This window comes from Hydractinia symbiolongicarpus, chromosome 4 (genome assembly GCF_029227915.1).
Source record: "Hydractinia symbiolongicarpus strain clone_291-10 chromosome 4, HSymV2.1, whole genome shotgun sequence".
Taxonomy (NCBI): domain Eukaryota; kingdom Metazoa; phylum Cnidaria; class Hydrozoa; order Anthoathecata; family Hydractiniidae; genus Hydractinia; species Hydractinia symbiolongicarpus.
The window spans coordinates 15,447,310-15,510,529 of NC_079878.1; the positions used below are offsets into that span (position 1 = coordinate 15,447,310).

Here is a 63,220-nt window from a genome sequence, read left to right on the forward strand (position 1 = left end):
ATTCGAATAACCGCTACTTTCGAATAAGCGCCCTTAAAATCTTAAAAAATCATTTACGCTATTTTAATCTTGTGTTTTTTAAGGCAAACATTTTAATTGTTGTATATTTTTTTTGTTCTTGGGTGAGAAATTATGCAATTAGGCCATGGAGGGATACACTGTTGTCAGACGGAAGTGGATTTGTCCATTATCAAATCGATTCTCTCATAGGTATGATTGAATAATAAAATACTTCTTATTAAATTAAAGTCAGGCGTCATTTACAAATATAAGTGCAGTGTCTGCACCGCCACTTATATAGGTGAGACGTCGCGTCATCGTAACAACTGGTATTTGCTAGAGATTAAAGAGAGTTTGTTCATAATGCAGGATAGTCCCCAGTTTAATAACAACATTAGATCTACTCCATTGTATTTATACAATTAGTATTTAATCTGTAGCTATGGTTACTGTTAAACTTGTATATACTTAGGAGAACTTTGTACTTCGTCGCAAATAATGTAGTTTTTTTGTTGTCAAATACTTCTTAGTTCAGCCAACTGCAAATTCCCTCCACTGCGATGCGATTCATATAAAGAATATTTTTTATATCATATGAAGTATTTATGTATTATACTGAACAGTTCTTTTTTCTCAATCCTTAGTGTACGTTAGCCCTTATTCATTTGGATTTTTTTATCAAACTATCTCCAGAGGAAACTAATGATAGTGTAATACGAATGTGATGAAATTTAGTGAAATGATTAAAATTTATAGGAGCAACAAAATCGCGTCAAACGCTTATGTTACTTTATCTATGACGTCATCAAGATTAAAAATAACGAGAATATATGTGTTCACTTAAGTCCTAGAGTTCTGAATCGAAATTTCGAGTTCTAGTTAAACATTCAACTGAGACGAACAAAAGTTATACGATTTTTTATTTTACAAGGATCCCAAAGAAGTATATCAATAGTTCTAAATAATGGCTAATAAATCAAGGGCAGGAAGGCCTGGGAACTAATCAATTCACAGCATCTTGTTTAATAAGATTTTAGTAAAACTCAGGTAGCTTACTTTATCAATCCATGGTAGCAAGAAAGGTAACATAGGACGGGGAATGTGCCACCCCCTTCGTTGATAAAGGATTAAGTGAGTTACATAAATTATTTGCGTGATCTATTAAGTTAAATCCACGTAAAAAAATGAAAAAACTAGAGCCTAAAATGAAAATGAACGAAATCAAAAAAAATAAATAAAAAAATAGGGATCCTGTTAGTAATATTTAGTAAGGTAAGGGAGCGAAAAAATACTTTTTTGATTAAACTAACCTACAGAAAAATAATATTTCGCCTATATGATCCATGAAACACGCAAATGTCTCAAAAATTCGCAGTTTTTTCATCTCCGAGGGCACGACGGATTCCGCCTCTCCTGCTGGTTTATTCTTAATCACTTCTTTTTGCTAGGCTACAAGGTTATGATACCTCTGAGTTGTTATATTTATCTATTTACCACCTGCATACCAAAATTTTAGGTGCCATACCTTTTAGAGCTTTAGATATTAGTTATTACTTGAACCCACCCCTTAAATTTCTATTAAATACTTATAAACTGGAACTGACAAGTCGCAACACAATTGTATTCCATTAAGGGGAATTATTCTTTAAAGTTTAGACACGTGATTAATCCGATTTTCCGATTACTTCAGATTTCACCTGAAATTTGAAACAGAGTATTATAATTTGTTCTAAAAGTAAAGTAATTGCATTTAAGCAGATAGTGGTATTTTTGACAAGTTTCAAGCTTCTGGTGATGTCACAAAAAAAGTGCTGACATAAGCAAGAAATTATTGCTGCCATTTTGATTCTTTTATGACGTGCTATGTTTCAGTGTGCCAAGTTGATCTAATTTAGTTAAGCCTATAAAAAGTTTTGGAGGGGGTGGAATCCACCCCGCCCCTCCCCTTTCATATATACAAAAAAACCTGGAGCGAATAGGGTTAAGTAATTGTAAGTTGTAGTCACTGTTTATTGTAAAAGTAATGCCTGTACAATAGGAGCAACAATATCATTATCATCACTTATAGGACATGGTGTATTTTCATGTCAAACGTACAGAAAAGAAGATACCCTCCTGACATACCGCAGTGCTTTATTAAGTGCAACTGAGGCAAATGAAAGGGCAATGGCATACGCAGACGACGTTGGCAGTTATTTGTTTTACTTCAAGAACGGTAATAAAGAAAAGCGCATAGACGGTCCTGGATCGGACTGTGTTGCCAGATTTGTGAATGACTCGCCATCGCAATACGCAAATTGTAAAATGATGCTGAAATTGAGCGACAACAGACCACAGCTTTGCCTGATTGCCGTTAAAGGTATATCACCGAATACAGAACTGAGGTACGACTAAGGTGAACTGAAAAAGTTTCTGCCATGGAGAAATAACAACAAATATGAAAAGCCATTTAAATTAGTCATGCTAAAAATGAAAACTTCTGAAGAACCGTTTAAAGCTAAAACAACAAAACTGTTACTGCTGGAGAAGTATTGAAAGGTGTATTGAATTCAGAAGGTTCTTACAGACAAGAAGATACAATCCGATCTACGGCTGGGAAAGAAATATTTAAAGTAAATTCCTCTGTTTCTCCTGTTGCCAAAAAAAGCTCTTTAGGTCCATCGATAGTTCTGCTGAGATGCTTCAAGAACCGTACTTGAAAATAGAAGACAAGTCTAGAGCATATCGACCGCAGGTGTATCGTAACTTTGCTATTTTAATTTTGACGATGAGAGTAAAGCAGTTATTTTCCATGCAAAAAGGAGAAGAAAGAGGAATATCAAATATGCTGTGACCCTGTGCCTAAGAAGTATTGTGAAATTTGCGACCAATCTTATTCAGATCATGAAAAACATCTACAAACTGAAATAAAGATAACAAAAGTAAAAATTTTCATGTAAAAAAAATTTGCCCGATTGATAATTGTCCGCAAGTAAGAACAAATATGTCTGAACATTTATCAACAAAACATAAAATCCCTAGAGGTCCGCTCTACTACGACTTGTTGAAGAGTGCTGTTAGATATAACATGGAAATAATGCCAGAAAACCTCTTGGAATCTCCAAGAAAGTTAATAATGGCAATAAGTTACAACGTCATTATATAGACCTGCAAACTTGACCAATCATACTGTCGCCAAGCAAGACAACCAAAAACCAGAAATTCTGAAGAAAGATATAGAAAATCATTCCTCACAAAACACAATGGTAGATAAGAATTTGGAAACAACTGGATTTTCACAGCTGCGCTTACGGAACATCGTCTCATCACACACTGTTACAGCACCATTAAATAGATCTGCGAATTCAACAACTAATACTGGTAATACTGATGTAGAACAAGTCGTCAAACAGCAAACCAGAAATCTCTAAAAAACATATAGAAAAATCATCTGCTAAAAACATAACGATAAGTTTGAACACAGAAACAACTGGACTTTCATATTTGCATTTACGACGCATGAGGATCAACCCCGGTAAAAAGAAGGACTCCAGAAATGAAGAAGGTTTATTTTCACAGAGTTCACCCGATAGTTATGAGAGTTTAGGTAAGGAATGCACATCCAGCGAAAGTGAAGAAGAATACGATTGGTAGATTGACGAAAATACCGATTGGAGGCTTGCAATGAGTCTGGGACCAAGTGTAAAAAAATTATTAGACAGTTTTTTCAACTACATGATTGGTCCTGACAGAAACAGAAAGGAGCGTTCAATATCCGTTATCTTTGGTGACGTGCGGCGAATTTTTGTTGCCGTTGGAGTGAAAGATGACTTAGATATCGTTTTTAGAAACGGTTTTCCGTGATCTGTATATCGTCAAACATTGCGGTGCCAAAGGAACTAACCCCTCAAGTATCAATTAATATCTGTACTCGCTGATAGACTTCTGCGAATTTTTACTTGCAGAAGACATAGTCATGGCGAATGTAAAGAGAAGAGACATGCACACATTAATTGAAAAAAATAAACAGTGGAGGAAACATTATAAAAGGCAGGAAAATATTTTAAAACATAAAAGTCTGTTGATAATTTTAAGATGCTTGTTGATGAAGAACAGGTAAAACGCTCTTATAATAGTGAAAATGCTGTTGCGGTCTTTGAAACATTATGAAACACGGGGAGTGTTGCCTCATCAGGGATCACTTGTACACAAAGATCCAATTTACAAGTGCACCACCCTCAGGCGTAACGTCAAACATGACAATCGCAGAATTCAAAAGTTCAGAGTTGCAAAAAGATGGGAAATGGCTGATAGAAGTGTGGGATCATAGGACAGTTGAGCACTACAGTCCGGCTAAGGTGATTTTAACAACAGAGAACTACGAACTGTTGAAGATCAACGTCATTAGAGCAAGGCCTCAAACATCCCCAAAATTTGAGAATGTTTTTGTAACTTGGTCAGGACAGAAAATTAACTCTGGTGACTTAAGTAAAAGATTGCTTTTAGCATGGAAGAAAGCAAGAAACTTTGAGAGCAAAGAGGTACCAAAAAATCTAACTGCAAACATCATAAGAAAATCCACAAGCACCGGATTAAAATAAAAGCAAATTTACCGCTGAAGTCGCCAACCTAATGGCGCATAGTAATATGAGAAAGTCAGCCAGTGTTGGGACGAATGTGGTTACAGATCTATTCTACGGAAGTGATTACCATGACAAAAACCGACCGATAGCTACTACACCTGATAAAACAGCAACCCCGCAAACAGTATGCACCCCTACTTCGCAAAGCAAACGGAAGTTATGGTCTGAAAAAGAAGTGAGTGAAATAGAAACCGCTTTTAAAATTGAGGAAATTAGTTATGGTTTTGTTAAGTAGAAATGTGAGACAATTAGTTCAATAGATGCTTCACCGAGACAAGTATATGTCAAACTCAGAGTGATGAACAAAGTGAAAAGGTCTCCGTCTCAGCGTCGTTGCTTGTTTTCAGAAAGTGACTTAGATGTGTTGGTACCTTAAGGGAACTTATTTTGGCGGGAACTAATTTTGGCGGACGAAGGAAATCTAAAAAAAATTTAATTTTGGCGGGAACTAATTTTGGCGGATCAACGAAATTTTTAATTTTGGCGGGAACTTATTTTGGCGGGTGGCGGTTTTTTTTAATTTTGGCGGGAACTTATTTTGGCGGGTCAGCGGATTTTTTAATTTTGGCGGGAACTAATTTTGGCGAGTGAAGGATTTTTTCAAATTTCAACGAAAATTTTCTTTGGTAAAGATGTAGAAATAAGCATTACAAAGCAAAGAATTTTAAAACAAATACTAAAAATCTACTCTTCTTCATCGTCTATGATAATGTCAAATGCATTCCGACTAAAGTCTATGTCATCCTCGTCACGCGTGTACTCCTCTTCTTTGTCATCGTCATTTTCGACTCGCACGTTGATGAAGCTATCCTTTAATAAATCTGGCGCATTGATTATGTCGGTTATGGGCTGAGTAATTACACTATTGCTTTCTGGCAGCGGTGATAGATCTTGAAAAGGGTCAAGGGATTCAAGTGAAGTGGATCCCATGCGAACTGCGTCGTAAATTCCAGATGCTTTCCACCCATTCAAAACGACTTCACGGCCATCTGCCGAAGTGATATGGTTATAAAACTGGAGGAGCCAACTTGCATGAAGAGGCTTGATGGTGGTCAGCTTTAATTGAATATTTATATCTTCGATCTTTTTGTTAAGGGATAGCTCTTTCTCGATCTGTTTTGAATACCATTCAGTGAACAAATTTCTCATGAATTGCTTGCAATGATTATTCACAGTAAGATCCAAGGGCTGGAATATATGTGTCATGTTACTTGGAACCAAAACCAGGAAGATGTTGTTCTTCTTCAGCAATTCGGTAACTTCCTCAGTAATTTGTCCTCGAAAGACATCGAATATTAGAAGAGCAGCTTGCTTTGGGTTATTTAACTTCTTCCTCTGGTCTTCAACGTGCTTTAGAACGATCTCTTTGATGACTTTGATGGATTCTTGTGTATTGCTGTAGTGTTTGGGATTAACGCTTAGTGAGAACGATTCGGGGAATTCAAACTTTGGGAGGCTTTGATTTGTTTTCCCCCCATATATCAGTTGCATTGGCAGAAAAGAACCATCAAGCGTAATAATAAAGGTACCAGTAAGGCATCTTTTGTCGGAAGATCCAACGATAGGGACGGACGATGAACCCTTTTTCGCCATGGTGTGATTCATTCTTGGAACAAACTTAAGAGGTGTCTGGTCCAGATTCATAACAAGTTGGTGAGGGATGCTGTGTTGTTCGATGGTCGAAACAATATCGTGAAGAAATAGTAATTCGCACTCCTTTTTGGCTCCTTCAGTGATTTCAACTTTGGAGGTCGTTTTCATTCTTTTCTTGAAACCCATTCTCTTGAAGAGGCTTTTTGCCCAACTGTTATCAATTTTAATATGCCCCAACTCAAATTGAGGGTTTCGTGATATTAGAGCTTTCGCTGCAGCGGTTGCAACTGTTCTTGAAACAACACCTCCTCGATTTCTCAGTGCAATTAAAAATCTTTGTACCATCTCATCTAGACTGCCAAGGAACAGAGGTCTACCGCGTTTCAAAGGAACAAATTTGGTTACCACGCTACGTTTTTCTCGGGTTGAATCTTTCAGCTCTTTTTTGTAAAGATTGCCAAATCTTCGAGCTGTACTCTCACTTAACGGCCTGTCTTTGGTTTGAAACTTTGTGATTGCAGCCGCACCACCATGAATCGCAACATATTTTCCGATATCAAATCTTTCTTTTTCTGACCAACGGTTGTATGATTTTTTGCCACTGGATTTAACATTTTCAGTCGCGTCTGTAACAGCTTCGTAGTCTAACGAACCAAGGGATGATTCTTGCTGGAAGTCAGTTGGTTGTGGGCCTAAAATGAATAAAACGAACCACTATGTAATTGCGAATTTTGACCAAAAATTAAAAATTTTCAAACAAAGAAAGAAACTTCTTCGCAGGTAGGTATAACAAAAAAAAACATCAAAGAGAAATACTTACTTTGTTCCCTAGAACTGTTTGAAGGTGTTTCGTCTGAAGTTTTTTCCTTTTCAGCGGCCCTTTGTTGAGCTTCTTTCTCTTGTAATTTAGCTAACTTCCTGATGTAAGACATTTTGAAAGCCGGGAGATAAAAAAGGAAACGTAAGTTATCTGTATCCTGTATATTTACTCGAACATAAACATTCCATTCACTTGGCCTATATTTACACTAAAAATCGAACAAAAACATTCTTTTTTTCTTGGCTAAGGCCCGTTTAGACTACCCAATCGAACAAAAACATTCTTTTTTTCTTCGCTAAGGCCCGTTTAGACTAACCAATCGAACAAAAACATTCTATTTAATTGGGAAAGTTCGGTCTACACTGACAAATAGAACAAAAACGTTCTATTTTCATGCTAGGCAATTAAAAAATCGATCGATTGACATTTTTGTTTTTCATCAGAGCTAGAAAAGAAAAGACGTCCATATGGCTTACAACAAGACGTTCGAGTTTACAGCTGCTGTCAGAGGATTCCATTATTATAAAACTTATTGGAAACCTGAGGAAAATCAATCACTGGACTGCTTTCATGAGAACAACAATGTTTTCGATAGATTTGCAATCAAAGTTTGTGAATTCGGAAATGACAAACCAGTTGGCCATTTACCCAAAGAAATCTCAAGGGTTACAAAATTTCTTCTGGACAGAGGAGCGTCTATGAAATCCACGTTGACAAGTGTACACTATCGAAGATCACCTCTCGTTCAAGGAGGCTTGGAGATCCCCTGTAAAATAACTGTTACTTTACCAGGGACAGTAAACAATCTTTTGGTTCTTGCAAGATACCAACAACTTGTAGAAGCCTTGTATACAGAGCCGAAAGAGGAATTGATTCTTGGTTCGTTCTTACATATTGCAGTTATTTTAGATGTCGTGGTTCCAACCGAAGAGAGACCAAAGCGTAAAAAAAATACAGCCAAAAGCCAAAGCAAAGAGACGAAAAAGCAAAAAGATATTCGAAACTTTTTTGGAAACACCTCAGCTGCACCAGCCCCAAAAAGGCAAAAAGTTAACAACAAACCTAAAAAGTCGTCACCATCGTCAAGCAAGGACTTAGAAATCATAAATATTGATTAAAAATTATCTTGTATTAGAGGTTTATTATGACATAATATTTCTAGCGCAAAGGTATATTTCTAAAAGATATAAAAAATTGAAAAAAAGTTGATTTTTGTCGATTTTTTAAGGGGAACTTATTTTGGCGGATCAACGAAATTTTTAATTTTGGCGGGAACTTATTTTGGCGGGTGGCGGTTTTTTTTAATTTTGGCGGGAACTAATTTTGGCGGGTGAGTAAAATATTTAATTTTGGCGGGAACTAATTTTGGCGGATTTTGCCCCAATCCGCCAAATCCGCCAAAATTAGTTCCCGCCAAAATAAGTTCCCTTAATATCTCGAGGAAAGAAATTAATCAAGGGCGGAAAGCTTACTGAAGATAGAGTGGACGAATGTTTTGACGGTACAGGACTTCTAGAAAAGTATTCTTTCAGCCAAATCCGAACTAGATTGTCCTACGAAAGAACAAGAAAGAATAAAAAATCTAAAAGAAAGGTAAGTTGATCGACGATTGTCTTTTTTATTAGTCTATAGTGTATTACAGTGGCGAATTTGATTGGATACTTCCATACCCATTGTCATGAAATTGGGATTTGTTTTGATCCTTACAACAGATGGCGGTTACTTTTTACCTGTCTAAGTTGTGCTCATATAAAATATAATGTTGGATCACATTTTTCAGCACCAAGAGATGTGCCAAGCCTACTACTTTGCGTTCAGCTTCATAATGGCCGACAGATATTGAGAAAAAAGAACTGAGTTACGAATATCTTCTTGTTATTTATTAACCATGACTTTTAAGTTAACTTTTGTTTAGAGAATACTAATGACAGTAAGTCAAATATCGGTTACATGTAGATAATTCTTATTGATTTAAATTATCTTTTCATGTCTATTGTACTTTGTAAAACACTTTCTTGCAAAATTTTTTGCCAGAAATGTCCTTAAGGAACTTTCGACTATTATTATCCGTACGCTTAGAATTTTTTTAAATTATCGTCAAAATTTGATTGTGACTTCTTTAATGCTACGGCACTAATTCCATTGAGGTATCATCGAAAAGAGCGCTGCATTCACCACTCGCGCTTTTTGCGATGCTTGCATTACCGAACAATCTTTAACATAACCCGCAAAGGTACAAAATTAGAAGAAAAATGGCTGTGCTAACTTCATCCGAATTTCTCAACCTTTTGAGTTTTTCTTGTAAAGATATAATCGCAGATCCTAATGCCCGTGTGGACCGTAACTCTTCGAGTAAACACCTGGGGTTTTTAATAAATTTTCGATTTATATAGGGGTCGTATTAGAAGGGGGCGTTTATAAAAGAAGGCGCTCAAAAAATGTTTGTATTTTTTTCTTTTCTTTTGCCGATGGAATACATATATTTTCACATAATTACATCATTATCAATATCGTCATCGCCAATTATATTAAGATCGTTCAACGTCGATCATATCTTCTTCCCATACTTCATATAGTATAGGTATTTATTTTATTGGTGAAACTTCCGTTTCGAAAAAAAGCACTCTGAAGGGGGGAGTTTATTAGAAGATTATTGAAAGAGGAGGCGCTTAATCAAGTGTGGGGCGCCTAAAAGAAGAAAGCGATTAATCAAAGCATAACTAATTCTCTATGAAAGTAATACCCTGTCGCCGGCAGGTTTCTCAGGAATAAAACGAATATCGCCGGGTGTCTGCGAAAGCCGCCGGCATCTTCTTTTTTACTTAATGCTTTTCAAAATATACCGCCTGAACTTCGGATTAAATCATGGGTAATAATTAAAAATCAGTTTTCATATGGTAAATCGGTAGTACGGTAGTAACTTTAGAAGTTGCTCAACCTCGTCCCGAAAGCAACTTGTATATTTTCTGACATCGGGACGGCGATACGAACTTTTTCCCATCCTGATATAAATAAAGAAAAAACAGGCGTTTGGAACGCGATTGGAAGGGGCTAACTTTTTTACCATCAACCTCGTCCCGAGGGCTCTTTTTCAATTATTAGTAATGGGATGGTCCTGGGGACATAGCTGTGGTGCCACTTTAGTATACCAATAACAAAGTGGCAATAATTTCACCTGTACGCCTCTAATTTTTAACCTTAACTACTCGCTATATTGGTTGGCACCAATACCTTTTATTTGATATAGTATCAATACAAATCCGTGGTGGAGTCAACAGTTATTACGAAATTGTCAATTATTATGAAGTTGTCAACCATTATGAGGCCGGTTGCCGTTGGGCGAGTCGCTCATAAGTTGACAAATAATTGATAACAATTTGGAAAATTATTATCAATTATTATCAATTATTATCAATTATTACCAAAAAGGAAAACACACCAAAAACCAAATAACGCAGCTTCAAATAAAAGAGATTTTTATTCGAATAATCAGTATTTATCCTAATCTTGTCCAAATACTGACAAAAAAACATTTCTAATAAGTATATGAAATCCTACGGTATCAAAGAAAAATGATGCAAATCTATCCGATTATTCATATTATAATAATAATAATAATAATAATAATAATAATAATAATAATAATAATAATAATAATAATAATAATAATAATAATAATAATAATAATAATAATAATAATAATAATAATAATAATAATAATAATAATAATAATAATAATAATAATAATAATAATAATAATAATAATAATAAACTGTTCTTAAAACATGTAACTGGAAACAAGTTAGCTGGTACTACAAGAGACGTGTTGCATGTTTAATATATAACATTTACAACGAACTGTCACCATCTCCCTTAGCATCTCTAGTTGAAAAACGATCCACCACTTGCTGTACTCGAAAAAATATGCTCATCAAACAGCCACAATTTAAAACTATTCGATATAAAACATCATTTCGTTATAGAGCCTTGGTATTATGGAACAATCTAGCAGATGATATAAAACGGAAATCGTATGAAACCTTCAAACTAGACCTAACAGAAGACGTTTCAATTTTGAATCAAATTCAGTTTCAAACCTTTATTTCTGGTAAAGCACTAGATGAATTGATGGCAATGATAACTGTAGCATTAGTGGTGACAATGATGGTTGTGATGTAACATGGTTTGGAGGAAATTCTAGACAATTCATTCTCTATATTATCTTTGTTCTTCACCTTCTAACATTAACTAAAATTTTTCCCTTATCTTTACGTATAACAACCCTATAAAAAACAACGTATTGTATATACCTAAAAGGTTACTACATTATATATACAAAGTATCTGGAAAAAAATATCAAAATGCCTTATCAGAGAAAATTAATTAGGACAAATTGTATTGCATTTTTGAATACAAATTGTTTCACCATATTTCATCCAACCTTAAGAGCACAAGCTTTTGCAAGTTTCAAGTACTTCGAAACCTAATTATTTTGTAAATTCTAAAGCAATCACGCAAAAGGTTATTCCTGCGAGTAAATTTAAATCATTTTATTTGCATTAAAAGTTTTTATATAATAACAAAAATTGTTACAGTAAAAAAATTTGTTTGAAAATAAAACAAGAAATCGCAGTCGTTTTAAAATCACACATACCGAAAAAACATTTCAGTCTAGGCGTTCCTGCAGAGAATATGTCGATCTGTATTATACCAGATGTTATAAATATTAAAAAAATTTCAGTTGTATCACTTGCATATTCGTAAATTGTGTATTTGTAATTTTGCATAAAACTCAAATCAAATTGTTCAAAAACTTATCAGAACATGATGTGTCAAAAAAAACTATCCAAGAATAAACCCAGCCTTTAACGTGTTAAGATTAAGATTTTTTAAATGCCCTATGTAGGAGGTCGTCAAACTTTCTGCATGCTTTAAAATTTTATCAAACATTCTGATCACTCCGGACAAAAGATTCTTTTCAAAAATGTTTTTTCCTCTGCGCGTGAGAACTTATTTCAAAAGAATATGCAGAAAGAAAGCAAAACCAAATATAAGTTTTGCTTTATGAGAGCTCATGTGAAAAAATAAATTTAAAAACATAAACTTTATATTTTTCCAGGTTTATATGTTAATACAACATTGTCCAGAAAAAACATTGTCCAGAAAAAACACAATGAATTATACGACACACAAATTCTTAGCTACGATTCTTTAATACATGGCAGAATACACATAATGAAAATTACTTTGTTTGTTTGTTTGTTTGTTTGTTTGTTTGTTTGTTCGTTTGTTTGTTTCGCTTCGCTGAAAAGAAGAAGGAAAAAAATTTCCCTGCATAAAGTCTCTAAATTCTGGCTAGCTATGAAAAACTCCACAAACAGAAAGAAATATTACGTATTGTAACATAAAAACACTTTAAAACATAGCGTCTTTCAAGTCATCCTAAAATTATTGGTTTTAAAATAATGTTTATTTCACTTTGTTTTAGCTTGAAAATTTTCAGCAAACAACAGCTTCTTTCTTCATCTTAACTAAGCGCCATGCTTCAATAAAAACAGCTAAAGAAAAAGCTCTTCTTCAATAACTTTATACCAAGAAAGCACAACAACATGAGCTTTCTGTTTACGCGAGAAAATAGTAAAGAATTTTTTTATCTAGTGAAATGAGCAATAACAATAACTCGAATCCAGTGTGATGAAACTTTCCTGAAGACCGTCGCCGCAGTCGCCGCGACGAAAGGGTCAATCTCGTCCCCAGGCCTATTTTTCTCTTTCTGACAATCTCGAACGGCGAGAAGAAATGACCCTGGGCCACACTGGTCAGTTCTGAGATCTGATTGGTTTCTCAAGTTTCCGTTAATTATGAAGATAAATTAATTTATGCGCAAAAAATTGAATAATAACTTATATAACTTCCATCAGAATGCGTGTGTGGAAGCAAATTTAATGTTACACATGCGCTATCATGCAAGAAAGGTGGCTACGTCTCTTTACGACACAATGAGATACGAGATATTACAGGTAAATTACTGGAGGAAGTATGTAAAGTTGTGAGAAAGGAACCATTGCTGTTACGTTTAAGCGGTGAAAGAATCCATCAAAACGGTATTTTATCACAGGAAGCACGATTAGACGTCAGCGCAGTCGGTTTTTGGACCCCTGGTCAACGAGTATTTTCAGATGTACGGGTCTTTGACCTCAACGCTCTGAGATACAAGGGTCTTTCTCTTGACAAATGCTTCAAGAAAACCGAAGAAGAGAAGAAGAGAGGATACAACGAAAGAGTTATGCAAGTAGAAAATGGAACATTAACTCCCCTTGTTTTTGCAACAAACGGTGGTATGGGAAGAGAGTGTAAACGATTTTATCAGAGACTGTCTGAAATGATTTCAGAAAAAAGAAACATCAGATTCGCAGAAGCCACGAAGTTTATTAGAACTAAAATTTCCTTTAGTCTGCTGCGATCAACACTACTTTGCCTGAGAGGTTGCAGATCCTTCGCTCGGGACCACCAGCTGACAGATATGGAACTCGGAAATGTTGTATCACTCATTCGATCCTGAATAATCAAGTGTGTTAATTATAAGTGAAACCATGTTGACCTGTAAATTGTTAATAACTTTTTATTTTATTTTGGTGTTGTTGTAAGTTTATTTATTTATTTGTGGCAAATATATGTAAAATACAAATAAAAAAAAAAAAAAAAAAAAAAATTGAATAATAACAGAAAAACAATAATGGCAGCTAAGTTTATGTGCGAAAGGGACGCTGGAATGTTTATGTTCTGCTGGACTGAATTTATTTTTGTGAAAAATAAAATATTTGGCATTGTTAGTATAGCTTAACGTGCAAACAAAATTAAATAGCTTTTAGTTGTACTTTTAGAGACTGTTAAAGTAAACTTCTGTTTTTTTTTGCAGTGCAGTTGAGGAGGTAGCTACTAGACTAGAAATCTAGCTATGCTAGCTTTTGTGCACAGGATGTAGTAAAAAACACAATGAAAGTTTCTTTGAAGACATGTTTAGCAGCCATCTAGCTAGCTGAAATACAACACAAGGCATATACAGGTATACACGACTAATCCTATTTCTCCTGAACAGAACTTCTTTTACACTCTAACTAATATTCTTTCGAGGCAGAACACATAAGCAAAAAAAATCATATGCTGTTGATTTGGTTGAAAAAGATTAAAAAACTGGATTAAGAAGTTCATACCATTTAATTAACTAAATAGTTATACGCTTAGGCCACCGTCGAAATATGTTTGGTTAGCGTCATTTCTAATTACAAAAGTGAGTCGATCGGTCGAGTAGTAGTAGGGAGTGAATATAACCAGTTTTTTATTCCTTCTACACCTTTACCCCTAAAAAACCCCGCTTTCACCATTTCCACCACCACCTCATCCCACAAACAAGTAAAAACGAAATCATATGACGTCATCAACGCATACGTGAAATCATAATAATATAGAATATAAATGCCAATAACCAACACAAAATAATATTAATGATATAAACAACATATGACGTCATACACTAAATTATACAAATTATGAGAAAGGGAAATTCCCAAAATATTCAATCCTTGACCAAACAAAATTTTCTGGTTGAAAAGAAAATCTGTATACAATAAAGGAATGAGTTGGTTTAAAAATGCAATCAGTAAAATATATAATACAGTATCAGCACCAGTAGCGGCAACTCGCGAAGCTCTCGCTAACCAAATAAGGAGTGTGAAGGATGCCGTTAGTTAATATTATAACAGGGTCAGGGATAAATTTTCAGGAACACCACTCCACGATGAGGTTCAACTGGTCACCATCGAAGATGAATACCAAGAAATTGAGGACCTCAAACACATGTTCGGGAAAGAATCTAAGCATGCCACCAATACTGATGTAATTGAGGATATCCATAATATTTTTGATGATGACACGGAAATGATAGAAGACGGAAACCGCATTAAAACATGGAGGTTTAATAATAACCTTTACCAGCAATTGACAGATACCATTATGCGAAAAATCACACCACACGTAGACATGCGTGTGAAGGTAATATACAGCTTCGGCTGCGATATTTACCGAGGCGGTGGAGATGTTGCGAATTATCACAAAACCTAGAGCTCCGGGTCAATATCAAACATGGCCGAAATCCAGGCTTTCATCGATGAATGTGAGATGAAACGCCTGGATTTGGAAGATGCGGAGTTTTGGACGAAAGCCTATTTGCCACCAGAAGGGACTATCGAGACACCAGGAGCATATGAAGGTAAAATAATATTCAAGCACGTTCCGATCAAGATAATTTCTACGAGAGAACCCCTACTTGGATGTGCACCATTACCAGCTTCACTGCGCGGAAAAAGATGTATCTATGCCATGGATGGTGAAGATAATCTATGCTTCTAGAGGTGTTTAGCTGTAAGGGAGAGAGCAGATGTAAAAAGAGGGACAGAGTTCCTTACAAAGACGGCCCTCAAATTGGCTCGTGAGTACTACAAGCAACCTAAATTAAAGAGGGAAGAGGTAAGGGCTACGAGCCTCGTGGACTTGGAAGGTATAGCTAAAAAATTCAAAATTAATATCAGAGTCTTTGAACCAAAAACAAACAACGATAAGGCCCCATGGCGTCTCGTATATGGACAAGGCCAATACAAAAAAGACTTAGACACGATCAATACTGGTATGATGCAGGGCCATTGTTTTTATATCAAGAAAATGGATGTATTGACGCAGCATTGGGAATGCCAGGTTTGTACACAAAGATTCAACAGATCGGAGAACCTCACACGACATAAACAAAATGAATGCGAAGGTATCAAAACCAAGATCCTTTGCAAAGGTGAAAAGATTCAACGGATGCAGAGTAGCTCTGAAAAGGTATTTTATCCCGATAAGGATTTCAGTTACGCGCATGCCAATGGATTGAAGCTATGTCAAACAGGTAGGCATATACATCATGCTCTTTGTGGGCATGGGGGAGAACGTATAATACGCAACGGCAGTAAGGCTGTATACAAGATTGATGGGTATGATCCTCAGACAAAAACAGTGTACGAATACCACGGCTGCAAATGGCATGGATGCCCATGTCAGCCTAATAGAACCAACGTGGATAAAAATAATTTTAATTTCACCAAATTTAAAGATCACATTTGGAAACTCGACTACAATCTTGTCACTGCAGGGAAGTGTGAAACTCCTCCCAAGGTTAAGAGGGTATTCAAGAAAAAATTTCCTGGCACCATTGAACCAGCAGCAAACGTTTTATCTAAATTATATATCAGAGCATATACCCGTATAGCGTAGCCATTCACGATAGTCTACAAGAACATCCAACATTCATCATGAATGAAGACCCAAAGGTGCTTGTGCAAAGATTTGTCGAGCAACTAGAGCAGAGACAGATCCATATTGTCGAAGAAGTTGAACGTATATATCCCAAGCCGGATGATTTCGATATGCTCCCGGAACAAACTCAAAATTCTTGGCACGAATGGGTTAACCAAGTGACGGTAATCGGTTTCAATAGCGGCACGTACGATATCAACATGATAAAGCGGTATTTTGTCGAACGAATTGCGGATGATCCCAATATCAAAGTGGCGAAAAAAGATAATGATTATATGTTTCTAACCACATCAAAATTCAAATTCATCGATATAAAAAATTTCATCGCCCCGGGCCTTAGTTTTGAAAAATGGTGCAAGTCATTGGATTGCAATCTCAAAAAATTAGTGTTCCCATACGAGTGGCTAACATGCTACGAAAAGTTGAACCATGTAGACCCAGTCAATCATGAGGCGTTTTATAGCACACTCAGTGGTAGAAACACTCTATCACCCGAAGATTACCAGACGTTCAGGGATGAGTTTTTTAAAAGAGAATGCGTCACGATGCTGGATTGGTTAGCCGAATACAATATGGCGGAGGTAATACCATTTATCGAGGCCGTCGACAAAACCCGCAATATATACTACGAGGATGAGATTGATATTTTGAAAGATGCTGTTAGCATCCCGGGTGTTTCGATGCGGTATGTACTGAATAAATCCTTGCGGTTGAACCCAGATATAAAGCTTTATGCCCCGGGTGATCCCTGTAAGCATAAATGTGAGGCTCGTTGCACCAAGGCCCGATACGAGGATTGTAAACAGGTTCAAAACGCTTGTACAATATGTGCAAAGAACGAGGCCTATGAACTCCTCCAAACAGGCATGGTAGGTGGCCCAGCTATTGTATTTTGTAGGTACCATGAGAGTAATGTGACGGGTATCAGATCGCATATTTACAACGAACCGAAGAAGTGCAAGACTATACTGGGCTATGATGCGAACATGCTCTACCCAAGCACCCTGCTACAGGACCCTTGTGGGAAAGAAAAGCTTATAAAAATGGCTGACCCTGCTGGAGAATTAGATGTTGTAATGGAGAGCATTATAAACGAAGATCTATTCGGGCTTGCCCAAGTTGATATAGAAGTCCCTACTGAGTTGTACGACAAGTTCAGTGAGATGTCACCGTTATTTGTAGTCAAGGAGATCCCTGACAATTAAATTCCGCAGCATATGCACGAGTATTTGACCAAAGACCCTGATAAACGTATTGCAGGCGATACAGCAAAATTGAAAGGGAACTCGTTCTACGGGAAGATGATAGAGGATTTGGCGAGACATAACAATACCACTTTTACACAGGATGAAAAGGTAGTAAATGCAGCAATGAGAAGCCCATATCTGGAGGATTTGGAAGAGATTGGAGACGCGTACGATGTGAGAAGGGGGAAGCAAGGGGTTTCCATAAATAGGACAATGTCATATCAATGTGGAATCCTTGTGTATCAATTAGCTAAATTCCGCATGCTGGAGTTCTATTATGATTTTCTGGATAAGTACGTAGATCGCCGAGATTTTGAGTATATTTACATGGATACGGATAGCGCGTATTGTGCAATCTCTGGAGATAACCTACATGACGTTGTTCGAAACCGAATTAATTGAGCAGTACAATGAGGATGTCAAAAACTGGCTCGTTACCGGCAAACACTCGAGCCGCACCGGAGGGTTATTTAAGGAGGAATTTATCGGGTCTAGGATGATTGCGCTAACAGCCAAGTGCTATTTCGTCGAAGGGTTAGAAGGCACGAAATTCTCCTGTAAAGGAATGTCGAAAAGGCAGAACGAAGTAACATGGTCAAGGTACATGGGAGCACTGAAAGGCGAGCTAGATACGGCTGAAAATGTAGGCTTCCGGGTGCATAACCAGGGGATGATCACGTATGAGCAAAACAAGCTGGGGCTATCGGCGTCCTATGATAAGAGAGTTGTACATGATGATAACGTGCACACCTCCCAGTTGACGCTGTAAATAGTGAGGTTTCCATGTCCAAAAGTTTTGTGAAGCACTACTTCACAAAATGTAACAAAAAACAAAATGTAGGAAACCAAGGAATGCAAATAGTTTTTTCTTTTCTTCATAACTTCGAGTAACTCCTCTTAAGTATGAGTCGGTAAAAACAAGAACAAACTCATTTGCCTCATCCGTTCAGAAATGTTTATCATTTCTGAATAATCAAGAGATTATATGTATGATGCGTAAACGACCTAACCGGTGATGCGTGAATTTTCACACAGGTAATACTCAAGGTGATACTGAATAGCTATATACAAGCTTGATATATAGTAAAATTGTGGGAGCAGGGTTTAGGTCCTGGCTGAAGGTTAGGGCGTGCACGGGCGAGGGTACGTGTTAGCTGGAGGCGGCTGTCTCGTCCCGGTTTCTCCCACGCTGTGCCATGTCGGGAAAAATTGTGCCAAAATGCCGGTTAGGGTTAAATGTGGGTGCTAGGAACAGGCTCCGAGTGGTATACTCACAGAATCACAAACCCTCTGGGTTCAAACAACAACAAAACAACAAACACCCAGAGCGCTGGGTATGGGTTGAGTAACCCCATCCAGTAACAAAAGGAGATAATCGATATGATATATGAGACAATCACATTTGGAAATGCCATGATTGGTAAGAGATTCCTTGGGATCTCGAGTCCTTCAACCAAGTTGGATACCAGCGATGTTATGAAGATGATCGCGTATTTCACCGCAGGGCGAGGAAGCAGCGAGATGGCAGTGAGCAAGGGGTGGTTGCCCGCGAGTATAGTCCCGAAGAAGTAAGCACTGGAAATGTTTGTGTATACCCTCGGGTATACATGAAAAATAAATGACTCTAGACATCGTTAAAGACCCCTGCACTGTAATATATACCGGGCCTACGTCCTGTGGTAAAACTCAAAGAGTTCTGGACCTGCTTGAGCATGAGTACATCACACATTTTCACAATATCGTAATTTTGTGTCCTACTATCCGATGGAATGCCACTTACCTCGATAGAGCATCGCTTTGGAAAGACCCCTATGTGTTCTTGATCGAGTCAGGCGATCAGCTTTTTGAATGGATTGAGCGATTATCAAATGTCCTAGCGGGGGAAGAAACATTATTCATCGTAGATGACATGATCGCTGATAAAAATCTCGATAAACGAAGGCAACCATTACTTCAGCTTGCGGTATCTGGTAGACATAGAAATCACAGTCTCTGGCTCCTTACTTAGAGTTATACGGCCCTACCGAAGAATTTAAGACGACAAAAAAAGCAGCTGTTTATGTGGTACCCTAATGAACGATCTGTTATGAAGCTGATCGATGAAGAAACCAACATAATTAACGACTAGGAGTCTATAAAGAATCAACTCGAAAAGTCTAAGCACGCGTGCTTATATATTAGGTTGGAACATCCTCGGACTTGGTGTATATTAAAATAAATGTCATATATCAGAACATTAGAAAGGCAATTGGAAAATTATCACGAAGAAATGGATAGGATACCATATCTAGAGCGTAGTATAGAAGGACACCGTAGAGGAACACCGTATATTTCTTAGGATTCCTGTCTGTCCTAATGATCACCCTGATTGGGCTATGTCATATTAAATAAAAAATGTCTTGCCTTGTTGAATTTAACACATCACCTGCTGGAGCTATTGAAATTCTATTCGATGATCAAGGTAAACCCATGTTCAAGCGTTCTGATTTGGGAAGGTTCTTGGGTGTTGCTAATATTGCAGAGTCATATCGAGATATTCCAATCATTTCACGTAATGAAATAGGGTTGGTTTCAAACCAACCCCTTGGAAAAACTAAAAATCCTCATGATGCCTTCATGACATTGAATGCTGCTCTTGAGATTTGTGTGCGTTCAAGAAAACCAAGGGCTATTGAGGTCATGAAATATTTGGCGCTAAAAGGTATTGAAAAATTAAAGGAGGCTATTGAGGAGAGGGATATGGCTATGGCGATGCTTAACGATGATCTAGCAAACCTTGAGGAAGATCTTCAGGAAAGAGAGAAGCAGCTCGTCAGAGATACGTACCACATGCCAACGATGCGGGCAAGGATAATGTGATCATGATTTTCCGCAAACATACTACACCGGAAGACGATAAGTACCACCATCTTCCGTATTACTGAGCCCGCGTACAAAGACTTGGTATTTTTAAGAAAAGGAGATGGATCAGGCTTCAATTTCCTGATTCGGAAGAAATCGTTGTTATTGATAATGCAAGTGGGATGCATGCCTTCAATCGATTTGAAGAAGAAGGTCATATGCAGCGACATATTTGCCATATTAGGCTTATTGACCTTACCAGAGACGACTTATGCGACCTGGGTGATCCGGCATTAGAAGATTAGACGCGTGGTTTTGTGTGTTCATAACACACAAGTCGAGAAATTCACCATTCTTTCAACATAGTCCACGAAGATATCTGGGAATTTTACTTTAAATGACGAGCCTTTGGCATCAACAACGATATCCTGCTTGGTAAGGTCCGAACCCTTGAGTCTCTCGAGATAACGCCCAGGATTAGGGGTATACTTTACCAGTGGGTTATAGCTATAAATATTCATTCTTTCTTTAAAAGAAAGATGCGACAGCTATGTATGTCACAGATATAGAGAAACCTACGATTTTTGAGGACTACCTAGGGCAGGATACTAAGATCGCTCTCAAGGCGATTAGCATGCGACCTACATTGTTGAATATATATAGCAGCAACGATTTTACAATAGGCAAAGTAGGACCTGATCAGACGGTTACTAGAATTGAAATCATGAATGGCTTGTATAAGATTGAAGATATCGCGGCCATCGTCAATACCCAGGCACAGGGCAAGATACAACTTTTTGTCCTTAAAAATGGACTATGCAGGCTACGAGTTAATGACGGATATACTGTAGTGATTCATCGACAACTGCAAGAACCCTTGGGTCTTATATATTAGGTTATAACTGCAGTCTGTCGTGTAAGCCTGCTTGATATAAAGGTAAGTCTCTAGTGAGTTCGAACATTTTGCCGATAGGGATAGCAAAAGTATTTCCCATACGCTGCCACGATTGCCTTTTCCTCGTTTTTTCCTATGTGATCACTAGCTTTTACCTGTAGGGCGCGAATTGTTCCGTCATTGGATTGATACCTTCTAGAATTAGGTTGTTCTCTCGGTCAAACTTTGGCAGCCAAAGGTCGCGATACACAGCTAGGATATTAAAATCGCTGATGTTCAGCACTTCGTGACCGTTCAGGCTTATGCGAAAGTTTTGAACCAGGGCCTTATCGATATTGCTAACGATGGTACGTTTAGTGTTTGTACCAGTCAATTCCAAGTCAAAAAGCAACTTGATTGAGCCGGGAAAAATCACATCATTTTTTCCTAAGGAATATCAACGTAGAGATATCCATTCTGGTTAATTGTGCTTGGCACATGGCTAATCTTCACCCTTTGGCGTTTGCCTTTCATACCAAGCATCGTCTTGATCTCTTTGTTAGGATCTAATTTTATTCCAAAAGACATCTTTATTTATAGCGGTGCATGGGTTGAAATAAACTATGGATAATCCTGGATACGAGTTTACTGAAGAAACAGATATCCAAGAGGAGCCTGAGGAGGTCAGCAGTGAGATCCTTCGGCCCGAGACTGATGTCAGCCTAAGACAGCAGCAGGGAAGTGCGCGTAGGCGATTGGAGTTGAGTACGGAGTCGACCGATACACTATTTTTTAAATCAAAGGTTGATAGCCTGTAGACGAATCTTAGAGATGGGCTTGGGCTTATGCCCGATGCGACACATTATGATAGATTCAGATTAAGAGAGGATGGCCAGCTTGTAGTAAAGAGGGTTGTGACGGGAAAAAGATCACTACCGGAAGTAGTACTCACGTTGCAAGATGGTAATTTTCCTACTATTGGACAGCTGCGGAAGTTGTTGGGTAGTACACGCATGAAAGTGATAGGGTTTCATGACTATCAGACACCAAATAAAAGCAGTAAAAATACGGCGCAGGGACTCCTTAACGAGATTGTTCACGTTGAAGAGAAGGCTGATGACATCGAAATGTTGCCAATGCTTGAGAATGTTATAGATGAAACAAAGAGTTTAATGGAGGATACTTCCTTTACTGAAGCTTTCGTCGAACGCGAAAGATGGAGACTTCATTTCTATGTTAGAACGCTTCAGGACGACTTGAATAACGTAAAAAGTAAGATGATATTTTACGATAGCGAGCTTTCCAAGCAGATGACAAGATCAAGAGGCTTGAAGCGAAGAAAGCTGGGTCCGACGTATCCGAGGAACAGCAAAATATCTGGGATGAGGACCTCGATAAGGCAAAGGAATATTGTGAAAAGATAAAAAATGATCGAAAGGCGATAATAGAAGAAAATGGTCTCTCTGGAATCAATACCCAGCTCAAGGCGATTAAAGATACACCCATGAACATCGCGGGGGATGATAAAACCTTGGTCGAAAAACTCAGGATCTTGTTCAAAGAGCAGGGAATAACTATCGCGAGCATCGTTTCTGCTGTTGGTCTACTGGTCTCTACCATCGTGTTCGCCGTCATTGGAGGAAGTGCAGGCGCCGTAGGAAGTACAGGAGGAGGTGCCGATGACAAAGGGTTTGTGAGAAAGCAGCTGGAGCGTCTCGGACGGTTCCTTAAATATTTAGCAGGCAAGGCTGGAGCCGCATTACCAGGGATAATTGGAAGCGTGGTATCGTTCGTTTTTAGAGTTGCTGCCAAAGTGGTGGAGTATGTAGCGAGACACCTCTACCTAGCCATCGCGGGAGCTGTAGGTATTGTGGTGGCGTATATAGGTAACAGGGGGAGTAAGAATCGATGAGAGTCTAGTATGTTGTTCAACACATTAGACTTATTTCTTCATCCATATATATGCGAGGATAAGTCCTACTCCTACCGTAACCAGCGTGGATTTGGTATCCTCGTGAACAGCAGCTTCCTCTGAGGATGGTGGAGGGAGGGGTATATCATGTACCTGCTTCCTTGGTATGGTAACAGCATGAGGAGCGTTAATATTAGGATTGATACAAATCTTGAAATGGTCCTGACTGATCAGGATCTTGTGGTTAAATCCTTGGACATTCCCGATCCTCAGGTTCATATCTGAGGGGATCATGTAAACCCCGTATGCTACCGAGAAATCTGCCTTAGATCTCGCATATCTAAGTACATTCTCGAATTCACTGATATCCCTACCCAGCGACGTAGCTCTAATCACCAATTGTTCGAATGTCGTCAAGTATAGCCGTTGGGCATCAATCGCGGAGCCCTCACTCCCGATTATATTAGAGCGGCCGTTGGCTTGGCTCTCCAGAATCAAATACGCATAGAACCTTACGCTTTGCGATAACCTTTCAATGCCAATACGGGTTAAGCCGATCGATTTCTCGATTACCCATCCGCTTCATGATCCCTCGTCGAAATAACTAGGTCCCGCACCAGGAAAATCTTTACATTTGGCTTGCCACGAACTGAAAATACTCTCATTTTTCCATTCTTGCCCATTTGAAGATACACCAAATTCACGTGCTAATTGCCGGAGCTTTTGATTATTGAATGGGTTATTCAAGATATTAAAGCGGGAATAGCCAGGCAACGATACCTCAAGCTCCTCTAATATTTTTCGAATTTGGAAATAGACATGAAATCGATAAACAGCGCAAACAAGGGGTAATGGAGAATTAAAGTGCTGCATTAAAATGCCGCATGCCGATGCAGCGCAAAATACCGCAAAATTCAATTGTGTCGACCAGAGGCCGAAGGGGTGTTTTGCCAGGTATTGACCATAAGATTACTGTGGAAAACATAGTCCACGAAGATATCTGGGAATTTTACTTTAAATGACGAGCCTTTGGCATCAACAACGATATCCTGCTTGGTAAGGTCCGAACCCTTGAGTCTCTCGAGATAACGCCCATGATTAGGGGTATACTTTACCAGTGGGTTATAGCTATAAATATTCATTCTTTCTTTAAAAGAAAGATGCGACAGCTATGTATGTCACAGATATAGAGAAACCTACGATTTTTGAGGACTACCTAGGGCAGGATACTAAGATCGCTCTCAAGGCGATTAGCATGCGACCTACATTGTTGAATATATATAGCAGCAACGATTTTACAATACGCAAAGTAGGACCTGATCAGACGGTTACTAGAATTGAAATCATGAATGGCCTGTATAAGATTGAAGATATCGCGGCCATCGTCAATACCCAGGCACAGGGCAAGATACAACTTTTTGTCTTTAAAAATGGACTATGCAGGCTACGAGTTAATGACGGATATACTGTAGTGATTCATCGACAACTGCAGGAACCCTTGGGTCTAACATACGATCACAGTAAAAAATGCTCTATGAAAGGTGACTATGAGTCATTCTACAGAACTGACGTGTAACAGCGACCGAGGCTTGTTTGCCCTCAGCTAGATGAGGATGATTGCTTGCTAGATGGTAAAAAATCAAAACTTTTAGCCGTACTTTCAACAAAAGAGAACGCATGGGGAGACATGTTGACATGGAGTTTCGATAACCCTGTTTACCTTTATTTGAAAGGTGCAACAGACAGACTGGAGTTCATGTTAACGGATGAATATCACCATGCTAAGAACGTTTCGTTTGTGGGGATAACCATGCATATTCTAATACAATAAATGACAGATATTACAAAGCTTTATCCGAGCTTACCTTCTGCACCTCTGGAGAGTACGGAGGAGGACAGTTCGCAAGTATATAGACTAAAGAAAATAGAAGAAGTGGAACAATACCTGCGGGTTGAGATTAAAGAGCGGGACAAGCTCGCTAAAAAGTTTAAAATGCACGATACGTGTGTTAGATACATGGATCACGGGCTGCTAGCGGTGGTAAGTGTGATAACTTCAGGTGTTGGTATTGGTAGCATGCTCTCGGGTATAGGTGTACCACTCACCGTGGCTATGGGTGGAATTACGATCGCCGTCGGAATCAGTCAGGCCGGTCTACGGAACGCCGGGAAAAGGTTAGGTGTCAAGAGTGAGAAGCATGAGAGCATCAGACTACTAGCGGAAACCAAGTTGAACTCTATCGTTGACCTAATCTCTAAAGCTATGGAGAATGGTGTTATTAGCGACCATGAGTTTAGCTTAATCATGCAGGAGAAACAGAAGTACGTGCTGCTAAAGGAGCAAGCCAGGCAACGGACACGCAAAATCATGGAATCTATAAATGAACGGGAGCGGCAGCAGCTTGTAGACAATATCAAGCACTTCACCAGTACTAGCGTCAACCATGAAATCTCCGTCATAAATTATTGTTTGTTTCTGTCTCGCTTCGAGGCCTCTTATGTACTCATCGAGTATTTTGATGGCCGCGATATCCGAGCATGGCTTGCAATAAGGCCCAAGTGTTTGTGTTGCAATATCTTCATATTTTACTTTATGAATCGCGGCTATAATTACATCCTTTTTCATAGTTAAATATCCACGTATACCTAGTTTCTTTGCCTCTTTTTTAAGCTCGTTCATGTTTATTTTTGTATACAACATTGCATACAAAATCTATCGAGTTTTTACTATACCACAATGAATGGTTCTTCATCGTCATCATCTGAATCGATAATATGTCTGGTGCCATAAAACTCGACAACCCTATACTTGCACTCCTCCAAGTAGGTTTGCATGTAGTAATTTGAACCTTGCCTGTAGATGCCAGATAGCTTGATTATGGCGCTGCACTCGCAGCTTTGTTTTAGCTTGGAGGAAAGAATACGGAAGGAGAAACAACTCTTTTAATTCTATTGAAACACTGCGTGAGGTTCTAGCAGGTGTCTGTATAGAAACTTAATTTGAAATTTTGGCGGTTGTGTGACTAAATTATTCGTGAATAACAATTCGCAACTATGATTGGTTATAAAAACAATAAGTTAATTTGATGATGAATTTGATATTATTATCAAAACAAGAAGCCATATTGAAATCGGTAAAATTTCTTTTGTTTTTATGTTAACATAATTAGCGAAGAAGCACATGCTCGACACTTTTGTAAACAAAAAGAAAAAGTTTATATCTCGTTTTAAAACGACGTTCTGTTATAAGAAGTTATTTCTTTAGTTAGAATAAACATTAATCCAGCACACATTTTGTCGGCACTCGTCCGGCGCATATCTATCTATATTGTTTTTCATGATCAAAGTGGTATACTCAAGCCTGCAAAAATAGCTTAATATCATGGTTAAACGCTTATTTCCAAACGTAATGTTGAAGTTTTTAACAGCAATGTTTACCGACTTATATTAGGCACACTTTCCATGCAATAATCACGTGCCTGCAGCGTGTTACAGTCAGATTTTAATAGAAAAAAGTTAGCCTCTATTAAAGGAGAATATGGAATTTGATCATTTTTTTGCGAAAAAGACTCGGTCAAGCACCTCACGCACTGATTCTTTTGAAATTAAAAACAATAGAAAATTCAATACATTTAAAGCGTACAGAAATGAAGTTGTTTCTCCTTCCGTATTCTTTCCTCCAAGGTTTTAGTGGTACTTTTTTGCAATGAAAATCGGTTCTGACTTTACCCTTCCACTTCTTCACTTTAGTAGTGAAGTATTTACCTTCTTTCACAGGTAAGGTGGTGAAGCAATGACTCTCCAAGGACTCTATCTTTGTCAGGATACTCTCATACTTCTCTAGCCACTCGGGATGGTTATATATATCGAATGACATGGTAAGAGAGCAGCCCTCATTATAACGCGAGGCACCATTGGAGTAGAGCTTTTTAGGTGTTTTGATCAATAGAGGTGATAGCTTGTTGTCACTATTTTTATAACCAATGACGAAGCGTTCATCTTTGCCCTTGTTTGCTGGAATAGGGTCGCTTAGCACGATATTTTCAATATTTACATCTTCAATATTTAGTGGAGTCGCTTTGGCATAAAAGTCTCTTGAGTTAACATTCTCATTTCCGAATTTGAACATTTATTTATGGAAACTAGAGTTCAACTAGGGCTTTTTACAAGGACATATTCCTCCGTTGTAGGTGAGCCACATGATATAGTGTTGCCAACACAGCATTTTCCATAAATAATTAACCTCCGTCCACACTTCTCGCATCTGACATATTTATCGAGAATAATTCTACATTCATCACAATACTCAATCGTCATGCTTTATTTTTTAACCATGGCTCTGAAACGATCCGGAACATATTCGATGATTTTAGGATATTCGCGAACTGCTCGGTCACACATTTCTTGTGTCTTGAAATGATCGGGTACTAACATTAATGTCCAGGGATGTTCACAAACTACGGCAGTACATATTTCCTGTGTCTTTAAATCATCGGGTACAAACATTAGTGTCCATGAATTAACACGGACTATTCGATCAGGCAATATGAGATAATCATTAATGGACATCTTTATTATATATATTTTTTTTCAATCAACAAAATTTCTAGCACGGTCATGATAATTTTTACTCACATTCTGTATGATTTAGTGTATGACGTCATATGTTGTTTATATCATTAATATTATTTTGTGTTGGTTATTAAGTAGATATACAATAGGTAAACATAGGTTATTGAGATTTATTAACCCGAGGTGATTTATATTCAACGACGCGCAGCGGAGTTGAATATAATATCACCGAGTGTTAATAAATCCAATAACCTATGTTTACCTATTGTATATATGTTTTATTATATACCCAAAAGGGATTTTTGTTTCGATTTCTTTGTTTTGGTGTTTTTGTAAAAAGAATTTTCTCGACAAAAAAGTTCCCGCCATTTCACGTGTTTGGAAATCGACCAATCAGAAAACGGACCACTAAGAAACAACCAATCACAGTTAATTACGATAAAAATTAATGAGGCGGAAAGGATAAAATCAAAACATGCGTTTACGAATGTTTTGTCAAAACTATTGTTACGTCACAAGCATTGAATAATACGGGTGGAATACGATTATTTATTCAATGGCTGTTTTTGCTTACGGGTATATAATAATGGCATTTATATTCTATATTATTATGATTTCACGTATGCGTTGTTGACGTCATATGATTTCGTTTTTACTTGTTTGTGGGATGAGGTGGTGGTGGAAATGGTGAAAGCGGGGTTTTTTAGGGGTAAAGGTGTAGAAGGAATAAAAAACTGGTTATATTCAGTCCCTACTACTACTGGTCGGTCGGATAAAAAATTTTCCCGAAAAATTTAATCTTTTAGTAAAGCAACAAACATAAATTAATTGAAAAAAGTCAATTGGTTTGACCATAGTGGCCATTTAGTTGTAAATGAGTTTCCAGGGACCCGTTTCGTGAAAACCGAAAGTGTAATATGATAAAAAAGGATGAAAAAGAAAGATATTGAGTTAAAACTTGTTAGGAGATGCTTTTTGGCTGGTCTGATGGGATTAGCATAAAAAATGATTCTGTAATAGTTATACTTTTCGAAGTTAGGCATTTAAAGCAGTGTGATAAGATTTTTTTTAAAGACAATTATAAATTTTGACCTAACAATTGTAAAATTTTTTAGACAATACAATTTATTACGACAATGGCTTTAAATGCGCTAGGACCCCCTTCGCAGGACCCTTGTTGATAGCAGTACCAACAGGAACTGAAGAGGCTATCCTAGGTAAATAATTTCAATAATAAAATAATAATAAGCATCTTCAGTAATTCTAATCACAAAACCCTCTGAGAATTCTGTGGCATGGAAGCTAGCTAAAAGTACTTTCACTTTTAACTATAATATGAAATAAAGATAGCTAAAAATCATAATTAAAAAGGTGTATAGCTAGCTAGCTACCTTGGTTTGCACAATCTTTGTAGCTACAAAAGTACGTCTTGGACCTTTGCTAGCTACCTAGCTATAGATGGCTGAAAACTTTAAAATAAATATATATTTAAAATTTGTATGTAGCCAAAAAAAGCGAAGGCAACACTGCAATCATGTTTTCTGAAGCAAAAACTCAAAACACTTTAACTCTGATTAAAAATAAAACTCTATACATGATTTGATCCAAGATTGCTTCGCATAAATTATAACAATACGGTGTTCTCGGCGGTCCGCATGCAATTCTTAACAAAATGACCAAATTTTGAATAAATTACAAATCAGCACGAATCGTGCTGATTATAACCAGCCTGGCCCAGGGTCATTTCTTCGCGCCGTCTCGGATAACAAAAAAGCGAAAATTGCCCTGGGAACGAGTTTGCAAAAGGGTAAACCAACATATCACACTACTCCGTATGTGTGATTTAATTAGTAAGCAAGAAGCCCTGCGGCTTGAAGATTTCCGCCTTAAGCAAACATGTTGGAAAGCATTTATATGCGTTGCGATCGAGGACAGTATTAATTTAAAAGTTTAAAATGCCAAAAAAATAAAGGAGGTTAAAAACACGAAGAAAAAAGTTGTTTGAAGTCGCCTGTAAAGATTTTATGTTCCATAGGTTGTTTTCTCAAATCAGAGAGAGAGTTTAAGCCTGATTGCATCGTGATCACTGAAATGGACAGTTTTAACGAAGGTCTCGACATTAAAAGTATTTAAAACATTCTCACGGATATAGACATAGTTAATAAGTGAACCTGATATATGAGTTGGCGAGGTTACGATTTGTTTATATCCAGTAAGAAAATCAAGGACATAGTTTTCATCGCTAAATGCATTTACATTAAAATCTCCGAGTATAATATCAACAGTTTCATTTCCCAAAAAATGTTGAATAAGGTATAATGACTCATCTCTATTGAGGGAATTTTTACGATATAGAAGCAAAAAATTAATAGCGTTTTCGTGAAACGTTCTTTTTGTCATTCTAAAAAATATTGCACCAGAAATTTTTACAATATCAAACAATTCTATAGTTTCATTATGACCAACTTAAAGACTAGAAAATTTGTCCACATTGTTGTTTGCAATTGAAGTAAAGTAATCTAGTTTTGAGTCGCAATGTGAGGTCAATGGTACCTGAGTTTCCGTTAGGCATAATAAATCACTTTCCATGAGAACGCGGTCGGACTTAATATCGTTTCTATGCTTGTTGTAGGATCTTGTATTAAGCAAAGTGGCCATAATAGAATTTTTGCTAATTACACCAGTTTCTTTTTGTGTCAATTTTGAATGTTCTCGCATGTAATTCGCATGTATTGCTTTGTTGCTCGTGCGTCTGACTTAATAGTTGACTAAGCAAATGTACCCGTTAGGTATAAACCGTCTAAACTTGTGACTCGACTTAATGCAACATAGATTTGTCCTGAGTGAAAGGCTCGTTGTTTTAATAAATCAAAACAGACAACAATTTTATCAAACGTTTTTTCTTGAACCTTGTGAACAGTACAGGCCCATGACAGCATTAGTGGGAATTGCAGCCGTTTCATAGAAGGTGTAGATGGATTATGTTTGTTAAATTTGATTTCTTTCTCTACTCTATCAATTGGAACAACATTTTCTTGAATAGCATATGGATCTGTTGTCATAGCTTTAAGTCCAGTATATATGTCTTCCATTTTCAAATATATACTTATTACATTTCCTGAGCTATCGGTTTTCAACCGATGAACAGTACCTATCTGTCCGTTAATGAGTTTATCAGATACATCAATATTTGACGTCAACATGACTTTTGCATGACGTTTTAGCAGAAGGTTTCGTCCACCTGTTTCCATTTGAGTGCGAGAATTAAGATTTTGGACTAATTGCACGGGTATATTTTCTAGAATTTTATCAATAGCTTCGATATTTGTTTCGTCCGATGTTATTTTCAGCAAATATATGAATTGCATTTTTGGGGTAATGTGGGTCATTTGGTGAAATAAATTTAGATTTTAGTAAATCTTCGTGTCGACTTTCTAATTTTCCCACTGTGATATTGTTTAATAATTCAATAAAATATTGATCACCACGCTGTCTCATAACTTCCGTTAGTTCAGCAATCTTAAAATACTTCCAGCAATGTGAAAGATTTAATAATGCATCTTTGTATTCTGCGTAAACTGGTCTTGCTTGAATTTGTGGAAGTTGGTGGAAATCGCCACATGCTATAACAGATATTCCTGCAAATGGAATGTCATCTGCGCATCCAAATATTTCGGTTAGCCGTTGATGAATATGTAAAAGTAGCTTGTTTGAAACCATTGAGATTTCATCTATTACAATAACGCTTAGTTCTGAACGCTTGTTTCGCAGCATACATTTCTTTTATCACGTAACTTAGAAATGTTTTTAGTGAAACTTCTATCCGCTGGTATACATAAGGCTGAATGTATTGTATTTCCCTCTATATTAATGGCAGCAACACCGGTTGGTGCTAAAATGAGAATTTTATCCTTTTTTAAGTTTCCTGCACGATAGGAAAGTGCTTTATTTAGCATGTCAGAAATTGTTGTTATTAAATTGGACTTTCCACAACCTGCACTTCCTGTTAGAAAAATGTAAATTGGCTTAATTTTATGGTGTGCGTTACATGCTAAACCTTTTACGTAAGTTCTAACCCAATCATTTACCGCTTCAAATTTTTGCCTTTGTGTTTTATTTAATGTTCGAATCTTTTTATGGAGTTCGTCTTCGGAAATTCCAGGCTCAGTAATAGATGAAAAAGTGTTTCAAAAAACTGGGATATTTTCGGTTTCACTTTGAATTTCGTCAGTGTCATGGTTGTTTATATTACTAATCTCCTGTTCGGCGAAAGAATCAAGATTATTTACATTTGCGTGAAAACTTATCATTGCTTCTTCAACAAGTTCGCATATTCTTTTATTTGTATTTATAATTTCTAATACACCGTTTTCCAATAATTTCTCTGTGTAAGTACCCGAGTTTTCACTTAACAATTCTGCTTCCTGGCGAAAAGGATAAAACATAAAGAGCAAATGATGCGCATATCCTTCTGGATTTTTGTCTCGACTAGGTACATGGTATCTTAGAACACTTTTTTCTTTTCGCAAATTCAACATTTTTTTTGATGACATCAGAGGTACAGTTTTGGATAAGGAGATTCGACTTGAATCTCAGCTATTATTTCTTCAAGTACTTCTGGTTGACTGTCATTCTCATCTTCTGGTTTCGGTTTTGAGTAGCTTGACAAGAACTCAGCATAACACATTTGTTCCAACATGGGGTATCTGCCTTTTTTAAATTCTAAATTTGGTCTATCCATGTATCTATCCAACATATCTCGTTTAAAAATATCCGTACTGTCCGGTGAACTTAAAATTTCTTCTTCGTTACGACATACCCTATATCGCTTCTCAGGAATGTTACTATTTGCAAAAACTACAGCTGGAAATGTCTTTCGTAACCATATTTCTGGCATTATAGTAGCTACTGCTTCTTGAACTGACATTTCGCGATGATTTCGATACGCATTTGCAATTGACTTCATCTGTTCAAATAATGAATAACCAGTTTCTAGTGCTTGCGATGCAGCTTTTTTCATTGCCTCTGAAGATTCATTTTCAACTTTCGACAAATAAGCACACGTGTAAGAAACTGCTTTATAATAATCAAGAACAGGTTGAATGTCTATGTTAGCTTCCCATGCCTTTAAACCTTCAGTAAAATAATCATTGATAAAAGAAGAATCTGGAAGCCTTCGGAAGTGAATTTGAAATCCAGTATCAGGTGAGATGCTTAGTGCGTTTTCATATTCTTTTTTTGTTATGGCTAAACTTTGAAGGATTTGTTCAGTTGTACCTAGTTGGTTATAATTCGGTTCGTCTGGATGAAGAATATTGTTGAATCTTGGATTCAAATTTGAATGTATGTAAGTTTTTACTTTTTCTAGTATAGCCTTTGATATGTCGAAACTAGTTTGTAGAGATCTGGGTTGCTTTCTTTATTAGGAAGCTGGCATTTAACTATGTTATCCACAAAGGCAATATATTCTTTCTTATTATCGCTACGTAAAATTAGTGCATTACCAACCCATAATAAAGAGTGGATATGTGGGCTACCTCTAACCTGAAATTCAACTCTAATGGCGTAGTAGTTTACTATACCTAACGGTCCGTTGACAACTATGGTTTTAAAAAACGTCTCAACTCTGCATTGGAAATGTCTTGCTAGAAGAACTGGATTACTGTTAAGAATCTCTGTTCTTTGATAATAATTTAGATTTTCGATTTCTTCTTAAGATATGTCATTACCTTTTAATTTAGTAATGATTCTAACCAGTTAATTCCATCTTAAGTCTGCACAGGACAAAGTCATAAAAAATGTTGGAAGTCCTAGCTGTTTTACCATAGCCAAAACTTCAAAGAGAAATCGTTTCCAATATGCAGGATTTCCTTTCAACGTGTTCATAAATTTGAAAGCGTCGTCACTGGCTATAAACGACTTAACTCTTTCTTTAAAATTTGACATCATTCCTGCTGTAAGACCGTCCGCCTTAATTTTTTGCATAGCGATTTTTATGCGACTATTCAAATTAAGATGTTGCGTCACTGCATGAGCAAAAAATATATAGTCACTATCGGAGGCAAACTTCTGTCTATAATTCAATAATCTTTGGTTGAAATACTTGGTCGGGGAAAGTGGTACTTCTCTTTTCGTGTGATATCCGAATTTACCTGTTGGAAATAGATAACGGTGGAAAAGTTCTTCACAATGCTCCTCAGAAATTATTGGTATGGGAAATTTGTTCTTTCTTGGAGCAGTAACAATATTTCCATCATCAATTTGGTCATTTGGAAATAGTTGGAACAAAAGACGTTTCTTGGCAAGGCAAGCGATATTCGTTTAACGAGTTTTCATTCTCTTCTTCGCTATTGTCCAGGTAATCTTCATTCTTGGTTTTTACATCACCGATATTATTATTTGTTGTCGATTTTATTGCAAAATCAACGTTCACTTCATTTTCACTTTCTCCAGTTTAAATTGAACACGTTCCACACGTACCGTCAAATTCAATGAAATTGAAGTAAATTTTAATTTTTATAAAAAATTGACGGAACGTGTGGAACGTGTGCTACTGCAGTCTCCTCTTGTACACTTGGCTATGGAACTTGAGTGGAACGTGTGCGGAACGTGTGTGCAACGTGTGTGTTTTCCATTTCTTTTATACTACAAAGTGTCTATGTTATACAAAGAACAATTTTAGTCATGTATACACAATATATAAGCATATAAAAGCTCTTGCCACATACGACAAACAATAAGAAACAAACAGACAATAGGAGGCCTGGAAGCTAGTTGATGAAACAAGAAAACCAACCAGCTCTGCATGCACGGTATAAGGAATGACAAAGTAGTACTTGTCCTTAATTCAGCCAACACAAACGCACACAAAAGCTTTTGTAAAAAAAGGCACTTAAAAAAAGTCTCACATTATAGAGACAATCATGTTCATAATAGTTTTGGAAAAACCACTTTCCCCCTCCCCCAACTCTTCAGTGTTGGTTGGAGGTCTTTTCCAGAGTCGCCGGCAGTATTTTGGGGCACAAATCAACACAAAATCAACACTGACTGTAGGGGGAGAGGGGGAAACTCTGAAAAAAGCCTCAAAAGCCGTTTTTCCAATAATTTATGAACATGATTGTAGCTAGCTAGCTATTTGGAATGTTCTAGGTGATACCTAGCTCAACTTTTCGGTATGTTCGGTTGGTTCTGAAACGTTTAACAGACAGGAATTCAATATTAATACGTATTTTTTCGTCGTTTTTCTTAATGCAAATATAACAGTTCTAGTCTTTCGGTTGGCAATAGATTCCATAACTTAAAATGAGGAGACAAAATATTACATCATATCTATTTTTAACACGGCTTTGAGTTACGTAATAATATTGCGTAATGAACTTTAAGCTGGAAAAAAAAATCACCTCGCTTTGTGCATAACTACCATAAGAAAAAAAATGTAAGGATAATGAAAATGTCCAACAAGTAAGAAATGATAATTATAATAATTTCAGTTTTTTAATAAAACAAAAAAGTACGAGTTTTTTTGTTTTTGATAAACAAATTAGTTAGTTCTTCTTGTTCATAAAGAGTGAGTATATCAAGAATAAACGACGGTAAGTTTACAAGTTACCGCTCAGTGGTGATTGTGAGCGTAATTTTCAATTTTTTTTATTATTATTATATTAAGATTCTGTCAGGCGCGGATCAAGGGTTAGTCAGATAAGTCGCGTGACTAAGTGTAAATTTGACGAAAAATGCAAGCGAATGATGTCGACGTTCTGGGGATTACGATACGGGTGTTGAAAACGAAGCGCGTTAAAACATCAGTCCAGATTCTAATTCTTTTGCGCCGAAACGCCACTGTTCACAGCCCTCTCCATTTCGCCTATGGCGATGTTAATGTCAAAGTTGTGACGTCGCTACCATATAGACTGAGAGGGTTGCAAATTATAGCTTACAGATTTTGACTGATTCGTTTTAACTAATCAGTCACTCAGTCAGTCCAAAATCAAACAGCTATGGCCCGCAATCCTCCCCATCTCACTTTAGAGGCATGTGACGTCACAATCGTGACGTAATTCTTACACTCTATGCGTAGTCCAACAATATGTAGCCTGTAGCGGCGTAGAAAATTTAGGTTCCGTACTGCGTGGTTACTTATAACCTGTTAGGATAGAAGATAAGATTTAAGATAAGATAAGATAAGATAAGATAATTTTTTATTAATCAAAAATAGCTGTACAGTTCAAATAATTAAATAAATTTTAATATGAAGAGAAAAAACAAACAAACTATTTTTGAAGGGAGACCTTACCTAATAGCAGAAGCTAAGACGAGGATAAGGCCACCCTTGGACGAGTACAATAGACGGCACAGGACACACAAGACGGCACGAACATATATAATCACCAGATAAATGAACCGTGTGAGAACAAAGGGAAAATTTGTTACAAATTAATAAGAGGCAATAAAATACTTCTTTAGATCACTTTTCAGACCAAAGTAATCTATGGAAACAAATTTTTTAGTCATTGATGTCTGTATCTTATTCCAGGATTTAATGGTGTTAAATCTAATAGAATTTTTACCAAAACAAACGGTATTGACAGTAGGAAGATTGATCAAGCCAGCCTTTTTTGCACGAGTGCTCTGGGCATGGTTGAAGTCAACCGCAAAAGTATTCTGGATAGTAGCAGGCATTTTATCATGATAGAGCTTATGCAAAAACAGAATGTTCTGACACTGTTCTGACAATACCATTGAATTTGAGGATTTCCAGGTTGCCATAGATGATACTAGATGATGCTCTTTGAGATTCAAAAGTCATTAGTCTGATAGCAAATTTTGTAAAACAGCAATTCGATTAACATCAAGACTATTTGGTTGACCCCAAATTTGATTACAATATTGCAGGTGGGAATGAAAAATGGCATAGTAGACTAGGATAAGGACATTTTGAGGCACAAAATGACGAAGTAGGCTATAGTTATAACTCCCATCTGTCAAGATCAGTCAAAGACTCACGCCTTTTAGCTTGCATTCGTTCGTACCAACATGGCCTGATTTAAAGTGTGCTAATGTTAAATCTTTTCGTGAAATGCAAAAAGAACTTTTAGAAAGTGTTCATTCTGGGAGATTTTTGTTTTCTGGAGATATTTACCCCTTGGTTGGTAAAATTCAGGTGGAGATAGCTACCTATATAGCTATATACATTCCATAAGGCGAGGTGTGAAGATAAAAATTATTGCTTAAAGGTGAGAAGTATGTTTTCTACTCTCCAAAACACCTTGACTTATTTTTAGGTTTTCAGTATTAGCTACGAAAAGCTAGTTGTTGAGCTATTAGCTATAGCTAGCTGGTTATTTCTTTTTGTAATATGAGCTCATTAAACAGATTTTTTGTTTTCAATTTGCTTTTGAAAACCAAAGGGAAAATATTTTTGTATATATCTAAAAAAAGTTTATTCAGATTTTCCCTGTTCCATATTGTTTGTGACAAGACTCTTTCTCCCGAGGAGACAGTTAAAGCAGAAGCAATCAACAACTGTAACCGCAAGAGATGGTTGCCTTTTTTGTTAATACTTGCCGTGTCAACAGTAATAAAAAGAAAAATTAATAATAATTTGCTGAATTTTACGGAAATGTTATTAAAGCGTTAAAAGCTGTCAAATTTGACGGCTTTGAATACATTAAGGTAGCATTAAGAATTTCAGCCACTTTACCGTCATATCCTGTGAATGTGAACGTTCCTTTTCTACGTAGACTTTAAGACTACACTAGGCGCATCATGGTTTAGGATCGTTTAAATGGAATTGCGCTCATGTACATCTCTATAAGGAAATCATGCCTAACATAGATGCTGTTAGGTCGGTATACAATGAGCAACCAAAGGCTAACTTTTTCATAACCCTATTTTTCCATGTAATTGGTCATTGTTTTTGTTATGTTTGTGTTTTATTGTGCTGTCCATGGCTGGTGTAACCATTTGATTCACCTAGTCATGCTGATGAAGCCTGATATTGGCAGAAACAGCAAGAGTTTATAAATATTGTAAATAAATACATTCACAATTGTCTTTAATGATAACTAGATGAATCGAAAGACAATTTACGGCGATTTTGTACCCGCAAAGCTCGATTTAGCGAAATCTTTTAGAGCTTCGCCCCAGACCCCACTTGGGGGCCTTACAGCGCCCCCCAAGACCCTCAGCTGGTAAAATCAAGCCTTAGCAGCAATATTTTGACTAAGTCCTGAAAAACTCTGGATCCGCCCCTGACTTATGAAATTCTAAATGTACCATTGCAAACAGGAAATACTTTGTGTGGTTCAGTTGAAGACGCCCTTCGAATACTTCGAATTCACAAGCTAGAAAACACTGTTTGTTTCTGTGTTTGGTCTTCGCCGAAAGATTTTGGAAATACTGGTACGTTTATCCTGTTTCAAAATAGCGTATGTCTATCCTGCATATCATATTTTTTCGTGTATTCTTAGATTTTCGTGAGAAAAAGCGTAAAATTTTATGGAGTACCAATGGTCTTGGGTACACTGGTGTACCATTTATGGTACTCTCACAGAAAACTTTGGATTACGCCCATGGTGCACACACTACACCAACTTCGACCTCAGTTTTTTTTCCTGTTTTACATGTCATTTTGTATATGAAAATATAAAAACTAGTCGTTACCCCGTGGAAAAATCCACGGGTTCGCCCGTCCTTTTTATACCACATTGCGTGCTACCTGCGCAGCTAAGCTACCATTTTGCGTGACAGACTGACGGACGGACGGACGTACGTATACGGGTATTATAATATAGTATAGTATAGTGTATTCTGACAATAATTTCAGGTTACAACAACCTCTAGGTTCAGCTCATAATAAATAGAAAAAAAAAAAAAAAAAAAAAAAAAAAAGAAACAGAAAATAAAAATAATTGAATAATAAACTCCCTGGACAAGAATGGAAGCTCGGTAAAGAACATGGATAAGATTTGAATAAACCTTATAGCAGCTACCTAAAAGCAATTTAACAAGGAGGCTTCTCAGTCAATTGAGTAAATACATTTACACTGCGATTTCGAATACATCTGTGTACCAGGCATGAAATACTATGATTTTAAATTTTTAATACTTTTTAAAATGTAATTGGTAAAATATTTAACTTTGCTTTAGATTATAAATAAAATTTGAAAAAAAGGCAATTAAAAAAAAATAATGATCGCAAAACAATCAAACAAACACAAACAAACAAGAAAAGAGTATGATAATAACGAAATTAGTGAGGTTAATCTCAAAAAAAAAAAAAAAAAAAAAAATTGTTCAAACACCCCATTCACAAGGACACTCCTCCCTATCTAATATATGAAATTAGTAATATCCAGATCATAATAATATAATTGGTCTTTATCAGACCATAATTTGTCTAGCTTCATTTTAAATTGATTCACTGTGTTACATGACACTGTGTCCTTAGGTAAAGAATTCCATAAAGTCACTACACGATTCGTGAATGAGAACTTTCGCAAATCCAGGTTACAGCTTCTTTTAAATAGTGCTTTATCGTGTCCTCTGGTGTTAGACAATTTTGGCAATAACAAGTTCTCAGTAACAGCTTCGTCATAAACATTATTAGTTATCTTGAATGTCTCAATCATATCTGCTCGATATCTTCTGTAGAATAATGAGGGAAGTTTCAGTAACCTGAGCCTTTCATCATATGTTAAATCCTTCATACCTGGGAGCATTTTCGTAGCTCTACGTTGTACGTTTTCCACAATCAACATGTCCTTTCTCAGGAATGTACACCATACTGTGTTAGCATACTCAATATGTGGTCTGACAAGGGATGTGAACAACAAGACAAAGTTTTCATTATCCATATAGTCAAATGTCCTTCGAATCAAGCCCATAATCTGATTTGCTTTTTTAACCTTTGATGAAATGTGGTTTGAAAATGTTAGATGGTTATCTATTAATACACCAAGATCTTCTTCACAACTTGTATTTCTAAGGGCGGAACCATTCATAACGTAATTGCATGGACTTGATAGTCTATTTTTTGTAGTTATTCTCATTGCAACACATTTATCTGAATGAAATTTCAACAGGGTATTATTAGACCACTGCACTATACTATTTAGATCTTCTTGTAGTTTGCGAGAGTCCTCACTCGAAAATATTTCACGAAATAATTTATTATCATCAGCAAATAAGAATATATCCGAGTATTGAACTTCCTGTATTATGGTATTGATGTAAATCACAAACAAAATTGGTCCTAACACAGATCCCTGTGGAACCCCACTAATCACTTCAGCCCAGTCTGACTCTTCACCATTTATCACCACGCGTTGGAATCGGTTTGATAGAAAGTCCTTGACCCACGATATAATGGAACAATCGACTTGATAAAACTGAAGTATTGCTATCAACCTATTGTGTGGTACTTTATCAAAGGCTTTCATAAAATCACAATAAATTACATCTACTGCTCCCCCTCTATCAAGAATCTCAGTCCACTTATCCAAAACTTTGATTAGCTGTAGTACTGTGGATCTTCCAGATATAAACCCATATTGCTTATTAGACAACAAACCATTATCTACCAAAAATTTCACGAGTGCATCTTTAATAAATGATTCAAGGATTTTACATAAAATTGATGTTAAACTTACAGGACGGTAGTTTGTTGGTAAGTTCTTGTCTCCTTTTTTGAATATAGCACTAATATTAGCATACTTCCATTTCTCAGGTACAGTTGCAGATCTCAAGGAATTGTTAAAAATTTCAGTTATTGCTGGCGTTAATACATCTGCAAGCTCTTTCAATACACGTGGATGCATATTGTCGGGTCCAGGGGACTTAGAAATATTGAGGTTACATAACTTGTCATACACCATTTTTTCTGTTATGGTAATACTAAGACTATTTACAATGTTTGGTTTATTCTTTGGCGTCCAAGTCCCTGGTGGCTCTGATGTAAATACACTTGCAAAGAATTCTGATAAAGTGTTTTTCTTAGCAGCTTTAGATATAGACTTTTCTGTGGCTTTAACACATTTTCTTGTTAAATTTCTGAGTTGATTGCTTATTTTACGGTATTCTAAATAATCCTGTCCATCCCTTGTTTGTAAATATTTTTTCCACAACTTATGCTTTTTTCTTAGTTTGGCTAATGCATTTCTGTCCAAAGGTGCTTTGTGTTTCTTTTGGCTATTTACGAGCAATATTAGAGGTTCTCAATAAATTTAAAGAATGGAATCCGACGTGTACACCAGCTTTCTGTATGACAGACTATTGCAATGAAGAAATTGAGGCTTTGGAGGAAACTTTTACAGGTATCTAAATAAGTTGCAAATAAACGACCAAAAGCCGACTTTGTTTCAAGAAAAACCTGTTAAGATATTGAAATAAGTGTAGCATATAATTTTTCCACAGATATTGTAAATATTGTCACTTTTCCCCGACCTTTTTCCCCGATAAGGTAGTTTATTGTTAGATTTCAAATCTAGTTTATGGAAAAAGTTTTTATTTTTGTAGCGTTTTGAATCCTATAAAAAAAACAAGGAAGTGAAGGGAAGAGCAGACTGATTTCTGGATATATGTAGACAGCTTTTAGCTAGGTATTATAAAAGCTTGCCGTATTAGACATTCTGACATTTTACAGGAACTAATTTTCGAAATACTTTTGATTTTTACGAGAACTAACTTTTTTGCAAAGTTAGCAAGTTCTTATCTTGTTTAAAAAAACCTTAAGCTGAATACAAGTTTGAGTATATGTACTGAAAGGGATATAAGCTAAAGGCCTTGTCTTTTCTGTTCTGAGCAAAGTAGAATCAAGTTCAACTTTTTCCAAGCTAAAATACATAAAGATAACTGTTACCGGCACGTCTGCACCTACTACGTGCTAAGCATATTAACAAACTTATTTTAGCTACCTATCATTAGCTAGCTAGTTACAAACACTTACTAAAACACAGGGCTGTGTTTTTTTTATTATTATAGCAGCCTACTTTCCTTTCTTAATGTATACAACGCGGCACCAAGTCCGAATCAGTTATATTTTAATAAATCTAAAAAAGTAACACCAAAACGTTTTTTATAAATTTTGCTAGCTTTATAAAGTTTATCGCTAAATTGATCGCTCGCGGCTTCATGCACCATTTTATTATTAACCTGAAAAAGTACTGACTGAGGAAAAAAATCATCATAATTATGTGAGAATGTGAAAGCCAATCATATTTCAAAATCTGGTCAACGATACCAGGGTATTTTTTGACGTCATCTCTCATTTCAAAAAGGCAAAAAATCCTGGGGACGAGGGTGATTATTTTCATTAAAATTGGTAATGCAACACGTGTTTACGGTACAAATGTTTTCAAAACTCTCAATAATCACACATAAAACACAGACCACGAAAAGACTTTTCTTTTCAAACTCTCAAAAATCACCTGACATACATAAACACAAACCAGCAAAAATTCTTCAGCCTTGTATACTTAGAGGGTACTAATCTTAGCGTATACTAATTTTTTTTGAAATTTAGCTACATTTCAACAGCAAACCCAGAGCTTCTGTAGTTATTTTTGAATTTCCACGCCCGAAGGCGTCAGAAATTCTTTAAAACCGTCGTTTTTTTCTTTCGGAGCATTTTTTGAGAAAAAATCGACCCTAGGATTTCACGTTCCTCTGAGAGGAGGATAGTATTGGTATGACTCCAAAAATTAAAACTACTTTATTTTCAACAAAATTTGGCACAGTTAACAAATAAAGTATGCTGAACATGATGGTGATATCAAAATTTTAATTTCTTGTTACCGAAATGTCATTTTAGGCCAAAATTGGTCCAAAAATTAAAACTACTTCATTTTCAACAAAAATTGGCACGGTTAATAAAAAAAGTATGCTGAACATGATGGTATTGTTGTTGGTATTCAAACAGAACATCAAAAAACCTAACAAGTTCGGGGACGAGGTTGGCTAACTTTATAGAACGAATAGTCGCCAAATGTATTCGGGTTATGTGCAACCTCGGGGCTTTTTTCTCTTTTTGATTAAAAGGGACGGCGTCTCGCCGTCCTGTTATAAAAAAGAGACAAAGAGCCCGGGGATCGAGGTTGATTTGTGGAATCATTTTTAAAACGCGTTACGTTCTTATATAAAAAAAATGTTACAGGGATCGAGGTTAATTAATAGCAAATTTTCTTTCACGAAAATGAGTACTAATTTTTTTTTGGCTCGCGAAAAGTTTATGGGAGAATATAAACAGAGATAGTTAAAAAATCCACAGTTTTCCACATCTCTCTGCTAGATCCTTTGATAATCTTGTGATATACTCATATTTCAAGAATTTAAGTAAATAAAATCTAAGTATCTAAGTAAATAAGAAATATTACCGCTGTTTTTCCAAGTATAACTCAAGACAAATATGAACTGTGAAATAATGTAATTAAACATTGGTAATAAATCTCATCATTGATATTAACGACGTAGACGTCACCCTCCATCTTACAGAGTTTTCCGGCCTTTCGTTGTTTCAGTTGCCCCATCTAGTTGCTCATAGAAGGCCGGTATTATAATACAGGAAATCTTTGAACAAGTTTGAACTTTAATATATTTAAATGAAGCGCCATTTCTGGTGCAGAAATATATACCGTTTAATCTTTGATATTTTTAAGCACAGCGATGGAGTAACAATAATAATATTGGCTAATGGCAAGCACTCCATCGCCTGGGTTACAAGAAAATTTGAGAATGTGTATAAACGTAAAATCACTTTTGTACAAAAGCTATATAAATAAAGATTTTTCAAAAAAAGTTGAGTATAAATAGTAAGTTTTCGAGAGTGTAAAAAGTAAAAAAAGAAATTTTTAAAACGAATGCGTTAGCGATGAACAACAACAACCAACAACAACAGCGAACAAAACGCTATCGCTACGTCATTCTTTCATTGCCAGTGTTAACCGTGGTTATATCTGTATTATCAACCGTGGCAGCATTTTTAGTATCAACATATAAAGCAGAAGGCAAAGACATGCATTTTCTACCTTTCATAAGTAATATTGGGGACCATCGACCAGAAAGTAGTGTATTTACTTTTGGCATGACATTAAGTGGATGTGTCACTTATAGTATTATATTTATAAGATACCTTCAAGTGAGAAATTTTTTTGTAAATCGTGACTTATGCAACCATGCCTCGCTTGTTATAGGATCCTTGTTTATAATTGGCAAATTCATGGTAGTTTCCTTTCAGTTATCCAGTCAAATTGTAGTGCATTTCTTTGGCGCAAGTGTATATTTTATTGGGGCGTTTCTTTATTGCGTTTTACAAACTGTGATTTCATATAACGATTCCAAACATTTATATCGACTACGACTTTTCCTCACCATCTTCATGTTTATTTCTGGTTTTTTTTTTGGACTTTTCCTCTTACCATCCCTTGAGAAGTATTATTTACACTACAGAATCTCTGAAATTTCAGAATGGTGTTTCGCGGCATTAAAAATGGTATTTATGTTATCATTTGTGGCAGATTTTCAAAACGTTATTCCCATCTTTAGCATAAGAAATGCTGCCAGCGCATCAAACTACGAAACCTTTACCGAAGATGATTACGAAATCGTCCACGGAGAAGAGTTCCAGGGTTTAGAGTCTCGAATGTAACTGGTGAAGATAGGACCGACGATGACATCCCTCAAAAGATTGATTAAATGGGAAACAAGACGATAATACACGCTTAAGTTGAAGTTTATAAAATGTTTTACAGATGAAAAAACTTGCTTAGAATCGTGCAAGACACATCTCAATCATGAAGAGTAACAGAAATATACAAGATTTTAATTTTCAAGCAGATTCAAAAGAGTGACAGCCATGCTATCTTAAAAGTTCTGATGATAAAAAAAATATAAAGAATGTTAATAATGTCAAGTGTATATCTTTTGTTTCGATGTTCTTTTGTCCGCGTTCAGATGTTTGTTGTTGTTGTCTTGTGTTTGACAAAAGCGTGACAAATATCCTGTTATTTTCCTGCCATGACAGAACAAAGTTTAAAACGTCAACAATAACAACACTTGACCAATATTTTTATAACCAATGATATCACTTTACTGTGGTCGTAGCAGCCTAAGTGGAGGGGGAGGGACAGGTCATGACTTTTGGAGATGAAAAAAAAATTAGTTGCCCTGACCAAATACGGTAAAAAACATCTCGTCTAAGAATAATTCAAATAAATTATTCGTTAGCCCGTGGAAAAATCCACGGCAAACCCTGTCCGCTCCCTAAGTCAAGATAGAACAAAAAAGTAGTAAAATTTGAGGTTAAATTCTCGCGTAAAAATAAGCTGTATTCGTAATTTTTGTACTAAAATTAGTATACTAATAGGGATTTTTTTTTGCGCGAATTAACTCCTAGTGTAGACCTTGTAGAGAATAAACGGGAAGAATTTCACCCCAATACAGAGTAAAAATTTTCCTCGGCAGAAGTTCTCGGATGCAACCTGCCTCTTGTTCGTTGTACACAAAGTATAAATAGTTCAGCAGTTATCGTTATCAGGTTTAGTTTATCTTCTGCTGAAAATGTTCCCGTGTAGTTTCTCTTTGCGGTATATCAAGTGGTCGAGTTTAGTATCCGTCCGTCCGAATATTATAGGCGTAGAACAGCTCTGGGGACGAGGTTGTGTTCAAGTTGTTATCGACGTCGATTAGCAATCACAAAGTAGTTTAGTCAAAATAGTTTAGCCAGTCAGAGGGACTTTTTTTAAATGCGCAAGGAAACAAAAGGCTCTGGGAACGTAGTTTATGTCTAGTGTAATACCGCAAGTATGGGTCAATCCGTGCTATTTAAGCAAAATTAGGTATAGATATACAGTTTCAAACACTAAAATGGCTTGCCTACATAATATACGGAAACAAAAAACTAGATGAATAGAATTAATCGGGGATATTTATAACACGACACAAACGCAAATTAAGTGAATTTATTAATTTACACGACAGCCAACGAAATTATACAATTGCGTCGTTTTATTAAGGATTTCGATTAGAAAAATTTCTCGTACCCTCACAGGACTTAATATGTATGCCGAAATTCCTATTTCTTCTCTTAAAACACGACGAAAAACACTATATCTTAGCATCGAAGTTTGTTGCGTAAAAGAATAAAGAAGTTACTTTAAAATTTCAGGGTACGACAAATTTCTTGCATTATTCTAGAAGACCCAACACGATATAATGGACTATGAACAAATAAGAAGCACACACACGGACATATTTTTTCTTAGGCTAATATAAAACAACTTTTTTAGAAATTAATTATAACATAAAGAAAAGAAAAAATGAAGAAAAATCTTCATGAGACAAGCTCTGACCTTAATCTGACCTGGTGGCGAAACGAATCGTTACCTAGTTTGCATGGTGCAAATAAAAGTATACAAAATATGTAGTAGAATAAAAACAAAGGCGATGGAGGCATAATGTTAGCACAAATCATGGGTAGCCTCAATCCATCATAGATTTTTTTAACAGCACTGAATGCTGATAAAGGGAAAGGGCTCGTAATGTATATATAAAACGTAATATAAAAGCTACGTCAACCAAATATTTTTAAAAATATAGATTTTGCGCGAGAAAAAAGAAAAAGCAACCAAGGTGTCCACCAGGAAAACATAATGATATAAATGTACCAAATGTTTTTTTTTAAAAATGCTTAGTCATGGAATGAAATTATTTGCAGCAGCCTGTTTTTGGTTGGTCTGTATTTTCCGTGAGTTCAATTCCTCTTCCCCTCGGCGATGCACCTTGGCCAGATTGCGTATCCGTATTCTTTGGCAATTTTTTTGCTAAAATAACGGTGAAATTTTTGTTAAGCTTAAACATGACATGATTTTCTTTTGAACAATCTTTTTAACATAAAAACTCGAGGGGTGGAGCACTAGAAGTGTACGCTGAATGTCAATAAACCACTTTAGGAGAGACCCTTCTTTTGATGTTCAAATAATTTTGTAAAGCATCCATTTTGTGGAAAACAAAGTATTTTTTGAACTGATTTGGTATAACCTTTCACAGAAGCATATGTGACTGTTTGTGGCTTCAGCAATTGACGATACTTAAAGAGCACATTATTTGTCCTTCACGTTTATTGAAATGAGGAGGGAGGATGAGAATGAGCAAAATGTAAACGTTGGATTGACGTTTAGCGTACACTTTTCCTTTTTTCACACATCTGCTAATTATTTGAATGCTGTTCAAATATTCGCAATTTTGAACGAAGAAACCACACTATGAAGAGTTTATTTAAAGGATTTGCACCAGAAAAACTGTTGCTGTTTAAAAAAAATTGTGTTCTGTGAAACAACTCTCGGTTTCTCTGTGTGAAATGCATTAAAACGGGTACTCACCGATAGCTAGAAACAATTCGTTGACATTCATTGCTGTTTTCGCAGACGTTTCCATAAATAGAAGACCATTCTCCTCGGAATATGCTTGTGCTTCCTGTATGCAAAATGACAGTGCAAAGTACAGAATTTAATTTTATCAAGCACAGCTATAGTTCAATGCAACGTAATGTTTAGTTCGCATCGAAACAATGGACATGTTTTTCGATAGGTAGAAAAATTGAATAACAAGGAATATTCGCTTAAAATTTAGTGACACTTTTTTTAAAAACAAAAAGATAGTTCAAATGTTTACTTCCTCTGGATCTCGAGTTAGTAAAAGATCTATAGTTTATTACTAGCCATTTTAATCTACATGCTTTTCACCTACCAGAATGCGCGCACATGCAAAAAAATCCATTAATTTCTACTCATGGTCAAGTCATGTATGCAGCCAGTATTGGTTTCCAAGTTTAAAATTTCTTTGCACCGCCAAGATGCATATGTAAAGTAACATTTCTTTAACGAAAAATGCTCGCACCATGTTAATTAAACCAAAACTTTAAATCATTCCAAATAACAAAATAAATGTTGAAATAAAATAAATGAAGCAGCTTACGTCATATTCAACCATGCGTTTATTTCCCAAATCAGCTTTATTGCCCGATAAGGCTATTACGATGTTTGCACTTGCTTGTCGGTGAAGTTCTTTTACCCAGCTCTTTGCACGAGTGAAAGATTCCTAAACAAATCATTCAGGAAGAATTAGGAAAAGAAAAAATCTGGTCCAGGGATTTTGAAAAAAAAGAGGATAGGCACAGACAAAATGGATTAAAGGAGAATCGTCTAGAAATAGTCATCGGCGTAATATGTACATTATTCACACTATTTTTTGTGTGTACTAATTTTTGCGTTTTGCACAAAAATCCAAAAAAGTTATTAGGCATTCTTTCCTATTTATTGTAAAAAACTATTTCAGTTATAACTTACCGGGTTCGTTATATCGTATACAACAATAGCAGCTTGAGATCCTCTGTAATACATAGGTGCTAAACTATGATACCGTGCAAACGAAGGTTAAGGTTAACAACGAATACAAAAGAACAAATAGAAAATGTAAGTAAAGCAGTAAAAAAAAATAAAAATACAATTCATATCATACGAAAAGGATATTTTCTTGACCAGCTGTGTCCCATATTTCAAATTTGACAGTTGTATCATCAAAACATACCGTTTGTGTCAAAAATGCCGCTAAAAACAACGCATAGTAAAGTGATTTGGAAAATAACAACTATCATGAAACATTTTCTTAAAGAACCCCATTTATTTTTTAATATATACAAGTTCCTGATCTGAACATTTTAAGTTGAGCTTTTGAACAAAACATGAAACTTTTTTTAAGATGTTAACTTCATAGACCGAAACACTAATGCCATGGCGGTAGTATTAAAGTACTAGAACTAGAGTATTAATAAATACTAGTCGATAAAGCCAGTAGAAAAACCCACTTGTGCAGATTAAAAACAAAAAAAAGAAGCGTCATTAAAATTGTGATGGCGTCAGCAATGGCCCGTCAAAACCTAATATTTTTAGGTCCATAAAAAAATAATTTAGAACCTTCCTTTCACGTTGCCTCGATTATGTTGAGCTTAAAATGCTGATCAAGAAAATGTATATGATCATGCGCTTTTGATGAGCGGTTAATGGGATATAAGGGTTTAAAAATTTAGCTGACGTCAGCAATGGCCCATCATCATCATCATCATTATCGGCTTAACGTCCGTTTTCCATGCTAGCATGGGTTGGACGGGGTATATTAATGACCCTCTTCCAATCTGATCTAGACTGTGTTAGATCTAAACTCAACTTCCTCTCTATGAAGTCTGTCCTTATAACCTCCTGCCAAGTCTTTCTAGGTCTGCCTCTGGGCTTTGCCCCAGGAACTATCAAGTCTCTACACTTTCTTACCCAATTATCCTCCTCCATTCTTTCCAAGTGCCCCAGCCAATTCAATCATCTTATCTGGATAACATCTTTAATTCTACAGAGACTTAGCCTGCTTCTTAGCTCATCTGAACTCTTTCTGTCTCTCAGACTGGCATTACACATCCACCTAACCATCCTCATATCATTCCTTTCTAAACGGTCAAGATCTTCCTGCTTCACTGCCCATGTCCCACTACCGTACAACATAACACTTCTTACACAGGCCTCATACAACCTACCTTTTACCTCAATTGACAGGACTCTGCTAGTCAATAAAGGAAGTAACTCTCTAAACTTTTTCCAAGCAGAACCTATCTTGCAAGTAACACTTCTTCCAACACCCCCTTCACTGCCCAACATATCACCTAAGTAACAGAAGTTCTTAACTATCTCTAACGAGCCACTGTTATACATCATTAAAGCTGGAAATACTTCATTCTCTATAATCTCACCTTTGCAACGCTTGCATACAAACTGTATGCCAGCTCTTAACCTTCCACTAATACTACTGCACTTCTTATGTACCCAATGCTTGCAAGTCTGACAAAAAATTGAGTTACTACCAACCCCTTTCCTGCAAACTCCACAAGGCCACTTTCCAACTACAAGGTCACACTTGGCTGCAATGCTACTTATCATGACTTTAGACTTTGCTGTGTTTACCTTCAGCCCTTTCTCTTCTAGTCCTTTCTTCCACTTCTCAAACTTTTCAACTAATTCTTCCATCGACTCTGCTATGAGAACCAAATCATCTGCATACAATAACTCCCATGGGCAACCTGTTCTGAACTCCATCGACAGCGCTTCTAAGACTAGAATAAACAACAAAGGACTAAGTACAGAACCCTGATGTACACCAACATTTACACTAAATTCATCACTAAGTGAATCGTTAATCCTGACACGACTTCTAGCATTGCTGTACATAGACTGAACCATCGTAACTAGCCACTCATCCACACCTAATTTTCTCATAGCCCACCAAATAACTTTACGTGGCACTCTATCAAAAGCTTTCTCTAAATCTACAAAGGCAAAATAGAGATTCTTTCTCTTTCCTAAATACTTTTCCTGAAGCTGTCTGAGTAAAAATATTGCATCTGTAGTCTGTAATCAAAACCTAAAATTTTTTTTGAGAAATTTGTATACCTGTTGTCTTCATCATATAGATTTTGAAACGCTGATGAAGGATCATGTACTTTTGATAAACAGTTGCAGAGATATTAGGGTTTGAAGGTTTTTTGATGACGTCATTAACCCATCCATTCCGAAATGGATTTGGGGACCCAGATTTGGGAATATTACCCAAATTGGTCCTAGGTGGTCCCTAGTTACAACCTCATTTCCAAGTTATTTGCCCTCAAAGTTTTAGGTGCACTGTAATGGCTTCATTAATTTAATATACATTCCTTTGACCTTAATATATTTTTAACGTTGAAGTTTCGTAAATTACAAAACAATTTTATGGGCGGTGTTTTAAAGACTTTATCAAAGAAAATAGTGAAGAATATAATCCACTTAAATCCACCACAGACAGACACACAGAAGCACTGTATTATTATAGAGATTGTATAGTTTTTTTAACGATTTAAAAATGCCGACAATGTAAAGGAGATACCAGAGAATACACCTAACTGAGACATACCTCCTATTGTACTTTCTTGATATTCATGGAATTGTCCTTTCACAAATCTTAAAACTAAACTTGATTTTCCAACAGCAGATTCTCCTACGAAAACAAATACAAAAGCTGTAAATATCTTGAGCAAACATTAATGATCAAAAATTAATATACAAAAAACTAACCAAGCAAAACCAGTTTGAATGGTTGAATTTTTCCCTGTGGGGCACCATTGGGTCGTTGTGGCGTTCCCTGTCTTGACATGTTTTTTTATTATTACTTAGATTATGTACACTTATTAATAAAATGGATTAGCCACCTGAAAATAGAAACAGGGTTCGAATTAAATATTGAAAGTGATCTGCAAAAATTTAGATAACTTTTTCTCATTTTTTTGACACAAGAAGCTGATGTTGCAGGTTGAATATATACTTCCTAGGCTCTGTAATGCAATCCTGGGGTTATTTTTTCTTTTGTTTAGAATAATATCTAAATCTGTTTATATCTTTTTAATCACATTCAACATGATTAAATGGTTTGCTTCTGGTGGTAGGGTATAGTATGGCAGGTATCTTTTTCAAACATTTTTTATATGTATTTCACATCCTTGTGCTCAGACCTTAGCTAAGCAAATATTAAAAATATAGCAAAATATTTTGGTATATTTTACTAGCAGTATTTTTTTTCCTTTTTCTTAGCTATAAAACTTTAAAAATAAATTACTAGAAACAGCGAGTCAAATGCGTCAGCTAAGAAAAAACAACAATCATTTGATTGTTGTTTTTTCTAACTAATTTTCCATTGACAATTGCAAAAATAAAAAACTTACAAGAAAGCATCTTCTTTATCCCACTTTCTAAGTCAGACAATATTACCTATCCTAGTTCAACAGTTGTTTTCTTATCTTTTGACTTTTTTAGGTTACCTGTGCAGTCCTGAAGTCAATGGTATTACTTTTCCATTATAGTAGCTGTTCATTGTGTTAACAGGATCAAAATTATCAATTGTAGGACCGCCTTCACAAATACAGAGTAACAAGTGCAATCCTCCAATCATTTTTGACACAGAACATTTAAGAAGGGCTTATTCATCGTAGAGTAGAGAGGAACTCGCAACACTTTCGCTTCTTTTGTCAAAGCTTGCATGTTTGTTTGTATGGCCGGAGTCAACCATACAAAAGCCCCTTACAGTTCGACGAAGCTCTCATCATCATCGGAGTCGCTAAAGTAGCAGGTACTGTATCACTCAACCTCTTTGTATTTACACTCTTCCAGGTAGGTCTGCATGTAGTAGTTTGCACCCTGCCTGTAGATACTAGCTGGTTTAATTATGGCCTTGCATTCCCAACTATCCTGCGGTCCCTTCTTCTTGTGGAAGTTGGTTCTGACTTTACCATCCCACTCCTTCAGCTTAGTGCTGAGTTATCGCCCTTTTTTCACGCTAGCATTGGTGAAGCAGTGGCCCTCCAAAGACTCCACCTTAATCAGGATTTTCTCGTATTGATCTAGCCACTCCGGTATTCACACAGATCGAATGACATTGTGAGCGCGGAGCCTTCGCAGAAGCATGATACACCTTTGGAGCAGACCTTTTCAGGTGTCTTGAGCAGTAGCGGGGCTAGGTTGCCGTCTTGTTTCTTGTATCCAATTAAGAATCGCTCATCCTTGTCTTTGTTTGCTGGAATTGGGTCGCTCAGCACGAGGTTTTCAATGTTCACTTCTTCGATGTTTAGGGGAGTCGTGTTAGTGTAAAATTCCATTGACTTGATAGTTTTGTCTCCAAATTTCATCAACATTTTATTATGAAGGTACAACCTCAACTAGAGCCTTCTATGTTGTCTTGGCGCAAGAGCAGATACCGCCATTTGCCGTTGTAAGTGATGTACTCTTGGTAGCATGACCAGCAGAGCATTTTAGCGCGCACACAAAGCCGCCGTCCGCAGTTGCATCTGTCGTACGAGTCGAGCATCTTTTCACATTCGTCGCATTGTTCCTTCATTGTTCATTTGAGCCCTTACACGGCTCGAACATACTGCAGCACGGGGGATCCTCTTGAAGTGCCATGGCGCACATTTCCCGGGTCTTAAAATGGTCTGGAACAAGCTGCAGCAGCATGGGATCCTCTTGAACCACCATAGTCCACATTTCCCAAGTCTTGAAACGGTCCGGATCATCCACGAGTACCATGGGATACCTCCCAACTGCCTCATGTCCTGAGTCATGAAATGGTCTGTGACAACCCCGAGCTGCCAGGGATTCTTGTCAACCGCAATAATGCACATTTCTTGAGACAGGAGATGGCTCGGAAACCTTCGAGCAGCCATTTCCTCAACGAGCTTGGACATGATTTCTGGTGTCGCTCTCCGTTGTAGATCTGTAATAGTGTCGTCGGTTTTGATAATGAGAGATAGAATCTTAGTTTTCTGATAGCATTCTTGAGATAGTCCATCTTTATTATAAGTACATTTCAACTTCAATTAGCGCGGTCGAGATACTCAACCGCGATTCGCTCGATATCAGCATTATTAGGGGATTCCCCCACTTGCGCGATTGCACATGCGCTAGATTTATCGGTTTCGGATGTTGTTGGGGAGATTTTCGGATGCTGTTGGATTTATCGATATGTCACAGGGTTTTGAGGAGGGGGTAAAGGTCCCAAATCTACTTAAATTCACTCCCCTATACTACTGAAGTAGTGTTATGTCGCTTTCATAAAATTCATATATTTAACAATAATTTGCACAATTTTACCACCAGATTAGTGTTAATGAAGAGAATAAAACGTGTTAATTTCTTTAAAAAAGGCGCAAATAATTAAAACTTTTCAACGAAATCGACAACGCAATGTTAACTGACTTAACTTTGACCGTGCATGTATCCATAACAAAGAAACTGCACTGAGGAAAGAATAAAACTAATTACCCATAACTTTTGTATAAGAATTGTTAAATTAAACGAAATAAATGTAAAACCATGAAAATAGATTATATATCACATTTCCTGTTTCCATAGCATGAATTTTTTCTTGTGCACAAACATACAGAATACAGCAATATTATAGAGATGCAATAATATGGGTGTCTCTCTATTGATATATTTTTAATAAAAATGAATCCAGAAGTGCTCATACAATAAAAATAACAAAAAATATCAGAATTTATCATTTGCACAACATAGGGAAGGTGTGCTGACAACCGTGACAAAAATTTTAACTTTAGCATATCTGACTTATTCTGGAATAGATGACTTGTTAATGTTTATCATCATCATCATAAAGTTTGTGGGTTTTTGCACATGTGGAAGCAGTTCTGTAGGCAGAAAATATAAACAACAGACCACAATAATCAAATAAATCCATCCAGAAAAGAAATATTTACTTATTTTTTTAAGACGAATTAGAAGAATATAGTTAAAATTTAATTCGAGTTGCGATGGATCGTGAATAACATTAAAAATATTAAACAATAGATATTAAACAACAGTATATTCTTGTGTCTTTTTTTTTTACTTTTAAAAATTCTTTTGCATCTTGTAATATATTTTTACTGGAAATTGGATTTAGAAATAAGGCGACAATAAGTTGTTCTACGGGCGAAGTCGATAGTAGCTTACGGTCGGCGAAATAAAAATAACTTTATCGAGAATGTATGGTCGGAACAACAAAAAATTTTTTAAAAAATAACAACGGAAGAGGGTGTTACAACAACCTTTTTTTCTATGTATTTTCGCATAATGCATGCGTTTTATATTTTTTAGTTGCAGAGGAAAAATAATAATTTGTCTCACTAAAAAAATAGAACTAGCACTCAAGGTGAAAAGATAACAACATATTACATACGCATTGTCTGTAACAGCGATGTACAGAACATTATTTTCTAATTTTTACAGAATTTTTTTATCCTTCATATCTTAGCAATCACAGTGTGCATGATAAAATAAATTGCAGCAATTGGGAGGAGATAGTTGCATGTGTCTTATTAAATTCATTTTTAATTGTATTTTTCATATTTTCAATGATGCTTGAAGATAGCGAAGATAAAAAAGAAAATTATCACCTATACATTTAATTTTACATTTTTCAATATTTTAACAGAAATTAATAATGAAGTCATGGGCACTAGGTTGTGAAATACATGTCAATAACACTTAAAAATGATGCCTGCTCTATTACCAGAAGCAAATCATTTCAATGTGCTCAATGTGATTGCAAAGATATAAATAGATTAGAATTACATTCATCACAAAAGAAAAAATTATCTCAAGAATTGTGTTTTAGAGCAAGCATAATTTTAAACTTATATAATAATCATAACGAAGGAGGGTGTTACGACAATAATATTTTTTTCAGGAGATGGAATAAAAAATGTTTTTAAATTTTTTTTTCTTAAAAACTTTTTGCCTAATATTATTTTTTTGTTTTCGTGAAAATTAGAACAACTAGTTAGGTTGGATTCGTCTAAACAAGAAAGAACCTTACCACGACGAAAATATTTTTGATTTAATAAAACAACAAAATAATAATTATTTATATTCAATGGTGTTATTCTCTCATGACATTAATTAAGTGTTAATATAATGTTTAAAGATGTATCATGACAGTGATGATGTGGATCACAAAAATCACGATGCATTGTGAAAGTCGACCCCACGATGGATCGCGACTTTCACAATGCTAAAAAAATTTACTTTAAATTTTACTTTAAAAATTTACTTTAAAAATTTACTTTAAATTTATGTTGGGTGTCCTGATTCCAGTACTGTATGTCAAGCGGAAAGTGGTCTATAAAAGTGAAGATTTTGGATGCAGCTATATATCAGTCAGGGAAAACAGCAAATTAGGTTATGTAACCTAATTAAGCCATGCTGATAGCCTTATTGGGATATGAAACATATTTTTAAATTTTGCCAAAAAAATATGCACATTCACATCATATTACTTGTTGTTTTGATTCTTACTAATGTTGCGTCTAACTGATCAAAATTTTAACAATGCACAAAGAGAGTGTAATAAAGATGCGGATAACACGTTAATGGTGATTTTTTTGCTTTTAAAAAATTTTCATAGCTTAATTAGGATAGCATAGCCAAGTTAGGTTAGGAATTCCTCTCCTAATTTGGTGAATAGCCTAATTTGCTGTTTTCCCTGACTGTATTCAGCGATTCGGTCCAGCTTTGTTGCCATAGTGATGATTGACATTTGGCTTAATTGACAAATCGCATTTGTGCTACATACGCCATTTTTAAATTTTCAATGGGTGAAAACAAACCTATTTCGTAGGGGGGAAGAATGGTAAAAAATGTGGAAATGGAAGAATAATTAACTAACGAAAGGTAATCACAATAAAAATCTGTCTGGAAATGATGCTTAGCTATCTGGATTTTGCTCCAAAAAATTATCTTTGCTTTCTAACATTGTTCTTAAAACTCCAAAACCTGCCTAGCTCTGCACTCTCTTCACCTAAAATACGGGAACTTTTCACCTCCAAAGAAGAAATTGTTATGACGGCAAACCGAATCGCAGAATATAATGGTTCTAGCAGTAAAATTTAAGTCAGTTGAGAATACTGTGTTAGAGATATCACTCACTTAATACAGGTGATTTCACATATTTGATACTTTGCTACTAGAGTTACCTAGCTATAGCTACCTGGATAAGGTTTGTATTGTATTAACTCCATGTGCCAAATTATTTCCCCAGGCTAGCTACAGCTATATCAAACTGCCTTTTAACAATAATATAAATTAAATACAGATATCTGAATCGAGTAGGAGGTTTAAATATTATCTAGTAAGCTACATATCGAAACAAAAATGACCAGAGAAACAGGGTTAGCACTGTAACAGGAGCTGCAAGCCCTCCTGAACACCAACCTCCTGACAGATTCCTTGATCAAAATAAGCAAGTTTTCCGTAACCAAACCTGCGCATGCGCGTGACGTAGGTATAATTTACTTATATGCCAACTGACTAAGGCACAATTTTTTTATATTATAACATTCAAATGTTATCTATATTATTATGGGGATAACATTTGCATAAAAAGTAAAAAGGGAATTTTTAAAAGAATTTTTCCTTTAATGTGGCGTCCAAAGTATGTTTTTAAAGCATATGACAAAAACCGCAAATATAAAAGAAACTATGGAAAGGGTTAGGATATAGTCACCATTTTGTAAACAAATATGGTAGCTAAAACAGCGGCTGCGTAGAGTTCCCGGAATTTCACACCAGAAAAACGCGTATTATTTCTCGTGCTCTGAAATATGCCTGTGCTTTGATCCCACTTAAGTTTTCGTCAATTAACTATAATTTATTTGTTTGATTTTTTTTGATGTCCCGCCCATTGGGGTCCGTGAGATTCGTCGGACCTAGCGTATTCTCAGCTTCTCATTACACTTTTATCTTTTTCTTTCTCTGTGACGGGCATTGTATCATGAAGTGTCTCTTTTTTTTGTGGGACACATTATTTGTGTTGTGTGTTGTTGTTATTCACACATTTGTGTGTGACAAAATATTGAATAGCTAGATTTATACCTGCTTGTGTTCTTAGCTTCAAAGTACAGTATTTATTTTTTATTGATCAGCTTTTGCTCGTTAATTTTTGACCTCTCTCCCGAGGAGCTAGAGTAGTACACCCTTATAACCAGGTTTTTGGTTTTCTACGGTCAAAACCCTATTAAAAAACGCTGCTTTTAGACCCCTAAAAAAATCTGTGACGTCACAGATTTTATCATACCTACCTCAAATGAGTAAACACGCCACGTGACATCATCAAAAATGACGGCACTCGACAAAACTGCTGACATCAACAAACGCGCATGCGCAAATCTGTTTGATTAGAAAGGGAAATTCCTTACTCAAATTGCGACCGTTGTTAGTTGAAGTCCAAAATCAGTATATAATAAAGAGAAATGAGTTGGTTCAAGAATGCAATCACCAAGCTATACAGCGCTGTCGCAGCGCCAGTAGCAGCAACTTGCAATGCTCTTGCGGATCGACTACAGAGCGTGCGAGACACTGTCTGGCATTATTATAACAAGGCGAGGGAGCAAATTGCTGGAAGGACGACGCTGCACGACGAAATCGAAACCGAAGCGCGAGAGGACTTTTACGGTGCTGGAGACATACAAGACGAATACAGCGGAGTCGAAGACATCAAGCACATGTTCTCACAAGAGAAAAACCGATCTGAAGGCGTCGAAGACATTCAGCATATTTTTGACGAAAATGACACACAGATGTTGGAAGACGGAAATCGCGTCAAGACATGGCGGTTCAACAAGAACCTTAATCAGCCACTGGCGGAGGCCATCATGCGAAAATCAGGGGCACTGCGCTAGCACACATCTACCACTCCTTGACATGCTCTGGAGGTACTTGAACATCCTCTAGGATCAGCACGAGCTCCTCTGCCACAAAACTACGTTCGGGCCCACCTGCAAGATAGTACAACAGACGGCTACCCGTCTCAGCAAGAGCACGATCGAGTCTATATGTCTTTTTACTCCAAAAAGCGTCAGTAGCACGTCTTTTCGCATCACCATGCTCTTCTCCCGGTTGTAGCAGGTACAAGTAAAGACCGTCCTCAGGTAGAGGCTTTTCCTCGGGATATTCTTCGCCTTTCGCAAGCGGTACTTCATCTAGCTTGATTGCCTTGTTGCGTTTCATACCGATCATGGCAGTCTTGGTATTGTTCATGCTTTTCACGATAGTGTAAAGGTTTTTCACCCAGATGCTACTAGTCTTGTCAGTGACCAACTCTTGTGCATCCTGGGACTTGAACAGTCTCTCAGCGAGCACCTTGTTATAGGACTCGACAAAGGCCGTGAAAGTATGGTGGTACTTGGTAGTTGCGCGCTTGAGTTCGACGCCCTTGCCCTCTAGCAGCTTCGTCACATCTGACTTGAACTTACTACCGTTTTCGCACTGGAAGATCTTCGGATGGCGTAAAGGTCCTTTGCCTTTCGCGTAAATGTCCTTGATCATGTCAGCGACTTCGCTGGCTTTCTTCGTTCTCAATGGTCTAGCTACCTTGTAGCGCGAGGCTACATCGATCCCTGTGAGGATATATTTGTACACGTTGCTGTAGACTTTGTCATGAGGCATGTAGGGCAAGTCAAATTGGTGCATTTCATTAGGTTTTTTAATGGTAAAATGCGGGTAATCAATCTTTTTAGGTCCTCGAATATGTCTAAGCCATAAGAGTTGCCTAGACAGCCAGTGTACGACTTTCTTTTTAGGTAGTCCACTCTGCTCAGCGAGTAATTTAACAGCCTTGCGACCAGTCCAGAGATTTTCAGGGGTATAGTAAATGCTGCTCAATTTTTCTACCTCCTTCTCTGTGGGAATATGTGCTTTCGACATGTTTATTACATATCGAAAACATTTTACATATACTATCATGGGCCTTATCCTTGAGAGCGAGCTCTTTAATGCTTGAAAACCACCCGTTTTCCTGATAGATTGCCTGCGGCCGTGCTCCTGCGGAGCCGCCAGGCGATGTCAGCGGAAGGGCTTCGCCCGTCTCAGCATGAGCAAGGGAAAACCTCTTCGAAAACCAATGTTCTGAATGCTTCAGCGGCTTCCAGTCTTGATGACCGAAGGCCGAGAGGGGAACACAGTTCCAGTTGGTACAAACCAGGCTCTGAAATGTACACAGTTCTACCGTCGTGGTATGGGAGTGAGTTATCACAGGATTCCTGTTGCAACCCGCACACAGCTTTAAGGCTAATTTATAACCCTGTTTTACTTGCTCATATAACCGCAAGAGCACGGCCGCTAGGCGAACTTGTACGCTGCAAAACCAAGGAGGGCTAGGGATCCTACGATAAACGTCAGCTCGCCGTCTTGTTGTTGCTTGGAAGGTGTGTAAAAATCGGATAGTTTTGGAGCTTTTTCGATCGTTGCGATATAGTACGCCCTCATACCTTCATCGAGTTCCTTCAAGCTCGCTCCAGCTTGCCTTTTCAGCTCTCGTTGATTATTAAACCAATCAATTTTTGCCTGCCGATTTCTTACCTACTGTTGCTGAGCTGCTTGAGGTTGTTCAATTGCTTTATCATGCCGTTTCCGTTCCTCATCGCCATGGCCTGACAGCTTACTGAACAGGAAATTTGATCCGCTAAAGGCTAGTGCATTAATCGCAGCACCAGCCACAAGAACACCGATAGTTGCCATTTATTTTCAGTATTCCACAGAGTGAAATCTACCATCTAAGATGTTCAGCTGAGCGTCCTGAAGTAGGAAAACGTAGCATTTAATATTCCCGGTTGTTCCGTCTGCCTTCTTTATCATATGCAACGTTATACCGTCTGATAATCGCTGTAATTGCCTTCCGGAACCGTGTAAATTATGATCAGGTGATGTAGTCGCTAATATTTTGCACCTCGTTACCAATCAAAGTGATACGAAGATTTTGCACCAAGGATTTACCTATATTGCTGACGATAGTGCGCTTCGTGTTTGTTCCCGTAAGTTCCAGATCAAAAAGTAGTTTGATACTGCCTGGAAAAATTACATCGTTCTGCCCCATGTTGGGGATGTCAACATACAAGTCCTCGTTCTGATTAATCGTACTAGGTACATGACTTAATTTTACACGCTGCTTCTTCCCTTTCATAGCCATCATTGTTTTAATCCCCGCGTAGGGATCGAGCTTATTTCCGAATATGTTACTCATGCTTCATTATTAGCTGATTTTCGTTTCAAATAAATGCCGGTTAATCCAATATACGAAGGAGACTTTACACCAGAGGAAAACATTCCAGACGAGGATGGATCTTTCAGTAGGCCTGATGCCAGTTCCACGCTAACGCCAGAGCCAGAGCAGGGTCAATCGCCTAGCGTCTCAGCACGAGACACCACGACAAGGCAGAGGGAACAGCTACTAAAATCAAAGGTCGACGATCTTTACGAACACCTTTGTGAGGAGCTGGGGCAGCCAATCGCGAGATATTACAACGAATTTGAGGCACGAGGAAACCAGCTTCTTTTCGATGGCATAGAGATCACGAAAAGGCATGGTGAATTAAGGACCGTTGCCGAGATACGGAGGAGGTTAGGTACAAATCGCTTGCGAGCCATGGGGTTTACCGACTATACTACACCAAACAAAGGCAGTAAAGCAATGGCTCAGAAACTCCTTAACGAGATTGTTCACGTTGAAGAGAAGGCCGATATCGAAATGATGCCTATACTCGAGAATGTCCTTGATGAAACGGAGAGCCTGATCGATCGCCTAGCGGAAGGCCCGTCTCAGCAAGAGACTCCCTTTAGCGGCAGCGCAGCCTTCACAGAGCGTGAAAGAAGAGGGCTCAACCTCGAGCTTCAAACACTAAGGGGTAACCTAAACCACTTGAAAAACAAGATGATCTTCTACGACAGCGAGATCGCCAAAGCAGAAGCCAAGGTGAAAAGGCTTGAGACGAAGAAAGCTACACCTGGACTATCAGAGGAACAGCAAACTATCTGGAACGAAGACATTGCAAAGGCTAGGGAAGATCTAGAACGACTCCAAGATCAAAAGGAAGCAGTACGAGAAGCACACGGTTTACTATCATCTGACACTCAGAGCCAACTGAAAGCAATTAAGGAAACGCTGATAAAAATCGCAGAAGGCGATAAATCTCTAGCTGAAAAGCTTAGAATCTTGTTCAAGGAGCAAGGGATTACTATAGCAACCATAGTCTCGGCTGTTGGTCTACTGATTTCCACCATCGTACTCGCAGTTACAGGTGGTGGAGGAGCGGGTGCTGCAGCGGCAGGAAGCGCTGGGGGAAAGGGCTTTTTGCAAAAACAGCTGGAAAGGCTTGGAAAATTTTTGAAATACCTGGCAGGTAAGGCAGGTGCGGCGCTACCAGGGATTATTGGCACGGTTGTCTCGTTTTTTTTCAGAGTAGCAGCAAAAGTTGTCGAATATGTAGCCAAGCACCTCTACATAGCGATCGCTGCCGCTGCTGCTCTTGTTGTGGCCTACGTTGGGAAGAGAGGCAAACTATCGTAAATATTAGTGCTCCTGCGGAGACGCTAGGAGATCTAATGTGTTGATCAAAACACACTAGACTATTTCTTCAACCAAATGTACATTAGGATCGATAATACTCCCATTGTAATTAAGGCAGCTTTGTTGTCATCGTGTTTTTCGGCCTCTATTGCTAGCGTAGTCTCCACCCTGTGCTCCTCATGTTTAGGGATCACGTGGCTCACCTGTGGAGGGCGGCGCTTAATGTCAGCCTGCTTCGCGTTAATCTTCGGATTTATACCGATTGAAAAATAATCCGTGCTAATCAAAATTTTGTTCGTGAAATTCACAACATTTCCAATATGAAGGCTCATGTCACTTGGGATCATATAGACGCCATGAGCAACACTAAAATCCACCTTGGACCGCGCATATTTCAGCACATTTTGAAATTCGCCAATTTCCTTACCCGTGTCGATAGGTCTAATTATTACATCCTCAAATGTCGTCAGGTACAGGCGTTGAGCATCAATTGCGCTGCCTTGGTTTCCAATGATTCCAGATCTTGCGTTTGCCTGGCTTTCGAGAATTAGGTAGGCATAGAAGCGCACGCTTTGGGATAACCGTTCAATACCAATACGAGTGAGGCCCTGGGATTTTTCAATGATCCAGTGACTCCACGAGTTCTCGTCAAGATAGCTAGGGCCTGAACCAGGATAATCTTTGCGATGAAGTTGCCAACTACTGAAGATGGTTTCGTTCCTCCACTCCTGCTCACTACCAGGTACTCCAAACTCGCGAGCCAGTTGCTGGAGTTTTTGTTTGTTGAACGGGTTGTTTAGACGTCGAAATCTAACTGAGCCCGGTAGAGAAATGTCAAGCTCCGATAGAATTTTACGGATTTGGAAATAGGCGTGAAATCGATACACGGCACGAACCATAGGAAACTCGCAGGTAAGATGCTGCATGGAAATACCGCAAGCAGATGTTGCACAGTAGGTAGCAAAATTAAGTTGAGTGGACCAGAGACTGAAAGGGTGGCTGTTCCACTCCTTCACTAGCCCGCTAGTGCCGGAATAGAATTCATAGTCGACAAAGATGTCTGGAAATTTCACCCTGAACGAGGAGCCTTGAGCTTCAATAACGATGTTCTGCACTGAAAGATCCTTAAGTCTCTCCAAAAATCTCCCATGGTTGGGTGCATACTTTGCTTTCGGGTTGTATGAGTAAATGCTCATCTTTTCTTTAAGAATAAACATGAGACAGCTGTATGTCACGGATATAGAGAAGCCTACGATTTTTGATGATTACCTAGGGCAGGACACGAGAATTGCCCTAAAATCGATAAGTATCAGGCCCGTATGGCTGAACCTTTACAGCGACAATGATTTTGTCATTCGTAGGACAGGGCCTGATCAGACAGAGACTAGAATTGAAATTATGAATGGTCTATACAGGATAGAGGATTTGGCAACC

At 37.1% G+C, this 63,220-nt stretch overlaps 6 protein-coding genes across 6 annotated transcripts; 3 read left to right on the forward strand and 3 right to left on the reverse strand.

The window, feature by feature from the left end:
* Positions 1 to 5,006: 5,006 nt before the first annotated feature.
* Positions 5,007 to 7,171, reverse strand: LOC130641558 (uncharacterized). The gene is made up of 2 exons (XM_057448404.1): positions 7,036 to 7,171; positions 5,007 to 6,907 (listed from the first exon to the last, which is right to left on the reverse strand). Exons 1-2 carry the CDS (start codon positions 7,145 to 7,147, stop codon positions 5,307 to 5,309), a joined length of 1,713 nt encoding a protein of 570 aa, XP_057304387.1. The 5' UTR covers positions 7,148 to 7,171; the 3' UTR covers positions 5,007 to 5,306.
* Positions 5,300 to 8,242, forward strand: LOC130641559 (uncharacterized). The gene is made up of 2 exons (XM_057448405.1): positions 5,300 to 7,176; positions 7,479 to 8,242. Exon 2 carries the CDS (start codon positions 7,503 to 7,505, stop codon positions 8,151 to 8,153), a length of 651 nt encoding a protein of 216 aa, XP_057304388.1. The 5' UTR covers positions 5,300 to 7,176; positions 7,479 to 7,502; the 3' UTR covers positions 8,154 to 8,242.
* A 13,964-nt stretch (positions 8,243 to 22,206) lies between these two features.
* Positions 22,207 to 27,064, forward strand: LOC130641560 (uncharacterized). Its single transcript, XM_057448406.1, has 2 exons — positions 22,207 to 26,160; positions 26,945 to 27,064. Exon 1 carries the CDS (start codon positions 25,092 to 25,094, stop codon positions 25,890 to 25,892), a length of 801 nt encoding a protein of 266 aa, XP_057304389.1. The 5' UTR covers positions 22,207 to 25,091; the 3' UTR covers positions 25,893 to 26,160; positions 26,945 to 27,064.
* Positions 27,065 to 30,838: 3,774 nt separating this feature from the next.
* Positions 30,839 to 32,319, reverse strand: LOC130641563 (uncharacterized). Its single transcript, XM_057448410.1, has one exon. The coding sequence runs from the start codon at positions 31,604 to 31,606 to the stop codon at positions 31,142 to 31,144; it is 465 nt and encodes a 154-aa protein (XP_057304393.1). The 5' UTR covers positions 31,607 to 32,319; the 3' UTR covers positions 30,839 to 31,141.
* An 11,260-nt stretch (positions 32,320 to 43,579) lies between these two features.
* Positions 43,580 to 44,778, forward strand: LOC130641561 (DNA damage-regulated autophagy modulator protein 1-like). The gene has a single exon (XM_057448408.1). The coding sequence runs from the start codon at positions 43,698 to 43,700 to the stop codon at positions 44,472 to 44,474; it is 777 nt and encodes a 258-aa protein (XP_057304391.1). The 5' UTR covers positions 43,580 to 43,697; the 3' UTR covers positions 44,475 to 44,778.
* Positions 44,779 to 45,768: 990 nt separating this feature from the next.
* On the reverse strand, positions 45,769 to 51,134 carry LOC130641562 (ras-related protein Rab-5B-like). The gene is made up of 7 exons (XM_057448409.1): positions 50,974 to 51,134; positions 50,813 to 50,896; positions 48,355 to 48,432; positions 48,172 to 48,245; positions 47,801 to 47,923; positions 47,206 to 47,299; positions 45,769 to 46,647 (listed from the first exon to the last, which is right to left on the reverse strand). The coding sequence occupies exons 1-7, from the start codon at positions 51,050 to 51,052 to the stop codon at positions 46,532 to 46,534; spliced, it is 648 nt and encodes a 215-aa protein (XP_057304392.1). The 5' UTR covers positions 51,053 to 51,134; the 3' UTR covers positions 45,769 to 46,531.
* Positions 51,135 to 63,220: the final 12,086 nt, after the last annotated feature.

Excerpts from the sequence above, each read along its gene's own strand:
- LOC130641559 (XM_057448405.1), top strand. The coding sequence starts at position 7,503 with ATGGCTTACAACAAGACGTTCGAGTTTACAGCTGCTGTCAGAGGATTC.
- LOC130641561 (XM_057448408.1), top strand. The coding sequence starts at position 43,698 with ATGAACAACAACAACCAACAACAACAGCGAACAAAACGCTATCGCTAC.
- LOC130641562 (XM_057448409.1), bottom strand. The coding sequence starts at position 51,052 with ATGTCAAGACAGGGAACGCCACAACGACCCAATGGTGCCCCACAGGGA. Across the intron at positions 50,897-50,973 it reads ATTCAAACTGGTTTTGCTTG|GAGAATCTGCTGTTGGAAAA; the intron begins GTTAGTTTTTTG and ends TTGTTTTCGTAG. Across the intron at positions 48,246-48,354 it reads GGACACAGCTGGTCAAGAAA|GGTATCATAGTTTAGCACCT; the intron begins ATATCCTTTTCG and ends CTTCGTTTGCAC.
- LOC130641560 (XM_057448406.1), top strand. The coding sequence starts at position 25,092 with ATGACAGATATTACAAAGCTTTATCCGAGCTTACCTTCTGCACCTCTG.
- LOC130641563 (XM_057448410.1), bottom strand. The coding sequence starts at position 31,606 with ATGCTGCGAAACAAGCGTTCAGAACTAAGCGTTATTGTAATAGATGAA.
- LOC130641558 (XM_057448404.1), bottom strand. The coding sequence starts at position 7,147 with ATGTCTTACATCAGGAAGTTAGCTAAATTACAAGAGAAAGAAGCTCAA. Across the intron at positions 6,908-7,035 it reads AAACAGTTCTAGGGAACAAA|GCCCACAACCAACTGACTTC; the intron begins GTAAGTATTTCT and ends TATTCATTTTAG.